This window comes from Semicossyphus pulcher, unplaced genomic scaffold (assembly GCF_022749685.1).
Source record: "Semicossyphus pulcher isolate SPU_LCO1_2020_fin unplaced genomic scaffold, fSemPul1.0.p SCAF_14, whole genome shotgun sequence".
In the NCBI taxonomy this organism is placed as follows: Eukaryota; Metazoa; Chordata; class Actinopteri; order Labriformes; family Labridae; genus Semicossyphus; species Semicossyphus pulcher.
In genome coordinates, this window is record NW_027211648.1 from 1,186,002 (window position 1) to 1,258,090 (window position 72,089).

At 41.3% G+C, this 72,089-nt stretch overlaps 4 protein-coding genes across 6 annotated transcripts in view; 3 read left to right on the forward strand and 1 right to left on the reverse strand.

Annotated features, from left to right (window-relative positions):
* Positions 1 to 30,207: 30,207 nt before the first annotated feature.
* Positions 30,208 to 33,582, forward strand: eapp (e2f-associated phosphoprotein). The gene is made up of 6 exons (XM_069662206.1): positions 30,208 to 30,346; positions 31,025 to 31,206; positions 31,422 to 31,538; positions 31,657 to 31,771; positions 31,881 to 31,997; positions 32,386 to 33,582. Exons 1-6 carry the CDS (start codon positions 30,267 to 30,269, stop codon positions 32,678 to 32,680), a joined length of 906 nt encoding a protein of 301 aa, XP_069518307.1. The 5' UTR covers positions 30,208 to 30,266; the 3' UTR covers positions 32,681 to 33,582.
* A 457-nt stretch (positions 33,583 to 34,039) lies between these two features.
* On the forward strand, positions 34,040 to 36,468 carry sptssa (serine palmitoyltransferase, small subunit A). The gene is made up of 2 exons (XM_069661099.1): positions 34,040 to 34,209; positions 35,690 to 36,468. Exons 1-2 carry the CDS (start codon positions 34,107 to 34,109, stop codon positions 35,791 to 35,793), a joined length of 207 nt encoding a protein of 68 aa, XP_069517200.1. The 5' UTR covers positions 34,040 to 34,106; the 3' UTR covers positions 35,794 to 36,468.
* Positions 36,469 to 44,032: 7,564 nt separating this feature from the next.
* egln3 (egl-9 family hypoxia-inducible factor 3) lies at positions 44,033 to 52,852 on the forward strand. 2 transcript variants are annotated; one of them, XM_069662165.1, is made up of 5 exons: positions 44,033 to 44,544; positions 49,797 to 49,916; positions 50,667 to 50,803; positions 51,661 to 51,734; positions 52,245 to 52,852. In XM_069662165.1, the coding sequence occupies exons 1-5, from the start codon at positions 44,185 to 44,187 to the stop codon at positions 52,277 to 52,279; spliced, it is 726 nt and encodes a 241-aa protein (XP_069518266.1). In that variant the 5' UTR covers positions 44,033 to 44,184; the 3' UTR covers positions 52,280 to 52,852. The 2 variants fall into 2 exon arrangements, with proteins under 2 accessions (XP_069518266.1, XP_069518265.1); XM_069662164.1 differs by lacking the exon at positions 52,245 to 52,852 and having other exon boundaries at positions 51,661 to 51,974.
* A 15,506-nt stretch (positions 52,853 to 68,358) lies between these two features.
* Positions 68,359 to 72,089, reverse strand: part of LOC138591839 (neuronal PAS domain-containing protein 3) — a 278,972-nt gene continuing 275,241 nt past the window's right edge. The window contains exons 12-13 of one of the 2 annotated variants that reach the window (XM_069662540.1): positions 70,047 to 70,271; positions 68,359 to 69,941 (exon numbers count right to left, since the gene is read on the reverse strand). In XM_069662540.1, the coding sequence (XP_069518641.1) occupies positions 68,635 to 69,941; positions 70,047 to 70,271 (1,532 nt within the window). In that variant the 3' untranslated portion in view covers positions 68,359 to 68,634. Of the gene's footprint in view, positions 70,272 to 72,089 lie in introns of both variants that reach the window. The other variant, XM_069662539.1, reaches the window with a different exon arrangement.

The window sequence follows — 72,089 nt, forward strand, 5'->3', positions numbered from 1 at the left end:
ATTACAGCACGATATAAATGAATACATACAAACAGTGTGTGAGTGTCTCCAGTAGATGTGTTCATCCTGCAGCAGTGAAACAGGCTGTAACGGCTGCAACATAATCCTTGATGGGTCAAAGGTCGTCCACTAAAAGTTCTTGTTGTTTCCACTGACAGGCTCAGATTGTTATTCTAAGTGTGTGACAACATGACAGAAAGGATCCCTACAGAGATAGACCTTTTTGTTACAGAGGAAACCACAAACTTCAGCAGCTCTTTTGTCATCTGTAATGTAAAGTAAGGTTGGACTCAGAGTACAGGAGTTACGTTTGTCGAGAGATCTTATTTACGCGACGTTTGATTTACACGTTCCGCTGCACCTGAACACGTCTGCCTTCACCGTTTCTGCCTCAGATCGACGTGGTGACATGATGTTTCATTTTGAACCTCTGTGTGTGATTGAAAGTCTCTCTGAGGCTCCCGTCTGGCCTGCAGATTGAATCCTGGTTCTCGCCCATGAGGGAATATTCTTTACCAGCCAATCACAGCTCCACAATATTAATCCTGTTATCGTCTATATGTCGGCGTCGGGGTGTGAAGTCACCTGGGAGATGATATGTGTTTGTTCCCCTGAAGCGGAACAACATTAGCAGCCCTGTCAGCCTCCCCCACGGGACAAAATAATCTACATTTTTTATCTTTAAATCTAATTTTTCGGAAAAATAAACACCTTTTGTCTTATTGAGGATTTAAAGGGGAATTTTAGAGGTTTAAATCTGTTAAATCTTTGTTTTCAAGCGTTTTTTTCTCCCTCCTTTTAAAGCTTTTGTTGCAGATGTGTGGTTTCCACCTGCCATCGAGTGTGTCATCCATATGATTACGTACCTCATTCTATACGTTCAAAGGTGTCGTGTCAGGTGGGAATTGAACTGGCGGCTCTCGAAGGGGGCGGAGGGCGAGTCTCTCCCTGTCATTTAATAAAAAAAGGGAACTTTGTCTCCGTTTCTCTCGCAGCTCTGATTAAAGGCGTCGTCAGCGTGTCATACCTGTGATTATGTGTGCTGTCAGTGTGTGTGACAGGTCAGTGAGTACCAGAGGGAACCTGTGCAGTAATGTGACTAATATATTGTGCATCACAGTGCACTGAAGCTTGACAACATTAATAATAGCTTCATCAGCCTGGAGACAAATTACCTGCCTCGGTGTCACAGCCCTCCAGAGGCTTGCGCGCTTCATGCAGAAACCTCGTATCTCCACCCGAGCCCAATGACATGGAAACATGTGAAACTTTAAAGATCAGTTTTTGAAAAAGCAACATCAAAATAATAAAAGAATGGTGAGGTTATAGGAATAAATGCTGTCAATCAAAGAATCAGTTCAGTACATTTAAAGGAGATATTTCTGTATTATTTAAACCTCTGCGCTATTGTTGGGAGGTGTAAATAACTAAAAGGTACAAAAAGATTTGGAATGTCTCCAGTAGATGTGTTCATCCTGCAGCAGTGAAACAGGCTGTAATGGCTGCAACATAACCCTTGATGGGTCAAAGGTCGTCCACTAAAAGTTCTTGTTGTTTCCACTGACAGGCTCAGATTGTTATTCTAAGTGTGTGACAACATGACAGAAAGGATCCCTACAGAGATAGACCTTTTTGTTACAGAGGAAGATGATTGTTTTAACCACACACAGACGTTATATCGCTCTCTGCACACACACCAGACTCCATTCATTAAAACAATGATTTTAACAGAACACAGGAGCTGCTGCTCTACTGCTGCCTTGATCGGTTGTTTGTTTGTTTTGTGACTATTTTTCTGTTTTAAATGGTTGGTTCAGATCCAACACCATATTTATGTAACCCAAATTACAAAACAAACAAACAAACAAAACAACAGATCCACAAAAACCGTCTTTGTTCTGTGAGGTAAAATCACTGTTTTTGTAAATGGAGTCTGGTGTGTTTGAATAGAGCGATGTAACATTTATAAGTGTCTTCTTACTTTTGGCCATAATGTGCTTCTCTCTCTCTGTCTTCCTCCACATGTCATCGTACAAACACGTTAACTGCATGTATGTGTTGGACACGTGTTTCCTCCTCGTCCTCATGTGGATCTGAACACGTTAGCTGTCACAGGGACTGACTCCGGGGCTGATGGGTAATAACGGGCTGTAGAGGCGACGGTAAGTATGACAGCTTCTTAATAAAGTGGTGAGAGAAGAAAGGTCAGAGGTCACAGAGGGAGAAGAAGATCTCCTTATAGTCCTGAAGAAAGCTTGTATGTTCAGATGGTAACCAAAGACCAGAATTCACAGCGTTAAGAAAATAAAAGAAACGTTTAAATTAGTTTGAGGTCACATTTCACATTTTATTTGTTAGCCTGGATGCTAGCGTCTTTGAAGCAACAAATCCTGTTGTTTTATTCCTTTGATAACTTTTCTGACGTCCATTAAAAATAGTCCAGAAAGACCTTCAAATTAAGTGGACAACCTAACCTCAATAAAGCAATGTCTGGTTAGAATTTCAAAATAAAAGCACATTCATGAACTTTGGAAGCGACATGAGAATGATAATTAGGGTTTAAATAAGTTCTAACATACGTTGTACAACTTCAATAGAAGTCAAGTTTTTAAAAGAAGCTAACTCTTAGTTCACATGGAAATCGAACCTCGGTGTCCTGGGTGAGCGTCCCGTCCATCGCTCAAACCTTCCAACCGAACTGAACTCACATGTCATACCATGTCTCACTTCAAACACACCAGAGGACAGTGGGGAGCTAGAGGGGCACCTAGATCTTCTCATGTGATAAGTTAAGAGCAACACAAGCTGTTTTGTGAAGATGCGTGACGTCCTCCTGGATCCAGCAGCACCTGCCTTCAGGTGTCCTTTTGTCTCTGTTTCAAGGAACCTTCAAGCCTCTGTCTTCAGGTACCCATTTGTTGCTAGTTTTCAGGTGCCCTTCAGCGCCTGTTTCAGAACCCTTTAGCATGTTTAAGGTGACATTTAATGTCAACTAACTGTTTAGCCTCTGTTAAGCTAAGGTATCCGTATGTCTGTTTCAAGGAACTGTTTACTGTCTGTTTAAAGGTCCCTTTCAGTGTGTGTTTCGAGGTACCCTTTGTCCCATTTGGGCCGTTTTCAGGTTCTTCCGGTGTCTGTTTCAGGCGCAATTTACTAATTGTTTTAAGGTCCCGTTGAGTGTCTTTTTTTAAGAAGCAGTTAATCCTCTGTTTCAAGTTAGCACCGCTTAGCACCAGTATGAAGGTACCCTTTAGTTCCTGCTGTTTAGCGGCTGTCTCAGGACCCTCTGACATGTTACAAACTACATATTAGTGTCTGTTTAAAGTCCTTCTGGGTCCTTCCTTCATATATTTACAATGTGTTGCTCTGATTCTTCCAGTTTTCCCTGCTCAGGTTGTTTGTGGGAGTTTTTCCTGATGAGACTCGCGGTCGTGAGCACAGAGGGTGTCTGTAAAACCTTTTGAGGCGTATCTGCAACACTGAGTTTGTATAAATACGTTTGACTCGACTACGTTTGCAACATTTGATCATTCTGAATACAAAAGTTTGTTCCGGCTTTTAAAATGTGCTGCGACAGCGATGCTCAATGGAAACCTTTATTTTCTGGTCTCTTTATCGAGGAATAATACAGCCGGGATATCTGACTGTGAAAAGCTCCTGCAAAGATTCTTTTTCATAACAGAAGATGAAAATGTCTCAGTAACAGTAAAAAGACACAAAAGAGAAGCTGCACAAATAAGAACCATGGATGGAAAGATAGAAGGATGAATAGATGGAGGGATGGATGGATGGATGCAGCTTGACTTGCACTGCGCCCTGCTCTGAACCCTCTTTGTACCAAATTAGGGAGAGCGTGAAAAGACAGAAAGAGAGAAAGTGGCTGCTCTCTCCTTCTGCTGCTTGTTGTGCGGTTTAATTTCCCCCAGCGCCGGTGCTTCAGTCGAAATCTAATTTGAGTGAAAAATGGCAATCCAGCTGTTCGGTTGACAGAGCCCAACCAAAACATGGTTTTCTTTCAGCGCAAAAACATGCGGCGGCCATCTTCATCTGCACATCAATGGCTGCTGAGCGGAGGCAGAGCACCGCCCGATCAGGGTAGTAATTACAACGTTTGTGCATGTGTGCACGTGCATGAGTGTGTGTGTGTTTGAACGTTCAGTGTGTGTTGCGGTCGGGTAATTTGCATCCCTGCTCCTCCTCTCTGCTCTCTGTGACGAGTGAACGAATACACAGAAAGAATGAAGGTATTGAGGCTGCAATGATTGCGATGAGAGGTTTCTCCCTCTCTCTCTCTCTCTCCCTCTCTTTACCTCTCTCTCTCTCTCGCCCCTCGTTTGCTTTGTGTCGTCAGGCAGGATGAGATGAACTACGAGTTAAATACCCCCCCTCCTCTTCCCAAATCTATTATGCAAACAGAAGTGGTTAATTGTCCACATATTTGCATGCAGCGGGTAAATGAATTATACAAGGACTCTGTCGCTTAGCAACTGTCCAGGGTGAGAGAGGCGGGAGGGGAGGGGGTTGTGATTGGAGGGTTGGGGATGACATCAAGGTGTCACGGAGCACGCTCAGAAGACAAAAGGTGTGATTTTTAGTAGAAGAAGAAGAAGAGGAAGGAGACGGATAGGTGCACAGTTTCCCCAAATGTCTGTTGGAGCAGAAATGACACCCGAGCTGTTCAGAGACAGGAAGTGAGGAAAACAGACAGGAAGTACACAGGACGCTCTCAGGTTGACATAAACAACATCGACAACAAAAGATTGTTTGTGTATTTGATGTTCTGGAAACTGCTGCAGCTGTTCTGAGCTTTCAACAGTTCACCCTCTCAGACGCTGTGTTGCTGTCCTCCAGTGCATCACCAGTGACCTCCAGCGTCTCTGTCAAGTTACCCATTAGCTTCCAGTGCACAGTATGCTTAAGCCTGTGTGTCGAGGTACCCTTTAGTGCGTGTTTAAAGTTACCCTTCAGCGTCTGTTAGAAGATCCATCCATTATCTATACCCAGCTGTTATTGGGTGAGAGGCGGGGTTAGACCTGGAGAGGTCACCTGTCAATCACAGTGCTGACACACAGAGACAGACAACCTTTCACGCTCACACTCACACCTACGGGTAACTTAGAGTCACCAGTGAAGCTAACGAGCATGTGTTTGGACTGTGGGAGGAAGCCGGAGCTCCTGGGAACCCACGCACGCACGGGGAGAACATGCAGACTCCACACAGAAAGGCCCACTATACGTCTGAACCGGGACTCGGACCAGGGACCTTCTAGCTGTGCGGCGAAAGCACTAACCACTGTTGAAAGATGCCCTTCAGTTTCTGCTTTTAGATGCCCATAAGTGTCCATGTCAGGGTCATTAGTTTCTAACTACATATTAGTGTCTGTTTGAAGATACTCCAAGGTATGTGTGTGTGTGTGTGTGTGTGTGTGTATAAATAAGTATTAGTGTGTATTTAAATATTTATTTTCTAATTATTTGACAGTTGAATCTTTTACGGCACACCTCGGTCTGAACTTATACTCAGATAAACAAAGAGGAGTAACTGTTTCCCTGTGAGATGTGACAGTGATGTAGAGACGCTCGCGAGCAGTAAAAGTACCTGTAACGTGTACTTCAGCGCAGTACTTGTGTAAATGTACAGCTGACAGATCCGGCGCTGTTCTTTCTCAGCTCATCTCTCCGCGTGTTTGCAGACGAGCGGCTCAAACTGTGTCTCTGCAGGTTTGCCAGCTTTATGAGCCTCATCACCGTTAATGCCGTCAGTCTTCTCCCGCCTCTAATTGGCTCTGCACCCCAATTAGCTCCGGCTGTTAGCACCTGCAGCTCCCCGAAAGATTAACGGCGCCGAGTTTAAGACCCGACAATTAATCATTATTAGGGAGGAGCGACGGCGGCTTTGTGGGACTTCAGTTTGAGGTGTAAAATTTGAGTCTTTGTCGGGAGCGTTTCAGGTGTCAAACAGTGTGGAAACGTGAGTCATTTAGCAGTGTGAAATATGAATTATAAAGACAGAGTTACTGTGTAATCATTTCAGCAGTGACAAAAAGGCACTTAGTGATAAACCTGACAGAATCAGCGGCTGTGTGATCGACGCTGCAGCGGTTTGAACGCGGCTGATCCCGAGTCTGTTCTTACACACAGGCTTTTATTTCGACACAGACTGACTGATTAAGTTTTAAATCATCAGGATCAGGTCGTTTGAGGTGTAAGAAATGGTTAAAAATTAGCAGTAATTCTCCCGATAGAGCAGACGTTTACAGGCTGCTTTCAATCTCTCCCTGCATGGGACGATTTCAGATTCATTCTTTAAAGGTGAAAACAAATATTTGAGTTTACTGTACAAAAATGAAAACACCCCTGACAGTTACAGAGATTGTAACAAATTATTGAAAAATCCTTTATTTAAAGAGATTTATAAATTTGCTAATATTATAAAGTCATGAATTTGCGAGAAACAAAAACTAGTTTATAGGAACCTGTTTGATGTCGGGGGTCACGGCCCCCTCCCTCTGATTCACCTGTGTCTCTGCCCTGCTGGTTCTGCCACTCACACAGGTAAGCATGGCACGGAGCTCGGAGCTGATTTATTTTCTCTGCACATGAGAAGCAGACTTCATCGACTGAGCGACCCTCTGCTGCAGAAACACACGTTTCTGTGCTCCCCGTTTGCCCCAGGGGTCACATCACACGTGACAGTTACCCTACGACCTCATGACGGAGACTGAGAGGACAAAACATACAAACTACTTTAAATCAGTGTTTCAGTCGTGTTGTTGTTTGGATGGAGGCTTAGACAACAAACAACCAGCCCGAGGTCGTGGCTGACGACTAGATTAAGAGCGTTACGCGCTCAGGTCGGCGGTCGGAGAGGATTCATGCTCATTTATGACTTTAATTTCTCACATTTATTTTTTTTCTGGCAAATTTACGACTTTAATCTCAGAGTTTTGGAGTTTTTCTCTGAATATTACTCTTTTTTTTTTTTTTTTACTATGGCCCTGATTCGCTGATCAATAATCTGGCTCCTCCCCCACTATCACTGCGCTCAAATAATGGGAGTACAACGAGGAAGAGCTACAGAGGTGACTGAGCTTTCTCTAAACCCAGTCATGTACCCGCCACACATACATGCAGCTGATGTGTTTTAATGTTGTAAAAGCTTTTTGTTACAGTGAACATGTTCTGTCTGGTAATGTGTTCTGTTTCCTGCCCAGGGTACAGCTGCAGACGAGCTAACAGCGAGCTCTGGTACAGCTGAGACGCTGTGCTTCATCTCTGTCACGTAAACACATAAATAAATGTTCCTGACTTTAAAAGTTATTTTGTTGTAAAAGTGAACGTTGGACTTAAAGTCATCATGCGCAGCTCTGCTGAGAGATGTTTGACGACAGCTCACAAAGTGATGATGTGTGAGGGTTCACGTGTCTCTGCTGCCCCCAAGTGGCCAAAAAAAAAAAATCAAGTATTGCAGCTCAAAGTGTCTCTGCTACGGAAGCCCTGAGCGGACATGCGTCCATACATATTATTGACTCTGTTTTCCTGTGATAACGAGTCATTTCCTTTTGCTCATCGATCGAAAGCTTCTGATTTTATTAGCAGCTGGTGGTGTCGTGTCCACAGTCGTCTTTAGCCTGCAGAGGATTTGTAGCTCGTGTCTGACTGAAGAAAAACATTTTTCTAGATGACTTTTGAGTCTTTGATTTTTTCCCTGTCTTATAGTTCATGTTGTGTCAGCTCGTCCGCACAGATGTTTGTTTTCTGCACCGCTGTGTGATTTAACTGAATGATTTATACTGCGGTGGGGACGAGCGAGCACCAGGAGACTGGAGGAGAGAGAGGTCAGGTTAGCATCGCCTCAATGGCCTCGAACATGCAGCACGCACAGGTACACACACACACACACACACACACACACACACACACACACACACACACACACGGTGCACAGACACATTAAGTTAAGGCCTGTTCAGACGGACGTACATGAAAAGGAAACCACAGACATGAATGTTTACACTGAAGCTGCACGATATCTTATGTGCACTAGTCACATGACAGGAAGTGCGATACATTCAGTGCATTCATATGTTTTCATTCTGGCCCTCGAGATGATTTCTTCTTCACATGAATGTTTTTAAACGTTCGTATATCTTTCGTTTTGTTTGCACATTTTTCAAACACACACTCGCTCTACATGTGTAAATCACTTCTCCTTCCTCTGCAGTGTTCTTTATTTCATATATAATAACGTGTGTGAAAGTAAAATCTATTTATTGTTAGCTTATCTGGAAATATCAACATGTATAATTATCAAGCTACGATGCTACAATGCTAACTCTTAGCCTGAGCCTTGCAGCTGGTCATGTTTGTGTTCTTCTGAATATTTGTTACGTCCTGGACACTTGGCAGTACGCACACATATAAACAGTACACACAGATACACACTGAGGCTGTCACACACACTGTAAACACACACGCTTACCTCGAACACTTCCTGTTTCAGTGTTGAACAACATGCTGCTGCAGACGGTCGACACAGGAGGGAGAGACTTTCTCTTCTCCGCCCTCGCTCACAGAGAATGTCAAACAATATCTCCATCACCGAGACGTGTGCGCGCGCGCGCGTGTCTGTGTGTGTGTGTGTGTGTGTGTGTGTGTGTGTGCGTGTGCGTGTGGGTGTGTGTTGTCTGCATGATTTCAGGCCTCAGTCGGAGCTGAAACCCCAGCAGGAAAATCTGACCCAGAAACACAGAAGTAATACAGGTTAGGGTTTAAACCTTTAAAGCATTAAAATAAAAACAGTAACAGAAAACGTAGTTCTTGTTTTTCATGTGTGGCCAGTTCATCTCCACGCCACACATCTTTGTACGCGTTGCTTCCTGCTCTGTGAAGTGAAAACGTCTGACCTACTCACACCGTAACTCCTCTATCGCTAACCACTGGCTGCAAAGGAAGCCTCAAAAAGTTGGCTGTCACTCCCAAAGGACGCGTCTGCTCCTCCTCTCGTTGTACAAAAGTGGAGCCTAAAACCCCCCCGGAGCGGCCGCTGCCATCTTGCTCATTTGTATCCAGAGTGTATACAGTAGAGACTGTCTGGTGCCGCCCCTTCCTCTACCTGACACACACCTTTACCTTGTGCCCTCAGGTGTCCTTGGCGTGTTGGAGCCCTCAGGTGTCCTTGGCGTGTTGGAGCCCTCAGGTGTCCTTGGCGTGTTGGAGCCCTCAGGTGTCCTTGGCGTGTTGGAGCCCTCAGGTGGGCTCAGTCTGCAGCAGAACAGCTTCTTGTGTCGGTCTGAAGCAGATATTCACGCTGATGGAAAGTTCAATGACTGTAGTGTTAGTGTTAGTTACGTCTCCTCTCGCCGTTCCTCCTCTACTCTGCTACTCGGGAACAGAACGCTGCAGGAGCCCCATTTGTCAACAGAGATGTCAATCATGAGGCCACGCCCTCTTTTTATAGCATCAAATAACTAATTAAAAGTAAACGTGTCAGAAAAATGAACGCTTGGACGTAAATCAGCATGATAAGAACAAACTATAATGACAGAAACCATGTTTGAGAAAAATGTATTTGACGTGTATTTAGATTTTATAGTTTGACTCATGTCCCATCTGTTAACATGGAGGAGGCGGGGCTTATGAGCTAAACTGCAGCCAGTCAAGAATGTGTGTACCCTCAGCGCCTTGTAAGAAACCTGATTCTGGATCACATGTTTCAAAATGGAGTCAGAAATGTTCAGTATGTCACGCCTGAAAAGCTCCAGAAACTTCCAGTAATTACACACACACTGGGTGGGCTAACACCATGAGACCATCTACACACACACACACACACACACACACACACACAGACAGTCATGTGACGTTGTGTTAATCTCATGTCTGTGTTGTTTTTCTCTCAGCAGTTGAACCTGCCGTGACCTCTGACCTCCAACCCGGTTACACTGTTCCAGCGGGGTCACACAGTGGTGAGAGACTGTACTCTGTCGTTCACTGTGTGTGTGTGTGTGTGTGTGTGTGTGTGTGTGTGTGTGTGTGTCACTGACTACACACTCTGTAATCCCTCAGGCTTTATTCCAATCTGTAAACTCGTCTGTATGTTTGTGTATCAGCAAAGCATCAGTCCTCCTCCTCCTCCTCCTCCTCCTCCTCCTCCTCCTCGTCTCCTTCTTTTCCTTTCCTTCTTTCCTCCTCCCTTACTTCTTTCTTCCCTTCCTTGTTCACCCTTTCCTTTCTTTTCTCCTCCATCATCTTTCATCCTTCCTCTTGTCCGTCATCCATTCTTCCCTTTTACTCCCTTTTCTCCCTCCTCAATCCACCCTCTCTACTCCTTCTCCTTCCTTCACTCTATCCTCTTCCCCCGCCTCCTTCTTTTCCTCATCTTTTCCTTTATTTCCACCTTTTCCTCCTTCTTCCTCTCCTTCCTTCCTTATTTACCCTCTTTCCTTCCTTCCTTTCTTTTATCCTCCATCATCTTTCATCCTCCTCCTCCAGCCTCCCCTTCTCCTCCTCTCTTCTTCATCCTTTCTCTGCCCCTATTCCTTCCTTTTTTAGCCTCCTTCCTTTCATCCTTCCTCTCCTCCTTAAACTTTCCTTCCCCCTGTCCTATTTTTCTCCTTTTACATCTTTTGATCCTTCCTCCTTCTCTTCTTCATTCTCCTCCTCCCTTCTCTTCTTCTTTTCTAACTCTTCTTCTTTCTCACTTCCTCCAGTCCTTTCCTCCTCCCTCACTTTTCTCCCTTCCCTTCCTTCTTTAGCCTCTTGTCCTCCTCCTTTCCTCCTCTTTCTTTCCCACTCTTTTTATTCCTTCCTTACACTCCTCCTTCCTTTATGTCTCCCTCTCATCTCTCCTATTTCCTTCCCCTGTGTTCCTTACATTCCTCCTTCCACTATTTCTCTCGCTCATCCTCAGCCTCTCTCATTCAGTCTTCCTCCTCCCTTCATCTATGCCCCTCTCTCCTTCCTTCTTCCTCCCCTTCTTTCCCTCACTCTTTTTTCCATTACTTCCGTCACGCCTCTTTCCCCTTTCCCCTCTTAACCTGATTCCTCCTCCTTTTCTTCCCTGTCTCCTTTTCTTTCCCTCCTATGCCTAAAATCCCCCCCTTTATCCTTCCTTCATTCCCTCTCCCTTTTTCTCTCCTTCCTCACTCCTCTTTTCTTTTAACCTCTCTTTCTATTCTTGCTTCTCTCCTACTTTTACTCTCCTTTCCTACCCCCTTTTTTCTGTCATTACTTCCTTCCACTCTTCCTCCTCCCTCCTCCTCTCTTCTCCCCATGCAGCCTCTCTTTTCTCTCTCCTTCTTCCTCCCTTATCCCTACTTACCCTCTTCTCTCCTTTCTCCCTCTTCTTTCTATTTCACTCTCCTCCTCCTGCTCTATTTCCTCCTTAATTCCTCTTTCCATCCTCCTCCCTTCACCCTTCCCTCTCTTCCCTCCTCTCTTCTCCCTCTCTTTTTCTCTCCTCCTCTGCCCCTCTCGCGGCTCCTCCCCTCATATCTCCCTTTCCCTCCTCCTCTCTACACCTTCTTCCTTTTACTTCTCCTTCTTCTCTTCCACCCTCTTCCTTTCTCCCCTTCTCTCTCTCTCTATCTCATGCATCTCTCCTCCGTCCTCCAAACATGCCTCCCACCTCCTCCTCCCCTCCCTTCTTCCTCCTTCTTCTTTTTGATTCCTCCTTCCCCTTGCCCTCTCATTTTCTCTCCTCCTCTGACTCTTTCGCTTCCTCTCTTGCCTTCCCCTCTGTCCCCCTCTGTCCTCCTCTCTCCTCCTCCTCCCTTCCCTCTCCTCTCCTTCTTCTCTACCTCTCTATTCTTTTCTCTCCTCCTCTTCTCCCCTCATAACCCCTCTCCGTCCTCTCTCCTCCACCCCTCATCTTCTCTTCCCTCTTCTCTTCCTCCCTCTTCTTTTCTCTCCTCCTCTGCCTCTCTTGTTGCTCCTCCCCTCATGCCTCACTCCTCCCCTTTCTCCTCCCCCTTGCTCCTCCCTCGCTCTCTCCCGCAGTGTTGCGTGCTAGCTGCTCTCCTCTCCGTCCGGCTGGCTGCTCTGACGTTAACGCGCTGTGACATGTTACACTGAAACTACTTTATGGAATCAATATTAAATTCACAGCCTGTGACACTGAGGGCTAAACACACTGACTCTGTGTGTGTGTGTGTGTGTGTGTGTGTGTGTGTGTGTGTGTGTGTGTGTGTGGTTGCAGGTGCATGTATGTGTGTGCAGGTCATGGGTCATTCACGTGTGTGTCTGTGGGAGTAAAGAGAGAGAGTGTTTGCGTGCAAAAATGTCTTCACGGTCCTGTGTGTGTGTGTGTGTGTGTGTGTCTGTGTGTGTGTTCTTATATATCTATACTTCTGAGGACCATATAAAAGACAGCACAAGCAGGGACGTCCTGCAAAACGAGGACAATTAAAGCAAAATGAAAGTACATCTTTACGGCAGGTTGTATTTGTGTTATTTTAACGCTTTGATGTTTTCTTATGATTTCAGTGAGGTTTTTTTTCCTGTTCTTTTTCAACATGTCTCTCGCTTTTAAATCTCTGAGTGAATGAAATAATGAACCAAGTTTTTAGGTGTTTAACAAGACTATTCAGAAAAACTATTTAACTGTCTGTCCTGTCTATTTCCCAAATAAAGATATCTGCATAAACAGACAGAATCTGTAGGCAAGGGAAATAATTCTTAGAGATCAGAAACACAAGTTTTACTGAATGCTTTTATCCACTTTCCCAATGTCTGCTGGCTACACCAGAAGCCCCACTGCACACGGCATCATCACTAGAGGCTAAATCATCTTTAGAAAACATCCTCTGTGTTCTCAGATTGTCTCCATAATAAATGATTTCTAACTGTAAATACCAGAAACGTTACATGTGAACAGTTTATATCTGCAACACAACACAACTTAAACTGTATGTGACTCCATGTAACACACACATGCTAGGAATTTATGTGACATGTATGTAACGCACAATATGTAAGGGGCTCTCAATCAAAACAAAAGATGTAGTTTGATGATGGTATTAAGTAGCGTGGCATCATGGGAGTTGTTGTCTTTATTTTTAACCTCATTGCTGATCAGAAACTCTGTTCACAGATGAGGTAATGTAATCAATTTTATTCACTTAATGTTCGTCAAGTTTGTTCACATTGTGACCTTTCGTTCCAAATCGCAGTTATGAGTCATGTTAGCTAAACAGTTAGCCGACTTCCTGCCTCACTATCTTGTCATTGACGTCTCTTCATTGACGACAGACGGCCAAATGAAATGTTTCTTGAAGAACATTTTCTGGTATGAACACTGAAAACAGTTGAATTCATTTAATAAGCAACTCGACATTTTAATATGAAAATATACGTTTTTCTTTAGCTTGAAATTTAATTTAAAAATGTCGACTTCTCAAGTACTTAAACTAAGTTTGAGATTACGTTACATTTAAGATTATTTCCTGCTGTAGGTTTATTAAAACTAACAACTGCATCTCACTCATGCGATAAAACTACATGTAAACAAAAGTTACTACAAGAAATCTGCCCTAGAGATCCTGTAAAACTCAAAGGTAGACATCTAAATGCCTTTAAAATAAAGGTTAGAATCAAAGTGTTCAGGATTACATTACAGAACAAATGTCCTCACAGGGATAGTAAAAACTGTGTGTGTGTGTGTGTTAGCAGACCTGACTGTTCAGTCATGTGTGTGTCTGTGAGTATGAAGTGAAAGTGTGTTTGTGTGCGTAAAGAAAGAATGTGAGAGTGTGTGTGTGTGTGGATATGGATGTTCATTCAAGTGTGTGAGAGAGCGAGAAGCTGTGTGTGTGTGTGTGTGTGTGTGTGTGTGTGTGTGTGTGTGTGTGTGTGTGTGCGTGTGTGTGTGTGTGCGTGTGTGTGTGTGGTATCCTGGGGGTGAATTAGAGCAGAGGCAGTCATGTTTGATAGCAAGGTCTCGACATCGATGAAAACACTCTAAAACGGCACGCAAACTCTGAGCGAAGAAAAAAAAAACAGCCAGGAGGGAGGAGAGAGGAGGGGTGAGGCAGGGAGGGGGTAAGATAAGAAGAGGAGGGGGTGAGGTAAAAGGGAGGGAAGGGGAAAAAAGAAACGATAAAGGAAATTTGACAGAGAAACGAAAATTTATGATAAAGCGGAAAAGAGAGAGAAAGGAGGAGAGAGTGAGGAGAGGAAGGTGGAGAGAATGAGGAAAAAGAGGGGGAGGAAACAGGGGAGGCAAAGGAAGAGAGGGGGGAGGGGTTAAAGTAGAGGTAAGGGAGAAGGTGTGAGGGAGAACGAGGAGAGGATAAAGTGAGAGGATAAAAGAGCAAAGGATGAAAAATGGGGAGGTGAGTAGAGAAGAAATGGAAAAAGGGGCTCTGCCTTACTTCCTGTTTGTGTCTCTCACCTCCAAGCTGATTGGTTCCTCCTGAAGACATGAATCTTTAAAAACACCTCACATATAGTTTCATGTTTAAAAAAGGTTCAGCAATTTACTTGCAGAAAAGGATAAAATAGTGCATTTTTCTGGGACTATTTTCAGCGGTGGATTAATCCTCACTTGCTCACACGCCGAACCTGTAATGATAATGAACATTTTGTTAATTTAATTTATTGCATTATATTTGCAGAGAAAACCCTTCTGCATTAATAACAGCATGAATAAAACATTCATCACGACACAGTTAATAAAATCACCATTTCAGCTTTTTAAATAATCATTCATTAATATTGATGCGTCATTACTCCTGCGCTGTTTTAATAACTGTGCTCTGTATGCATGCGTGTGTCCACATGTGCTGTGTATGTGCGCGTAGCCTATGCATATACCTTGTGTGCATGCAATGTATAATTCATGTCACACCTCCTGAATAAAGAGACCACTCTGACACGACCTTTTGACCCCCAGAGAAGACATGCAAATCTTTAGATTTAATGTGGAAATTTGAGCTAAACTGTTAAAGGAAAAGAAAGTTTTATCTTACATTAAAAAATTACCTTTACCACATCATAGTGATTTTCCTCTGTCAAAATGAATTCTACATTACAAGTCGAAGCCACGGAGCCACTCCTGATTTAAAATAAACGTAGTGAAAAAGTTTCCTCGGGACTAAAGAGCACGTCTGAATGTCACACTTTTCTCTACATTAAAACTCGGTCTATAAAAATCTTTGAAAAGCATAAAAGATTATTTTTGTTGTATTATTACACAACAGTGCACCTTTCATGTTTTTCCTCTTTCACTTTACACAACAATTAATCTATTATGAATTTGTATGACCATAAAAATGCAACTTAAAGACATGTCTCATCGATATCTCTAAATGTAACATGTAACTGATTTTCTGTTTGTTGTTTGTGTGCGATTTTCTTTAGAGTTTATTAAATAAGCCGTCAAACAGCTGCAGGAACGATGAGCGCATCAACAAATGAGGTTGGTGCAACAATAACTGGAACTATTTGTTTTCCACACAACACTCTGATTGATTTAAGTTAACGCAGGACTACAAACAGCCAATGACTGGATCTGTTTTTCCTTTTAACAACCGAGACTGGAACTCTTTTTGTTGATGAGTCTGTGCACTGACTGTGTTTAAACAGTCTTGGTGATTAGGGCCTGTGTCCACTGCCAGCGGGATTCTTTTCACGCTGGCAGTGGACACAGGCCATTTTTCAGTGGCTATTTTTCGGGGTCTTCAGCCCTCGGCTTCAGCTGTGATTTCTCGCTGCTCACTGCGCTCTCAGTTGAGAATAGTGAAACTTTTGGAAAACCGCCGCGCTTGTCAATGTCACTTCTCCTTCACCGACCAATCAAAATCAAGAAGGGGCGGGACCTCTGATATCAACTTTGTCAAGTGGAGGAGAAGCTAATCCTTTCTCGCGTTCTTTGCGCCTTTGTTTCCAGCGCCTGAAATCTTGTGAGGTTGCCAGGTTTGGCTCCATTGACACCAAAATAAAAGAGCTTAGTTTACTGACCGTATTTGGCAACCCACACAAAGTGTTTTTAAATCCTGGACGGAGCCACACTCACTGTTTCTCAGTGCTGCCGGTCTGTACCCAGGTCCAAACACACACAGGATAAACAGTGTTTCACTACATGCTGTTAAAGACTGCACTGCTTCTGTTTGTGTAGTTGTGGGATTGATTTATTCATGTGTGTGTTTGTTGTTTCTGCACGAACTTCAGCAACTCCCACCAGGACTGCTGAAGCCCCGAGTGTGAAGGAGCTGATTCAACCAGCCACACACACACACACACACACACACACACGCACACACACACACACACACACACACACACACACAGTAACACACGCTCAGCAGCAGAGGTGTGACCACCGCAGTGTGTTTGTGGGTTTGTGTGTGTTTTTCTGCTTCAGTGAGCAGTAGCTGAAGGCTGATGTTTGCACCGACAGCCTGACAACAACAGCAACACTGTGCTGCACTGAAAGAACACACACACACACACACACACACACACACACACACACCCTGCTTTGTATAACACAGTGTATTTTACATTACACTACAGCCATAGTGTGTATCCTTCTCTGATTGGCTGGCAGGTGTCTGTTAGGATCATTTACTGAACGTGAACTCCTCAGTTGTGATTCTGTCAAGGTCAACAGCTGTGATACCCAGAGGATGAATCTGGCTTAGTGCAACAGTATGTTCTCAAAATAAGCAGATTTTAATGTGATTTTATTACAATAGAGAAGTTGAAAAGATGCAGAAATAACTACATCATGATACTGGTTAATAAAAAGTCTGAATTCAGGCTCAATCATGTCTTTCTGCAAGAAAAGACAAGCAAACTCTAAAAATGCTGGTTTTTTGAATGGAGTTTGGTTATGGAAGGCTGTCGTGGCAGTTTTGTGTGATTCATTCTGCTTTTTGTCTCACCTGATGTCTGTACAATCTTTCTTTGAAGCCTGACTGCACCTGCTCCCTCCTCGCCAAATACTGTAAGACGTGCACTTTTGCAATGCATTATGGGACACCCTATGATGTCATTGATGTTGTTGTTGTTTTTTTAAGGAGGCAGAGCCAGAACACGGACTTCAGAGCTCTGTTCTGTTATTCTAAACATCGACTGCGGCTGGTAAAATAGTGGTTTTTGGGGATTGGACAGCTGCTCACAGAACAGACAGAAAAAATGACGCACACACATACACACACACACACACACACACACATACACACACAAATACACACACAGATAATGACACACACTCACAGAAGCAGAAAGCAGCCATAGAAACCTTGACATTGTGGCGCCAAAAGAGACTAAATGTTTTTTCTGTCCTGCTGAGACATTATTCCATTTATACCACTGACACACACACACACACACACACGCACACACACACACACACACAGTCATTAATGACACAGAGGTCTGCGCTGAGAGCTGAAGAGTGACAGACAGCTCGTTAAGATCGTCATCATGCTGAGGCCTGGACCTTGTTAGTGCAACACACACACACACACACACACACAAGTACAAAAACACACACTTACACACACATATACACACACTCAGCAACAAAACACACTCACACACTTACAAAACACACTCAGAGTGTTTTTTCTTTCAGACATGCTGGATTGAGGCCCCTGGGCTTTGTTACTCAGACTGAATAGAGGACCCTGTGTGTGTGTGTGTGTGTGTGTGTGTGTGTGTGTGTGTGTGTGTGTGTGTGTGTGTAAAATCCTGTAAACCTGTTTATTATTATACCACAGTCCAACAGTAATCGATATAAAAGGTAAATTTGATTCTAAATTAAACACAAATCAGTGTAAAGTGAGATTTAACTGTTTAAGTTTAATTGATCCTAAATGTTAAACATATTACAGAAAATATAAAGTTAATCAAAAATATGTCAATAATTAAACCATAATAATATAATATAAATAATTAAACCAGCTACAAAGAAATAAACCCGCTAAAGATTCTCAAACAGCAGCAGCGAGGGAGAAAACAGACGGAGCATCTTTGTGTTAGTATTTTTACATTTAATATGCGTATTATTACTATTACTAATTTTGTCAGTCAATACCTTTAATAAACAAACACTTAATTATTATTAATAATTAAATTATTAATTAATAATAATATTATTATTATTATTATAAAAATTCATGTCTTATAATGTAAATGTTTTTTTTATCATGTTCACTGTGGTGAGACGATAATGTGCCGTCTGTTCTATTAATAATTCATTTATATTTCATATAAATATTATTCTTAAAATATTAAATATTAAATACATTTGTATTAAATCTTCTTGTAATTATGTTATTTATTAATAATTAAGTATTTAATATTACATATTTACTAAGGACCGGTTAAAGGTTTTTTACAGCTAACTGTAAGTGGCATTGATTTGTATTTTCCAAATGTTTTTGTAAGAGGGCTGTTTTGCAAATAAAAAAGATGTATTAGTGCATATGTTTCTCCCACCATTATTAAAAATTAATGATCTCATAAATCTGCAGAAAAGGCTGTAAAATATATATAATATAATATAATATAATATAATAACTTTTCTGTGAAACGACCCTCAGAAAGACAAACTCTGCCCGTCTGCAGCTGGTGAAGTCGTGATTGAACGGAGGATTAGAGACGTGTCAAAGACTGCAGCTTTAAATGTGCTCTTTTCTTAATGTTGTGAAAATGACAAATAAAGTAGTTAAAGATCTCTCAGTACACTGACATGGAAGGGTTTTTTTTGCACAGTAATTTTGTTTAAATCAGTTCATAATAAATCAGAAGTTAAGAGATCGACTGTAGAAAAGTGTTTTTGTTCCTGGTCACAAAACTGAGAAAATAAATGAATTAAAGTTAATTATACGATGTGAAAAATGTTCAGAGCAGCAGAGAGATTTTAAATGAAATAAATAAGAAGATCAAATGAAAAATATTAAAGAAACAGAAAATGATCAAGAACATGAAATCAAACGTTCTTTTTAATAAATATTATCACTAAATGATGAGTTATCAGAACAAGTGGGACAAATACACACACACATATATGTTCTCACATTCTGATGACACACACACGTTACACAAAGGACCTCTCTCTCTCTCTTGCTCTCTCTCTCTCTCTCTCTCTCGCTCTTTCTCTCTCTCTCTCTCTCTCTCTCTCTCTCTCTCTCTCTCTCTCTCTCTCTCTCTCTCCCTCTCCCTCTCCCTCTCCCTCTCTCTCTCTCTCTTTAATTGGATTGAGACATCAGGAGGTGTCAATCAAACGTCTTTACAAACGGACAATCTCTTCAAAAAGCCATTATGTACACCAACGGGCCCCGGGGGCCGACACACACACACACACACACACACACACACACACACACACACACACACACACACACACACAGTGAGAAAGGAGAGGAAGGTAATAATTAGTTGTTGGTGGTTTGATGGGTGCTCCTGACACCTCGAGGCCACAAGAAAATGTTCTCACAGCTCACAGTGTGTGTGTGTGTGTGTGTGTGTGTGTGTGTGTGTGTGTGTGTGTGTGTGTGTGTGTGTGACACCAGTGTCCTGTCCCGTCTCATTACCCAGAAGCCTCCTCTGACCTCGAGTCAACACAAAGAATAACGGTTGGTTTTCTGCTCTGACGGGGATTTGAACCTGTCACCCTGAACGGCTGCTGCTCAATATCCTCGTGTGTGTGTGTGTGTGTGTGTGTGTGTGTGTGTGTGTGTGTGTGTGTGTGTGTGTGTGTGTCACACTGGGTTGGCAGATGCAGAGACCAATAAATGATCAGTGGCACATTTGTGTTCAGTTCTGTGCTTATCTTCCTGACATTCAATCAGAAATGGTCAAACCAAACTCCATTCAAAAAACGAGCATTTTTAAGAGAGTGTTCTTGTTGTCTTGCAGACAGACCTGACAGAGCATGAGCTCAGCCTCTTTACAACCCTGCCTCCTGATGTAGTTCTCTCAGCATCCTTCAGCCTGTTTATTGTCATTAAATCTCAGTAACATCTGTTTGTTGTGGCTTCATAGCGCTGCAGAACATTAAGTACGATTTGGTTCTTTGAACTTAACTAGCATTTATTTTTTATACACAGAAAACATGATGATTTAACTCTGACTCAATAATTCAGATTGAGTGTAAAACAGCCTTAACGTAACTGATCCGACATAACAAGGATTTCCTGTCCAACCATGCAGACACTCTGATCCTGATACAGTAACATTTGAACCAGATTCAGCCCAGTCCGCTTCTTCACAGCCTGAAGCAACACTTAGCATGTTGAAACTAAACATGCCGCCTTACATCACACGTCTCTTCAGCTGAAACACCAAACAGAAACTGCAGCCGCAGCAGACGTGTTTCCCAACAGGCTGTCAGACAGAATCTGCTCAGACGCTGCACTGGAGGTGGAGCAAGGCGCTGACACGGCCAGGGTTGAGGGTTTGTATGGTGACCTGCTTGACTAGATCATGAGCACAATTTTAATGTGCGACGACTCAGTAGTTTGCTAAAGGTTAATGTACGTCACTTTGAAATACAAGTCTGTTGATGTTCTACAGTTTTGTGATGTATCTGCCAAATGTGTTCAAACCAAGCGGAGTAAATCTTCGCACAGCGTGATTGCAAAGAAAGTCGAGGCAAAGATGCGAATTGAGGACGAAGATGCAGGAATAACTTTTTAACTAAAACAAGCGTTGAGATTCTCCTGAAATTCTAACGTAGCATAACCAGACTCCATTCAGAAAACAAGCATTTTAAAAGATGTTTTCTTGTCGTCTCGCAGACAGACCTGACAGAGCATGAACTCAGCCTTCTTACAAACCTGCCTCCTGATGTAGTTCTCTCAGCATCCTCTCAGCCTGTTTATTGTCATTAAATCTCAGTAACATCTGTTTGTTTTGGCTTCATAGCGCTGTAGTGAGACAGATCTCAGCCCACGTGTGACTTGCTAGATACAGATATAGATACTGCCACTCAGCGGAGACAGATGGACAGGCGCTCCACGGCTGAAACAGAACGCCGATCAGAGAAATCCTGGTCCTGATCCGAGCTCACAGCTCATCACACTGGGCTCTGGTCAGCCTGAAGGAGCTGGAAGCAGCAGGAGAGTTCATCCAGACAACAACACAAGTAAACATCCTGCAGACAAACATGCATGAGGCAGCGATGAGTTTGGTTTTGGTCTGAACACAGCTTCTAAAGTTTTGTTGCTGTACACACACTTTATTTCATCTCTGTCCTACACATGTTCCTGCTGCCCAAATATCCCACTAGAGTAGAAAATGTGGATTCATCCACTGCAGAAAGTAGTCCCCAACAAATGCACTATTTCCTCATTTTTAAGTAACGTCGGTAAAAGACAGGAAGTTAAATTGGTTCTGCAAAGTTCTGCAAATAGAAAAACATTTTTAAAAATGTTCTTTTTCTGTGTAAAATATGTGGATATTTGCATCTCTGCGTGTGTATGTGTTACTCTGTCTCCATGTGCACGTGTGTGATGCCTGTTTGACATGTGCATGCATCTACATGTGTGTTTCAGTGTGTTGGTGTGTGTGTGTGTTTTCTTGGGCCACCTGCTGTGTGTATGCCTGTTCAGCTGCTCTCCCACTGAGTCTGCAGCCAAATAATACTTCATTAAAATACCAATAAATACTCCAAAAATCACTCAAACACCCACGAAGAAAGAAACTTAATTAAAATACCAATAAGCAATTAGCTTAATTTCATCACCCAATAAATAACCAACTTCATCAAAATACCAGGCAGGCGCCAACTTCATTGAAAAACACCCAATCAGACGCAGTCAAAGGAGCGTGTGTTGGTGTGGTTTGTGTTTGTGCAACATCATTCTGAATGTGTGTGTGTGTGTGTGTGTGTGTGTGTGTGTCTGTGTGATTTGCATGGTAATAACCCGGGCCGCGCTCTGGAAGTTTCTCTCAGCGAAAAGATAAGATCCGTTTAATTCTTCCTCCGTTCATCCCACGTTCATCTCACAGCTGGACTTTTGTCTCCCTCCCTCGCCTCCTCTCTCCTCCCTTTCTCTCTTTTCTTTCGCTCGTTCTTTCCTTCTCTCTCTCTCACATGCTAATGCGGATGAGGCGATTGGCTGATTTTGAAGAAACCGAGAATGACATAAAAAACAAAAGGTTGAATGTATAGACGTGAGAGATAGAGGAGTTTACATGATGAAGGCCGAATATGTTTACGTGTTTATGCGAAGGCGGTTTGGCTTGATTTATGTTGAAACGCGGCTCATTTGTCTCAAATGTTCTCATTATGATTCGTAAATCACACGCTAAGAGCAACTCCTCCATCCAGCGTGTCGGGAGTCAGGAGACGCTGTAAAAACGCAGGTAGTCCCCTGAGGGTGGCGGCTGGGGGCGCAGAATGAGTCGAGCTAGGGCGGCACGATTACGACCAAAATGACAATCACGGTTATTTACTCATTTTAGGGAAATTTAAATAAACAGAGCTTTCGGTTACATTTTGTGCTGCATTCAGACTCGTGTACAAATTTAGCATCAAACTAAGACTTCAGGTTCTTTACCTGAATGTGATGCATCATGGGTAATGTCAGAGTGTCTCTGGGAGCTGGGTGATAGGGTGTCTTTGTGCAGCGTCTCTGTTCTGGATGTCTGACGTGACGCTGGAGGACGGGGAGCAGCTCGTTCTTCCTCTCGGCCTTCACACACTCATCATGCTGCACTTTGTAACTCTGTAGTCGTGTTGCTTTGCGGCGCAGACGCAGGTTTCATGACCTCTCTGCTGATTATTGTTTCTTCTTCAAGTCACTTAAACCTGAAACACCTCCAAACAAGCGCTGACGAGCCGCTTCAGGGGACCAGCTCTTTGTCTTCTGTTCAGATGTTTGACTTTAGTTTCTCTGACCGTCTCTGTTGTTTCCTCTTCCTCTCTGCGAGGTCGGCGTTCATCACATGACATGTCAGCTCCTCCAGAAGTGAAGCCCAACCCTCTCCATCGCCCCCTGGTGGAGCAGCTGTTAGTTTAGGGAGCGCTTGATTTGATCTGCAGCAGAGTTTTCTTCGGGCGGGGCATTTTAAACGTCAATAAAGGACTCCTTAAACAAATAACACTAAGGTTAAGCCCACCGTATAAAAGATACTAAAGGTACTTTAGAATCGAAATAAATCTTAAAGCGCAGAGAAAGAAACCTCGAAACATGCTGAGGAGAGAAACGTAGGAAGCAAGGAGAAGAATAAATATGAAGAATAAGAAGAACAGACAGGAAAGGCAATAAAGAAGAGAGGGAGAGAGGGATGAAATGAAAGAAGAAAGAGATGGAAACTGTTGGGAAATATCACACACACACACACACACACACACACACACACACACACACACACACACACATACAGCCTCTGGTTTATCCCCCAGTGTCAGAGGAACATTGAAAGTGTGAGGAAATAACAAGGGACCGAGTCATTTAATTTGACTTCATGTAGTGTGTGTGTGTGTGTGTGTGTGTGTGTGTGTGTGTGTGTGTGCGCGTGCGTGCAGGTGGGTTCCAGCGGATCACAGCTCGCCGAAACGGGCCGATAATCAAGTCCCCACACTTTTTACATGGACAGAGAGAGCGAGAGAGCGAGAGAGAGAGAGAGAGAGAGACAGGAGGTGGCAGAAGATAATGAAGCTCGGCCGTCTCTGGTGTTTGCAGCGCGGGCCGACAGGTGAGCCCACACTCTGAGAGCAGCAGAGTTACCTGGAGGCTCACGGTGGGAACCAAACAGCAGAAACCAAATCCAGAAATGAGCCGCGTAAACCAGAAGCTCCGGCTGTAATTACGTGTGTCTGTGCTGAACATTGGACAGTCTGCGGTTTGGTCCTCCGTTAATGATGGTGTAAACGGGACATCCAACCAGGAGACGAAAGTTTGACTGATTATTATAACCTACACAACGAAGTGCTTCCTTAACTTACCCAAACAGACCCTTTGACCTTAACCGTCTGTGAGACAGAAAGACAACAGACCTTAAAGGATTCCTTAAAGCGGACGCTAAAGGGTTAAAGCTGCCCCACCTTAAAACAGCTGCCAAAAGGTGGTGCTCTAGGGAGACCCTCACTTAAAAAGGGTAAGTTGAAACAGATTGCAAAGTATAACTTCAAAAGACTGTGAAGGGTACCTGGAAACAGGTGCTCAAAGGCCAACTCAAACGTGACAACAGAAGGATATCTGGATGAAGACGTTAAAGGTGAACGAGAAAAAGATCCCCAAAGGTGTCGTGAAAACGTACCCTAAACGGTACCTTACAACAGAAGGTGTTTCGTAACAGACGCCACGATTTAACTAAACGCCAAAGTATATCTTAAAAAGACACCAAGGGCACCTGGAGACAGGTGAAAAGGGTAACTTGAAACACACAAAGGGTATCTTAAAACAGATGCTAAACATGTGCGCGTTATGTGTTGGTATGAGGTGCAAAAGGGGTGCTATGACAAACGCTTAAGGGTACCTCAATGATGACATTAAAGGATACCTTAAAACAGACCTCAAAGGAAACCTTGAAACAGACGGTAAAAAGACACCTGAAGCGCCCGCTGACGGGTAAAATTACCTTCAAACAGATGCTCAAAGGTATCTTTAAAGAGACGCTGAAGGGTACCTTAAAGTTACAGTCTCAAAGATCTCAGTTTAGTTCTCTTTGGCGCCACCCATGGTGATAAACGGTACCTGCAGGAGCACACTGCCCAGATATCCAGACAGTGCTGCATGTGTGACGTCCACGGTCGGCTCCGGTTGTAACTCTTGATTTTCCTGGCTGACGGTCGCTTTCCTTTTCAGACTGTTTGCTTCATCTGAGCGTCGAGTTTGTTTCTTCTTCTTTGGATTTTCACTTCTTGTTGAAGTTGTATCTGTCGTCATCCATCTTTTCTTTGTTTGTTCAGCCATAGTAGATTACTGTTTACTCGCAACACTTGCAGAGAGCGGAAAAGCAGCCGTTTAGCTCCGCCTACTCTCTCTGGCAGACCAACCACTGCTGGCTGATGGAAAACGCGTCACTAACTGGGCGTCGCCACAGACACCCAGCCCATAATAATACTATATACTGCAGATGCAAAGGCTTTCATCAGTGGGCCATAGGCTCAGTCACCATTGTGTTGCACTCAGAGAGAGAGAGAGAGACTTACAGACATTTATTTACATGAACATCTTCCAGATTATTACTTTAAAACAGACGCTGAACATGTGCTACCTTGCACGACGGTATGAGATGCAAAAGGGGAGCACTGATCGAGCCTCGTACCTGATGGAATAAAACATCAGCTGAAGGTTACAATTCCCACTTTGGGATCGATAAAGAACGTCTGTCTATCCACCGAACCTTGAAGCAGATGCCAGGTGGTAACTCAAACCTGTGTGTAGTATATTGTAGTATATAGATGTAGTATGTTTGTGTCTAGTTAGGTAGAAATATACACCTTGTTCCCCTTTAATAATAATAATAACTTTATTTATATGGCACCTTTAAAAACAAGAGTTTACAAAGTGCTTTGACAACCAAAGTAAAGCAGAGAACACAGAAAACCCACTGAGCTGCTTTATTTGCTCCTTGCAGTCGTGCTTCTCTGCAGACCCTCTGTGGAGTCTCTGAACCTTTCTTTGTCAGAGTGTGGCAGGTCTCAGTGGGGCTCCAGAGCACGTCGCTGCGTGACAGATAGACTGACAGATCCATCTATGTGAGAATGTAGAAAAATACAACCTGTACGGACCGAGTCATCACACACGCTCCGTAGGAAACGGGGACGATGTGACGGCAGGAATGTAGATAAGGAGGTTATGTGCGAGGACCAATTTATTTCTCTTGGCAGGGTGGGAAGGCCTCTGAGACACGGTTCACATGTCCGCATGACAGCAGAAGTCTCAATAATGAAATCCTCTCAAACTGTGTTTAGATCCGGAGACGCTCCGGTCCGATGAGGTGACACGGAGGTCGATCTGTAGGCCGTCTGGATAATGATCAGCCCTCTCCGTCTTCCCGTGTGTTTCTCTTCCTGCGTGTGGAAAACAGCAACTTGTTTGTGGCATGCTTTCCACAGAGCCGACTGCAGACTGTAAGTAGGTGTTGTTGCATGAAACAAACATGGCGGCTGTCAGGTTTTCGGGCGAAATGCTCTACAGGCAAAAACAGATCTGCTGCTGTGACACAACAATGACCCCTTCACTGTGTGGATGAGACAAAGGCGCAGACTGCAGAGTGAAGGGAGCGCTTCAGGAGTCATTCAGGGATCTAAAGCAACAAAATAAATCTGGAATGTCTCCAGTAGACGTGTTCATCCTGCAGCAGTGAAACAGGCTGTAATGGCTGCAACATAATCCTTGATGGGTCAAAGGTCGTCCACTAAAAGTTCTCGTTGTTTCCACTGACAGGCTCAGATTGTTATTCTAAGTGTGTGACAACATGACAGAAAGGATCCCTACAGAGATAGACCTTTTTGTTACAGAGGAAGATGATTGTTTTAACCACACACAGACGTTACATCGCTCTCTGCACACACACCAGACTCCATTCAGAAAAACACTGATTTAAACTGAACACAGGAGCTGCTAGACGACTGTTGCTCAGTTAGTGTGTTTTTTGTGTGACATAAATATTGTGTTGAATATAAACTAATTATTTAAAACACAAAAACACAAATGAAAGACAGACTGAGGCAACAGCAGACCGAAGCGTCAGTTGAAGATGCGTTCTGTGTTTACACCTGCTTTAACTTTTATCCTGATAGTTACATGTTCTTTAGCGCACGTTTACTGACAGTCAATAGGTTTGTAAGAAAACACCGTGTGTGTATGTGTGTGTGTTCAGCTGTTCTGTTTGTGTGTTTGTTTTTGTTTGTCTCTGTGTGTGTGCTGTTTGTTTTGTGTCTTTTTCCCTCCAGTTTGTCCTTTAACGTGTCTGTCTGTTGTGTGACTGTGTGTCAGAGTGTGTGTTTGTGTGCGGAGCCGCTGGGTGACATTTTCCATTCCAGGTGTGACATCTCGATTCCCTGACAGCCTCTTCTCCTCCGACACACACTAAACAACTCCTCTCTGATTTTACCTGCCTCCCACACACACACACACACACACACACACACACACACACACACACACACCTCACCGACCACCTCTGTCTCAGCTCTGCCGCTCGACAAGCTAATTTAGCCAATTACACACAGGTGTGATGCTAATTTCCCCGAGCTGGCAGCCAGCTCCTGGAGGAGGTAAAAATAACGAAATTACACCCATCTGTCCCCCTGCCGGCAGGCGGGCTCTCCCACTGGGTGTCGGCTCCACCGCCACCACAAGACACACACCGGAGGAAAAAAACATTGGCTTTGATAATGGAGGACAAGACAATGGACAGTGTCTGTGTTTGTGTGTGTGTGAGTGTGTGTGTGTGTGTGTGTGTGTGTGTGTGTGCGCGCAGGAATCCAGGCTGCAGCCACAGTTGCTTTTTCTCCTCTTTGTTTGCAGCTTTCAATAGATTTCCAGAGATACACGGCAATTTCCTGCAAGAAAAGAAGCAGCAGACTTTCGGTGCGGAGGGATAATTATGTGAAGCTGTTTTCGAAGGCGGCGAGGTTGGATGTGTCGGTGTGTGAGGACAGAGGAGGAGGATTTCTCAGAGCTCAAACACACACATGAAAAACACATGGCCAGAGGAGACGGCGGCCTTCAGAGAGCGACGGACTCAAAGAGTCTCATGTGGTTCATCTCAGCAACACGCGGCGGAGATTCTCTCTGCAGAAATGTACAAATGAAACATCACACGTTCATTCTGACGCATGATGTTTGAGTGTCTGAGGCTGCAAAGGTGCAACTGATCACGGTAACCTCATCTCATGTGACTGCAGTGATACATGTCGGCCTTAAACCAACAACTCTGCAGACACCTTCACCGTGGCACAGAAGTTTCTGACATGCTCTGACACAATGTTTGTGTAATGTACAATCACACAGACAAACTAACAGTTCAAGGCAGCGGTGGAACACTAACTCCTGTGTCCTGTGAGGTAAAAACACTGTTTTTATGAATGGAGTCTGGTGTGTGTGCAGAGAGCGATGTGACGTCTGTCTGTGGTTAAAACAATCATCTTCCTCTGTAACAAAAAGGTCTATCTCTGTAGGATCCTTTCTGTCATGTTGTCACACACTTAGAATAACAATCTGAGCCTGTCAGTGGAAACAACAAGAACTTTTAGTGGACGACCTTTCAGTAAAGCGTTCACTGCATGCCGATAAAGTCTGGAGTCTCTGCTAGCACGGTAGACATGATCAGGCTGTCAGAAGGTGAGTTCAGGTAACTGGTTATTGAGAGTCACTGATCTGGCACCAAATCTACTCACTATAATTACGCACACAAAACAGCACATGGAAGCAGCCAATGAGCCGACCCGGCACATCTGCACCCCGCAAAGACGCCCCAAACTTATAAACATGATGCCTTCGGGGGAGCTCAGGTCAAGTGAGAATCACTATGAAACAACATGGTAAATTCAGGAACAAGACCGTGGTGACTTCTGTGTGAATGCTTTGACCACCACTCAGACTTTATCACTCTTTATACTACGTCTACTGCGGCTGTATAGACAACGTGTTTGTAGTGCAGACAGTCTGAATCAATCTGAGCAACCAAACGCGTGATGTAGCGTTAGGCTGCTAGGCTAGGTAGTTCCAACAACCAGTACAAATGCTGCAAGGTGATGCTCCGTAGAGGAAAAGCCCGACTGTGGAGCTGTGAGCAATGAAACATACACTCCCCCTAAACAGGTCCAGGCCCTCAGGTTGGGAAACATTAATCTACGTAAGATTAAGGCAGCTTTATTATTATAGCAACACTTATCTCAACACAATCCCTGACAGAGGACATGAGGCATAGGAAAAGATGTAGAATATGTTTCAACACATTTAAATCACTTGATAAAAACAGATTAAACAGGTGAATAAAACATTTCAGTTATAGTGTGAACAATAGAAGAATGAGAACTAGCCCTACATTTAAGATGCAAAAGGCAGAAAAGAAACAGAAACATAAAACATTTCTAATGTTCACCTGCTGACAGAAGAATAATTATTCTACAACGAGCTCTGAACACTTTGTTTTGTGTCCTTTGTAAACATCATTGTCACCTCCTTCATTCAGATATTTTCACTTTGGAAGACCCTTTAAATCCAGCCACACACAAGAAGACAAACTTTCATTCAGGAAACATAAATATAAAAAAACTATTTATTATTGTGGGTCGAAAAGTCTTTCTGCTTGTTTCAGCTTCAGCTTAAAATCAGATGTGTAGATTAACATCTTCTGTGTTGATTTCATGGATTATATTAAATCATTTGTCTTTTATTCCTTCTCTAATTTTATGTGCGAGGCCCTCAGATGAGCCTTCAGCTGCCCTGACCTCAGAGGAGGAGGAGGAGGAGGAGGAGCGGTTTGGCCTCTGAGATCTCTGATCTGTTGCTGCTACCTAGTGGTGCTTTATTGTAACAGCAGCATTTTGCAGGATCTCACTCCAGACATTAGTGCTGCAGGAAGCGTTGGAAGGTTAAATATATGTTAACAGTGTTAATATCAATCATCGATATGTGAACTTTGTGGTTATCAATCAGCCAGTTGTTAAGAATTATAATTATATTTAGTTTTTTTTTGTTGTTTTTTGTTTTTGTTGTTGCCTTTTTTCAACGTCTAAGCAGTATAGGACAGGGACAGTGCTGTCTGAGCATAAACTGAATGAACTGGCTGGTTGCATGACATCATGAAATCCATAAATGTACTATAGAACAGATCAAGAGATTTATTTTGAAATTTAAAACAAACATTTATTTCACTTCAATATTATTTTAGTTTGAAACATCTTTACAGAAAGAATCCGAAAATGTTTCTTTAAATACAATTATTCAAATCTCATTTTTTAAATTTAAAACATATTTTTTAGTTTTTATTTACACTTTGAAATAGATATATTATAACACTTTTTTTAACATGTGTATTATTTCATATATTTTATTCAGGTTTCTTGACTGTTGGAGTTCTGCTGTTTACTTGATTTCTTCTTTTAACTATATTTCTATTTGTATTTTTATCATAGACTGTATAAATACGATTTTTATTCATCAATAGAAAAATTCTATTGAGTATGTTGGCTTGCTGCATCCTCCAAACAGTAGATGGCGCTTGTGTACCCTTTCGATATATCCCTACTTCCGTTTCTTCAAACTGAAGACGAAGAAGAAGAAAAGCGGAAGTACTCGTTGCTAGCCTCTCATGCTGTTACACTTGTACTTTATCACACAGTTAAGATGAACAAACTGAACAAATCGCCGGAGTTTGACTCGTATGAGATCGAGGAGCCGAGCGACGAGGAGCGAGCTGAGAGCAGGTAGTGAAATATGAAACAGCTAGCTTTACTGGATGTGTAGCTTTAGCACCATGAGGCTAACGTGCAGCTAGCTGAATGCTAACATGTAAACAAAGTGGAACAGGCTGATTTAATATTCTTCTCTAAACGTTCATTTTATGAAATGGTGTTTAAGTTTTATAAATGAAAGCAGAAGTATAACCTGTGAGTGTCTATTTAAGCGCTAATGTTGTTTCTGCCCTGTATTAATCTGTAGTCATTTCTCACAGGACATTCAGATAATATGAATGGACAGGACAAAAACATCTCCCTCAAATTTTGTGTACATTAAAATAACTCGGCAGTATGTAGGCCTTAATTGACACTATGAAATGTACAGTATATTATATATGTAGAACTTTACACCCAAAAAGAAGCGCTACAAAGTTATATTTGTACTTTTTAGAGCCAAAAATCATTTTTTAAATTCTATTTAAAATGTAACCAGGAAGCACGAATGACTACATGTGGATGGCCAAAATAAACAGGATTCAGCTTAAGAACTTTTAAAAGCTAACTTGACACATTTCAAGTTATTTTATGAGTCGACAGAGATTGGAGGGAATCAGGTCTTGATATGTTTTTGAACTTAACTTGTTGTCTGAAGAATTTTAGGACAAAGTGAAGCAAAATGTTAACGAGTCTCTCGCTGTGTTTCAGCTCGGAGGATGAGCTGGACGTGCTGTTGAATGGGACTCCGGAGCAGAAGAAGAAGTTGATCAGAGAGTATCTGACGGGGGAGAGCGAGTCGTCCAGCGGGGATGAGTTTGAGAAGGAGATGGAGGCAGAGCTCAGCTCCACCATCAAGACCATGGAGGGAACCTGGGGACCATCAATAGCAGGTAACACACACCTGCAGTTACCACAAATACACCACAATTCCCCAGAGGAGGCGTTAGAAACATTTTTTGTCATGAGTTACGCCTGAACAAAACCTGTGGGACTGAAAAGCTGAGATAAATCACACAGTTAGATGGTTAACCAACTAATGGTGCTCTGTGAGACAGGCCCTTTGTGTGAAATCCTCCTGATTAATCCTGATTTTTTTCTCCCACAGAAAACACAGGAGGACAGGGAGGAGGTGAAGGAGGTGGTGGAGGTCCTGGACTTCCTAACACTTGCATGTACGATGAGGTGTACTTTGACTCAGAGGAGGAGGAAGAGGACACTCCAAGTAAGCATTACTGTTCTCTGCTGTTTGCAGCCAGTCCTGTCACCACTTAAATAATTAGGATCATCAGAGAAATTCAAAACTTGCTTAATTTCGTTCAATCTTTTGCTTTCCTCTGTAGGCAGCTCCACAGGCCGGAGGCGGAGACAGCGGACCGTGCTGACCAATGACGAGCTGCTGTACGACCCCGATGAGGACGACAGGGACCAGGCTTGGGTGGATGCCAGGAGGAGAAGGTGAGACACAAAGAAGAGTTACCCAGATTCTATAAAACATCCAGACAAAGCCCCGCAGTCAGAAGTAGATTTATTTTGTAGTCAATCAGCGTCTCGTCTTCCTGTGCAGGTATAGCAGGAAACGACCGTCAGCAGCGTCTCGATCGCAGCCTCAGGGTTTACCCAGCAGCGACGCAGTCCTCAACTGTCCTGCCTGCATGACGACGCTCTGCCTGGACTGTCAGAGGTGAGACTGCACAACAGGAAGAGTCTATTTTACACTCCGTGCTGTCCTCCTGAAAAATCTTGTGTTTTGGTTAATATGTATTCTATTTAATGATTTTTAGAGTCTGCCATTTTCCGACTTTAAAGATATCATTTTGCTAATTAATGAATCATTTACATCACTTTTATCTGTGAAATATTTTATTGATTTATCTCCAATCTGAGGATTTGTTTAACTGAATGTTTCAGTCATTTATTTTATTTTAGACTAAATGTTTGATCAAATAATGAGTCAGCACAAGAGCTTCTCTGATGACATTACCTGTGTATTTCACTGATGAAATATTTACATGTTTACAACTATTGTTGTTATTTTTAACCAAAATTACATATTGGTTTGGTCCACTCAGGCATGAGAAGTACAGGACGCAGTATCGAGCCATGTTTGTCATGAACTGCACGGTGAAGAGAGACGAGGCCTTACGCTACCAAACCCAGCCGGACAGGAAACCAAGGAACAGGAAGAGGAGGCGGGGACAGAAGACAGAAACACCAGCGGACCGGGGAGCCGACCCGACGCCGGCGGGGATGGATGCTGATGAGGTTTATCACCCTGTTCAGTGCTCCGAGTGCTCCACTGAGGTGGCCGTGTTCGATAAAGATGAAGTCTACCACTTCTTCAACATCCTGGCCAGCCACTGCTGAGACACAACGGCGGAGAGATGTTTGATTTCATGGGTTTGTCTCCGACTCTTCACTTCACAGCACAATCAGCGTCTTCCTGGCTGAGAGGGAAGAATCCGGCTGTGGTCACTCTGAGTGCATCGGTCCATCTGCCAGAATCAGCTCATAAACACTCCAAGTCAATCACCTGGCTGGTCATCTCACGTGTGATGAGGAGACGAACATTCTGGATGAAGTGGGAGGTCAGCAGCGTGCTGTCTATCTTTGACATCTTTTAAATATCTTACAAAAACTGGAATTTGACTGAAATCTGCTTGTAGCAGCTGCGATGGTCATCAGAGCTGCATTTGGACTGCATGCTGAAGAGGATTTTGAGGCTGATATTAACATTTAAGAATTCCAGAAGCAGGGCAGGGATAAGATGAGATCATTCTTTATTGATCCCCAGAGGGGAAATTCGGGATATACTGAGTGATACTTATTTTTGGCATTTATCATCATAAAAACACATTTATCGGATAAAAACAAAGAATAAAAATAGGGCAGCCATTTCTGTAATTGGTAAATTTGTCTGCTCTGAAATTATTGTAATTCTTTGTCTCAAAAGTCCCACGGGCTCTAGTTGTACACTGTACACACTGTAATGTAGTTTTAAGCAGATAAAAGTGTCTATTCATGTATTTTTCTACAACTGCAACTCTTTCTGTGGACGCCAATCAGTCCAGGCTGATGTATAAACATTCAAAAACAAGGTTGCCATATTATGAAATGTGTCTTTAAAGAAAAAGTTGTAATTGTTTACAAATACTGAACTTTAATAAACACTTGAACATGTCCTTAAACCTGCTTACAACTACATTACAGGGACTTACAAAGCAATCATTGAATGTTTACATAGATGTGTACAGAAAGGGATATTTCACAGTTTTAAATAAACACATCACTACAATTTGTTAAACACAAGATTATCATTTAATTGACATTTTTCTGTCTATCATATACATAGGATGCTTTAGAGAGTATTTTTTTAGCAGGATATCCCATGAGTCAAAACAAATGACAGCATATGTGTGCAAACAGGACAGGAAATTAAAATATGACAAAGGGAATAAGCCCTGAAAGTCTGAAAAGTAAACATTACCAAGACGTAAATGAAGACAGCGAATTATGTACAAAATAGGATGATTACCAATTATTTTATTTTATTTGCAGCCGTCAATGAAACACATAGAAGTGTTTTCAGGCTCAATGTGTACTTTATTTTGAAATCAGGATGTTGGAACTCCCTGGTGTACGTCACAGCCCGGGGCTCGAACACGGAGTTGTGATTGGCTAAAAATGAGCACCCTATGCCAAAACGTCATACGTCACCAGAAATCACGTAGGAAGAAAAAAACTGCTAGGATTCGGAAATAAAAAATAAGTTGCCGTTTGTGAAGTTAGAATCATGGCTCTGGGTGACTGTTGGAAGCAGTTATCCTGGTTTTACTACCAATATCTTCTGGTGACGGCGCTGTACATGCTGGAGCCCTGGGAGAGGACGGTGTTCAGTATCCTTTTCCGTGTGAAATAACTTCCGAACTAGCGAGCTAATGAGCTAACTTTAGCTAGAACGCCAAAAGAGCTAACCTAGCTTCTGCCCGGCTACATAACGCTTACATTCCTAATCGACTAGGCATGTAAGTTGTGTTGTGAATATCAGTGAATGTATTTTATAAATGTATATGGGTTTGCGCCAAATTCGGCTTGCTTAAAATGTAATACTCGGTATTACTTTTATTTAAATTCCAATGATTTGTTGTGTTCGCCAGTTGTCAACGCGTATGAAGTTGTAGGTGTTACAGGTAGTTTCAATCAAGCTGAAAAAAGTTTATACTGTAAAATGAGTGCCGAATAAGAGGGACACCTCTATTGTTTGAAATGGGTCAGTTTTTGTTCCACAATGTACCTGCGTTTACCGGTACGTGGTACCGTTTCGAGTTCAACATATGGTTGACTCCGGGCGGCGTCGAGGCAAAGCTAGCTTCAGGGAGCTTCACAACCGAAAGTCTGGCGACTCCCAATAGGTACATCACATGTTTTAGTATTCTTTCGTAATATATATCTGAAGCTCAACTTGGATCCAGCTCTGCTCACAGTAAAACTCAGTTCTGTAAGGTCTGATTCATGTGTAGGGAAGGATTGGTGGTTAATAATTAAAGTGTATCGTGTTGTATGGTGTTATGGCTGTACTTTGATCTGTGGCAGAGCATTAGGCAGTCAGTATCACATTATGTGCATGATGTATCGCCTTCCGACAGTTGGTGTCACCCTCAGCGTGTGTCGTTTCCCCCCAGGGTCAGGTGTGTTTGTGTGCAGAAGTCAGAGGCTGTGTCTTTGCTGCTCTGCTCGTTATCAGCCTGAGTGCTGGTCCCCATCAAATGTTAATTCCAACAGGGATCACCCAGTGTATTTGTTAATTGCAGCTTCATTAATTTAAAAGACAAACTTGATTTTCATTAAGACTTGAATACTGTTTTTTTCTGATAATCAGGCTACAAAATTTGAACAAAAACGTTAGGCTCTACTTAGCTGTGATGAGAGTCTGTCGGGTATTTGCAATATTTTTAAGACTGAAATAGATTTAGTTGTTATAAGAATAATTTTATTCTAATTCCCGTTAATTACAGAAAGGATCTCTGCAGGGAAAGCCCTTTTGTTAAAGAGTAATACGCTTTAATTTACCAGAAAGAGCCATTACATTGTTCTCTTCAAAGACACCAAACTACACTGACAGAAATATTAATTTTACCTCACAGAACAGAAGTTGCTGCCCTACTGGATTAGTTTGTTTGTGATAATCAATCCAGGGCCTTACCACTTGTATGCAAATCAAAGCATACTCACATCAATGTCAGGCACACGATCAGGACGTGTAACTGGTTCAAAGCTCAGTCCTAACAAATGTATGAATGTTGACAGTATTTTAAAGTCTCTCCAGCCCCTGCAGAAATATCTCTGTCAGAAGTTCGTCCTTAACGTCTCCTTCAGACTCCCTGCTGATCTCTGTGGCCGGCATGGCCGTCTATACCGGCTACGTCTTCATGCCGCAGCACATCATGGCCATCCTGCACTACTTTGAGGTCGTCCAATGACAACGTGACACTGCCTGTCTACAGGTCCTGTCTGTCTCTGGCTTTTGGTCCATCCATGCAGCTATCTGTCTCCCGGCCTGTCTGTGTGTCTGCCCCCTCTTGGGCTTGATGTGGGGATATTTTCCAACCGTGTAGAGGCAGAGCTCCTCTCCTTGTTTCTTCCAAAGCTGATTCTACACCAAAGGTCAAAGCTGTGAGCGTCGTGCTGGAGCTTCACGATGGACGATGTGTTTCCCTCGGACTGTTTCTCCGTCACTGAAATATTTGGGATTGTGAACCATGTTCGCCTCGGAGGCGGCGCCTTAGAAGAGGTTGTGCTTGATTAACTTCCATGTGCTTTGTTTTTATCTCCTTGAATCAAGCGCACCATACTGTTTTGGAAAAGTGTAAATTATATGGATGTCTGGTTGTGTGGACTGATTGGACTGTTTTATTTTTAATTCATGATGTTATCAAACCATTGTTGTCTTAGAGTTTTATTCAGGGTCAGGGACCACCGGGCTGATTGTACTCGTTTTTATGAGCCCAGTAAAATGTTAGAGCAGGTGAAGTTCTCCGAAAGAGGCCTGATATTCAGAGTGGGAATGTTCCGCCATTTTCACCTTTTTTTTTCATTATTTTTAAAACTTTTATTTTAACATAAAGGTAGTCTGTGATAAAATATGTCAACCACAACTTAAAGTGCAGTTTCTTTTGCAGTTTCACATCATAATCCCTGTTCTTAAACACTTGCTGCGACATCATCGTCACAAACTTACTGTACAGTATAAAAGTATTTAATAAACATTCCTAAACTAGTTGAATCATCGAGCGGAGATTCATTCACATATTTGTGGTTTATCCCGCTAAGCACAAGGTCCACTTACTTAGCTTTGAGGAGCACTTTCAACCATATAACAAGGCTTTCATCAGGGAATAGTACGTGCAGGTAAATGATGCTGAAAGCATAGGCTGAAGCAGTGTTATACTCTAGTCGTCATCATTCTCAGCTCAGATCTGTTGCATAGTTATTGTTATTGCTTAAAAAACACTCCAGTCATGCAGCACCTGCAGCAATGTGTGTTGTTGTCAGACGCCTGCAGCTGACGGAGTGTGCCAGGACTTCCTGTTTTAAATACAGGCCCTGCAAGTTTTTCTTATTTCTAAAGCTGAACCAACACAGGTCAGATATCAGATTCTCTCGAGGTGTTCAGACCAAAAGTGAAGCGAATTCTTTCAGCTGTTTTTCACACAAAGTCATGAATTCCTTCTAATTTGTTTTTAACTTGTGAGAGAAATTCTTCTGACGCTGTCGTAAAGCCTCTGAGCATTGAGATTCTCTTGACATGACTTGCTAATACAGTGAAACTGCCACTCAGTTGGACAGATGGACAGGCAGCTGAAAAAGGCTCTGGCTCTCTCGTGTATCTTGAAGTTCAGCTGTTTGCAGGTTGTGTTTAACAAACACAAATGAACAAGCTTCGGTTTTGGTCTGAACGGAGCCTTAAACTCTGATAACTCTAAAGAAGGTGACATTATGAGGAGCCTTCCTATTGACTGGTTTATGGTAAATTTACTCTTTAAATTCAGACTTCAAAGGAAGCAGAGAACTGAGCATAAAAGAAAGTTTTCCTTTAACAGACATGTTTAAACATCCAGCTGCAGCTTTAATGACTCTTGAAGTTGGACTTCAGCACGTCTCCTGTTACCTGTGTATGTGTGGCAGCTGCAAACGCTTTTGTTATAGTGACAAGACCACAGATTGAGTTACAGTTCATGAGAGAGTCTTAGCGTTGGACGCAGACTTCAGTGTGATGACGATTGATGGTAAACAGGTTAGAAATGACACAATAGCCCTTTTAAAACTCCTCTTTGTTTAAACTGTACAGCAGGAAACATTCACAGATTCCTCTTTGCACAGAAATGATAAATATCCAAGAGACTCCATTTAATGAATCGTATTTTATTATATGTGCACCACCTACTATCCCTTAGAAACTTGTGATTCTTATTCCTGCAAAAATCTGTATTTTTCTCATTTTTGTAGATAATCTTGTACACATATTTGTAAAGTTTTGTAGTCGGATATGATGGCGTACAGAATAAAATATTTGTGGTTTTTGTTAGCTTCTGATGCTAAATACCTCTCTATAAACTGCAATCATTAAAGGGATATTACACTAAGAGAGAATAGTTTGTTTTAACTTTCAGGTGTACTCTTTGTCTTTTTGATTTGTCATGTTCCAACCAATCACATCTCAGTAAATCTAAGCACATCTCTGAAATATTGTTTTTAATTTATGGTCTTTTTCTAAATATTAGTGTCTTGTAAGCCTATTTTAGTCTGGGCATATTATTAATTCATGGCACAAACATCACATCATTTCATTGCTTATATTTAAATCTGCTGTAGTTTCTTTGTCCATAAAAGACTTATAAGACATTAGTAAAGTTTCTGTTCTTGTAAATAATTAAATACATTATAAATAAATTCTTAATTTCAGATTAATTAAATTGTAATACAGCATGCAATGAATCCAGGATTTTTTTGTTTCCCTTGTAATTACTATCATTAAACACTAGATGGGGGTGTTTCCACGTTTTGTCGCTCTGATCCGCTCAGAAACAAACCAGAATCTGTGTCACTGCTTGTCTGAAGGTTTTATATAAGAAAAAAACCTTTAAAAAAAAGCTAGTTATGTTGATTTCGAATTTTGCTCCATGTTTTCTTGCAGGACAACCAAGAAGGAATAGAAACTGTCGGTCTCTGTATCAGAAAAAGGGTTATAAATGACAGCAAATCGGGTAGAATAAAACATATCATGAAGGGTATGAGTTATGATCAGTTTAAGGCACACTTTGCAGCTGGTTTGTACGAATTAAATGAAAATTAGTTTGAGAATTTTCAGATTACCACACAGCGTATCCCTGGGTTCTCCTGTTGCCTTTTGGGTTTTGCAGTTTGCTCTGCTTTGTTGTCAAAGCACTTTGTAAACCCTTGTTTTTAAAGGTGCTATATACATTTTATTTTGTTGCTAATTATCATTATTATTATTATTTTTATCCCGAGCTAGGTAGTATCGTAGCAGGAAAAAAACAAAACGTAAAAACTAAACATTAACACTGACCGAGGAATGTATGTAGTTATTTATTTGTGCTCTGTAGCAGGCTGAGGCTCTGACCGTAACAAGTAGCAAATAATTATCTCAAATCAAGTTATTAGTCCGAGCCGTAATGTCATGCCTGCTTTCTGTATTTTGTGCTGTTAGGGACCAATTTCTCTCAGTGCTACGAAGGACTGAGGCGCGACGCTCTGCCATGGCCAGCAGGGGGCAGCCCCGAGCCACAGACTGCTTGGCACAACTCCAGACGGACAGCGATGAAGAAAGAAATGTTGGCTGGTTTTCGTTCCTACAAACACGGAATATATCGACGTGAGTTCTGAGAAGTTCGTCCTGCCTTCACATGGGTTCGTAGTTTAATATATTCCCCTTTAAAGTCTTGCTGTTATAATGTGGGCTAGTCATTGCTAGAAGGGCAGATTGCTCAGATCGTTATTCACTTTCTTAAACACCCACTGCTTGTAAATCATCTTAACCATCAACATATTAATTTTATACCGTCAAACAGTTTATTTTATCCAGTAAATCGATCCTCGTCTATTGTCAAGTTCTGTCAAGTCTTTTTTAAAAAAAAATAAAACTTTATTAAACCGTTATTTTAATATATACGCCTAGACAAAGCCCCTTTAATACATGTCAACAAAGACTAAAGACAACAAAGGAAAAGTACATAGCAATTAAACGTGATTTAAAGCTTTTCATATTTTCACAATTTCCAATGTTTTATTATTTTCAAGTCCTTGTAGTCTTTCAATTTAGTGTTTATTTCAAACTTGCATTTAAACTTAGAATAAAGAGCTTCAAAGTAAACCTACTTTTGCAATTAATATCATTCTTACCATAAAAATATATTTAAAAATTCTCTATCTAACCAAAATAATGCTGTTAATAGGCATTCATAAAACAAACGATAGTTTCAGTTTGTTGCACACTTTCCATCAATATTGTCTCTAAATCTTAAAAGCAGCTGGTTTACAGGATAAATCAAATGTGGAATATTAAAGTAACATCCGTTTTTGTTCTTGACTCAATATTTCTCAGGAGGAGGAGGAGGTGTTCACAGCTGGCAAAGCCTCCTCAGACTACCATGACATTATTATTTCACACTTTTTGTCAATGATTTTTTTTACTATTCAGTATAAAGCCTGTTGTCTTTAGTTCCCGCTTCTCTTCTCGGCTAGTCAGCGATGAATCAGCTCTTCTATTGGTTAAACCCTCTCCAGGCCTTCTCCTGTTGGCTGAATCTGGCAGCGGCGTCGTATGACCTCAGCCAGGTTTGAAAAGCTTTTCTTAAACTTTGTCAATAAATGCAAAATAAGGGCAAAATCCTGAGCAGTCATTGGGTTATAAAATACCTCAGGGACAAGTTAATGAGAGAAATAAAACAATCATAAAAGAAAAACTTTTAAAGATATGTTGAATTTAAAAATAACTTTATTAAAATAGTTTTGTGCCGTCCTGTTTGAATATAATAACATAAAGGTTAAAGGTGACATATGTCAATAAATCCATGCCTGTAATATCAGAAAAAACTGAAGCAAAGTATATCAACAGGTGTACGTATTTTTGCACAACATTGTTAATCACTTTTAATGTGATATATGTGTCACTAAGTTAACCAAACAAAGCACCATTATAACCACACACTGCTGCCATGGCAGGATATTTTAGGAACCAATAAGAAAGCTGTGAGTCAGCGTCTTCTTCTCTAGAACTGTGTGTCATCACATTAAGGTCATTAATCAGCATCTGCAGCTCTTTTATTACTCTTACCTGTGAAGTAAACCTCAGGCGTGATTCCTCAGATTACAGCGCGCACGCCCTCTGCAGAGGAGTCCGTCTCCCCTTCTGTCTCTGGCAGCCGATCAGAGAGGAAACTCAGCTCTGGTTACTGGTTAACTCAGACGATGAAGCTCTTCTCACGTACGCACAACGAGCTGCTGTCTGGAGTTTGAACCGCCATCGCCTGAGGTCCAGAAACACACAGCAGACACACTGTACATACAGTGTTCCCACATTTCCCTGAATGTCCTCTGATTTCTACGCCAAGCCGTCAGACATTTGCTCCAATGAATGAATCACAAACGACTTCTCACGAGGCGAACTACTGTGTCGGACTAGCTTGGAGTTTGTAGTTTTCACAGCTCTTGAAATGTTGTGCTTTACTTGAGAGCTGCATTTTTAACCCTTTGTAACGTTCATATTAGTTGAGACTGTGAGAGAGGAGTGAATGCACCTCTGTGGTGATTTTAAAGAGTCGTGCTCCTTTTGTTTCCCTCTCTATAAATTAACTTGCAACTCGTCGTTTTCCAGGATGGATGGATGGATGCAGGATGTGATGAGGAGTGGACTTCTGAAGAGTTGAACCTGGACACTGATGGGTGGACTGGAGGTGCAGAGTAAATAATAATGATCAGCTGATCAGAGAGCGAGTGAGAGAGGTAGAGTCTTCCTGCTTGAAGTTACGCTGAGCTACAGGAGAAAGTAGTCGCGTTGTCCGGCTGTCTGACAGCGGGTACTCATGGAAACTTTTAACACACAGACTTTGTAGACGGAGAAAGGATTCAGTTGATACCAGGTCCTGATTTGAGACAGTACCATCGGCCATGCTGTTATTGCCATGAGGAGGTTCCTTTGGGAAACTAAAACTTTAATGAAACATTTTTCCAGCTGTGTGAACTGTATGTTAAAGGTCACAGGGTCATAGACGGCGCCCATCCTCGCGGACTCTCTGTGACCTTCTGCTCTGTGTCGTCTGTGTTTGTGCCCTGTTTGCACTGAAACCAGTGTAGATCTGATCCTGATTGATCGGGGCGTTGGTGGGTGTCACCGTGCTGATTAAGTCCCGGCGTTGTGGTGAAGCTGGCACGTCTTGTTCTCCTCCAGCGGCAGGAAGCTGGCAGCTGGGGAACGTCACGTATTCACACATTCCTCACAGATGAAGGTTGTGACGGGACGCGATGTGACACGTCCGCTCCGGCTTCATCCACATAATGACTCATGAACACTTTGCTTACTGAGAATTTTGTAATTAGATCCAGGGTGGTTTCTTTTCCAGATGTCCTTGAATGCAGCAGGGCATCAGTTAGTGTGCTGCAGAGAGTATCTGACAATAAAACTGATACGTGTTAAAACCTAAACACAGGCTGAGAAGATATACTAACTTATGTATCTCTTGTTAAAGTATCTGAAATGGTAAAAAATCAGAAGCTCTGAAGATGTTTTGATCTTTAAAAATATGTTTACTGAACTGGAAAAAAGGCAGCAAATTCATGTGTGTTACATCGTGTGTAAACCAAAGATCGTTTGGCGTTACAGCTGCGTAAAGGACTTTTTATGAAAGATGAATCCATAAGTAAAATTATCATCGATCACCTTAAACAGTACAAAGTGCTGCCTAAATAAGCTTCTATAAATGTACTAAAGAAGCGATAATGAAAAACACAAACTGACCTACAGCATTAGTACATTATGGAGTTTATGACTTATATATAAAATGTAAACACTTTAACTGTGTCCCTTATCACACTTTTTGGTAAACAGGCTGACCCTATGTCGCCCGCTTAATTTGTAACAATGAACACTGGAAAGAATCAGAAGGTGTCCAATATAAGGAATTAATGAACACCCTGCAGCCAATCAGAATCAAGTATTCATCCAGGCCGTGGTTTTATTCTTTTTTGATGTAATTTTGCAGCTTTGATAAGAATATTTCACTCAGTGTAAACAAAGTCTAAGTTTATCTCAAATATCAAATATGTTTAGTCGTGCAGGAAAATGTTCAACATCTCTCTGTGGGAGTGTAAGTATCGGAGTCGGAGTAGAAAGAAGCATGAAAGAAGAATACTCAAGTTGAGTAGGCCTACACATTCCAGCGCTGTGCAATATATGGTGATATAGTTCTGTTTATTATTATTATTATTATTGTTGTGAGCATGCTGGCTGCTCCTATCAGCTGCTCAGTCTGTTTCTGGCGCGTGGTCAGCTTCACATTCTCGGTTTACTTCCTCGCGTGCAGGAGGGAGGGAGCGCGAGGGCTACATGCGGCTCGTGGAGTCGTCAATGGCGGCGGGCACGCCCAGTGCGCGGGCACGTGTCAGCCCGGAGGGACGTCTGCTTGTTTGACTTTGTTTACAGTTTGACATTAAACTTTATGTTGAACTTGAACGAAAAACAGGTCGAATATTTTCCGCCTGAACAGTTTATGTTGCTGTGTTTAAAAGTGTAGTTTATGTACTGAAATATTTGATCACATTACTACATTTCCCCGGAAGTAGATCTAATATTCTTGACATATGTATTAACACTACGTGACATAATAATGTGAGTTAGAAAAGAACAGAAGAGGAAATCTTCCTCCTCCTCCTCCTCCTCCTCCTCCTCTCACAGTGGACATCACATCCAGCACGTCGCACTGCTCTCTCACGCACTCTTTCACTCAGTCTTCACTGTAAAGAAACCACAGTAGGACCGGAAGTCGAAAAGTAAACCTTCAAAATAAAAAGCTTGACTTTCCAATGTTGCTGATGTACTCTGAAGTTGGATTGTTTCTTATTTTTTCATCAAAGAAAATTAGCAAAATTATAGCAGTTATTTTCATAATCATTTTTTAAATTAAATTATTGTTTTATGTGTTTAGTTCATATATTGGCTGGAAACTGAGATATAACTTTAAGATGTAATCTATTAACAGTAATATATAAAGAGCAATACATCCACACATTATGTGTTATCAGCTAACTGCTTATTTATCAGTAGTACAATAAGGATGTTTTTAAAATTTAATATTTTTGGTCAAACATCCTGAAACCTGAAATCCTGTTGTTTTCTTTTCTTTTCATTTTTTGCAGTAGATGCTTAATTTATACTTTTATCAAAAACTTTCTATATTTTTTTCTGCCAACAAAGACAGAATTCTGAGTTTAAAGTTCTCATTAAACCAGCAAACTGCTGTTTGCTTATCTGTATTCTGTTCATTATGTGCGTCTGTAGACAGCGATGTCAGGCTATAAGGCTTTTAATTTGAAATAGACCACCGGAAGTAGTTTATATGCACACTTGGTGACTTGGCAGCGCTTCAGCCTAGATAAGAACTCGATGACACGCAGGATCAGTTTATTGAAACCCTCATCCTGAGAGTTCAGCTGTCAATCAAACCCCGACAGCGACTCGGACTCAGAGTTTCTTTAAAATCTTTAAAACTTAAAATAAAACCAACTTTATCTTTTAAAGCCACAGTTATCCTGCGGAGTAAGAAGTATCCTCCTGTGTCACTTTTCAGACTGATAAAATGCCTTTAATCGAGCTCGTGCCGGACTCGGAATTGGAGCGTCTGGCGCTGGAGCGGGTGGTCCCTGCCCTTCTGGACCACGGGTTCTGCCATGTGGACGGACTGCTCGGGGACCTGGCCGGGGGAGCGGTGCTGGATCAGGTGAAGGAGATGCACCGCTCCGGAGCGCTGCAGGACGGCCGGCTGGCAGGCTCCGTGCCGGGCATCCACCGGAGGAGCATCCGTGGGGATAAGATCGCCTGGGTGAGCGGCACGGAGCGCGGCTGCGAGGCGATCAATTTCCTGCTCAACGTCATCGATAAGCTGATCTCCGTGTGCGCGAGCCGGCTCGGAGGGAAGACGATCCGTGAGAGATCCAAGGTAAGAGAGTCAGGCTGGGAGAGGAATCTGGGTCAAGTTCAAGTCTGGAAATCCACACATAGAAGAGCAACGATAATGTGAAGTGTTAAAAGGACACAGAACAAACAGAATGCAGAAACATTCATTCACTCAACTTTAATTTATACAGAAGAAAAAGTGTCAAAATGAGTTAATCACAAAAACAATTAAAAAAAAGGACAGAGAAGAAGCAAGACCACAACAAACCAACACATGACTTTCAGTAAAGGGGACATGCTTCTGAAGATCAGAATAATTAAATGTAAAATAAGAAACATTTCTAAACTATTGATTATAAGCAGGTACTTTATTTTGTTAAATGATTCTGGTGCGCTGAGATTAAAAGTAGTATTCAGTTAAGGACTGGACATCTCTCTCGAGCAGCAGATTACAACCCCATAACAGAAAATATCATCTAATCTGAAACTAGAGATACAGTCCAGCATTTAAGAGTTGGGGTTAGAGCCTTAACTAAGACATGATTGAAAAAAATATAAACAACTATTTTGAAAATCAGTTTTGGTTATTTCTCAAGCAGAAAAAGGGAAACAATTGTTGGTTCTTAAATGTGAGTATCTGCTGCTTTTCTTTGTCATTCATGGCAGAAAGCGTCTTTTGGTTTTAGTTGGTCGTGGAAGTTAATTGAAGATGTCACTTTAGGCTCTCGGAGTTGGTTTTAGCTTTTTCAGAATATTTTAGATTTTTTTATGGAGTAAAAGATGAATTGTGAAAATACTCCAACTCTCAGCCCTCCCCAGAGTCCCCTCCATGTTTACTACACAATTTGCTGCTTCCTGTCTGGTTCTGCAGAGAGCGCTCCTATTGGTTGTGGACAACGTTCACGTCATTGAACTTGAAGACTAATACTCCTGATGATATTAAACCTGTGATTTTATCAGGCTGGCTGACACGTAACGCTTGAGAGGATTTAAGTCAGACGTTGTCAAATAATCGCGTGGTGTTAGAGCATCGTGAAGTGAAGCCTGATCAAAGGACTCTGTTGTTGTGCTCGATGTGTTTTCTGCCTTTAAAATCAAAGAGCTCAGCTGGAAAACAAAGTGTGATTCTGAATTCAGGTCAGTTTGTGGTCACAAAGACACAGCCGCTTTCCTTTTTGCTCGACCTGTTTCAAACAGAATCACGTTGAAACGAGGTGTCATTGCGGTGTCCCTACATATTTACCCTTTGAATTGTGTAGGTTTTTTGGCAGCAGTCCAGGGACCCACTCTGGGCCCTGAGCCAAGGCTTCAGAAACCAGAACACGCTCCAGGACAGGAAGGACAGGAAATGTACTGGGCCAGTTCAGGTCATCTGGGTGTCCTCTGCACGTTTTCTTCCCAGAAGATGTTTTGTTGCTGCTTATTGTTTAGTTTTCAGAGGAATTGTAGTTTAATTTAGTCCATGAGATAGTTCCCGTGCTGAAACAGAAGACCATAGCTAACACCGCTAACACAGTCATCAGCATTATGTGACTGAAATATAGACAGCAACAGGTCAACGACATCGATCATCTTCAGAAGAAGAGAAGCAAACTCTGCTTTAGCACCAGGAGCAGAACCCTTTACATGACCGCTTGGCTAATGGGGTCGGCCATTTCCAGTTTTGCTTGTCCAGTTCGATGCATGAGCTAAAATCAGTTAGCTCATGCATCGAACTACGCTCGCTTCACGCGTTAGCCTTTACACTCTCTCCGCCTCTCGCACTTATTTTAACTTTGTTTACTTTCTAAACTCTGCTCTAGCTTCTATTGCTACCATCTACACGTGCTACTCTTGCTACTCTGTGTACGTGCTACTCTGTGTACGTGCTACTCTGTGTACTTGCTAGTCTTTGCACTTGCTACTCTATACAGTTGCTACACTCATTACTTCTCATTTATCTCAACTTCCTCTACTTTTGCTAGTCTTTACACTTACTAATACAGTTGCTTCTCTGTATACTTGCAACTCTTTATGCTCTTTACACTTGCTACTCTCCTTACTTGCTATGCTCACTACTCCTTACACTTGCTACACTCACTGCCTCTCTCACTTATCGGAACACTCTGTACTCACACTTACTGTTGCTGCACTAGCTGCTTTACACTCTGTACTTTCTCTTGTTGATCTGGACATCCTGTTGGACAGACTGGGGCACTGGGTGGGGGTATCTGGTACAGCTTTAGGTTGGTTTAAATCTCACTTACCTTTCTGTATTTCTGTTTATGTCTCTGCTCTTACTTGTGGTACATGTGGTGTGCCCCAGGGGTCAGTTTGGGGTCCAATTGTATTTTCCTTATAGAAGCTGCCTCTAGGGCACAGTATCAACATGGTGTCCCATGCTCGTTAGATCCACGGATCATGGCATGATGCGTTCTCTAAACAACCTGTCTGATGTTAAGAGTTTCTAATTGGGTCACATCACATGACCAATCAGGTACTGCCATCTGCTGGTTCCCTATTGGATCATATCAAGCCTGTTGCAAATAATCTTAGGGTCTAGTTTGACAGAAATGTCAGTTTTTAGCAGCACACAACGATAATGTTTTTATCGTCTCAGAAATATTTCAAAACACGCTTTAATCTCACCACGCCTGGATTACTGTAACAGCCTTTTTCCTGCCTGAGCCAAAGATCTCTTTACACTTGTTATTCTTTACACCTGCTTTATTTACCTTTCGTTATATTTGACGCCATATAACTCTGATAACTCTGACACGGCGATGACATAAACAACAACGGAAAGGAAACCAATCATTAGTGAGGGAACAAACACTCCTTTTCATGTAGCAGTGGACTTTCTCACGTACACACACAGGCACTCAATTATTCACTCCCTCACTCACACACGTACACACACCCACTGATTTACGGTATCCTCACTCTCCTCCTCCCACTCACACACACACACACACACACACACACACACGCGCGCACACACACACACACACACACACACACACGCACACACACACACACACACACACACTTCCAGCATGTCCGCCCCGTCTGCACGTGCGAAGGTTACAGTGAACCCTCATCTCTTGCGTCTGTCTTTGTTATCAGATGGGACTTCTTAAGAAAACAGGCCAACCCAGCTACAGAAGGAGCACACACGCACTCACACGCACACACACGCACACACACGCACACACACACACACACACACACACACACACACACACGCACACACGTATAGGTGTCTGGAGACGCTTCAGGAAAATAAACAGAAGGAAGTGAAACTTTCGTCCTTGGTGTTTCTTAAAGTGCAGTTAAACGTCTGAAACTTTAACTATTTGTGCGGATTAAGTAACAAATTAGATTCTTTTTAATCAATACAAGAAAATACTTTAATGAATCCTTACTTTTGTTTATTGTAAAACATTTAAAGAAGTTTATTTTCCCTCAGGGCTCCTAAAAGTTCAGAGAGCTCTAAACACGAGCAGCGGCACAAGAACCGGAAAATGTTTCTCTGTAAACCAGGAAATACTTAATCCAATAATATTTATATATTCAGACAAAGTGACGAACCTGAATAGATACCAACAGTTCTTCAGAGTGGCTGATTTCCAGCCCCAGAAAGCTGCAAAATGTATATTTAACAGTAAAATGCCCGCTTCGAAGATGTCCCGGTGACTACTCACATGTTAAATGTATGTTGTAATAATTTCCCCGTAACCACACAACACTATGAAAGGTTTAACTGAATGGCCGTGCCGGACTCAGTATTCTGCAGGTTGACTCAGATTTGGACGTTCAGTTCTGCACCACAACAAACTCGTATAATTGCCTCCCTCAGTCAGATGATTTACCTGTAACAAAGAGTTTTTAAGCAGGACATTAAATCATTTAAATCAGATGACTGTTTGAAGTCACATGAACGTTGTTTTGAGCTGAAGCATCTAAACCAACATCAGAGAAATCAGAGAGAGCAGCAGCTGAGCCTCAGGAAACATGATTCTGCTTTTAACAACGAACGAGTCAGAGTCATTTTAAAGTTAAAATGTGCAGAGAATCAACTCACATATTGTTTTTCTCCACTGATAGTTCTATTTGTTGATTTTTCGGAGGCAGCTGAGATAATTTACGAGATCAGCGTCAGCGGAAAAGATGACCTCATGTTTTGACTGTTAGCCGAACAAAAACAAGACATTTTTTTCAACGTGGAAAATGTACGTTTTTATAGGCAAAGTGATGACCTCATCTTTTTATTTTCAGGACAGATAAACTTTAGCCGTGAACGAGCGGTGCATGTTCATGTCAACTGCAGAAAACGTTCAACTAAAAGATGCGAAAAAGTCTCATCATTTGGGTTTAAATAATAGTGAGTATTGTAAATTATATATCACAATCATGCTTTCATATCTGTCAAACTGTCACATATTATAATTGGCGTAAATATCCTGTGTCATTTTGCTTGTTCTGAAGCACATGAAACCAAACAGTCCTGTTTGCTGCAGGCAGCCTGCAGTCTCACGCTCCACACGTAGCTCTGCCATTAAACCGTCAGCAGGCTGGAAACCTGCCAAACCACAGCCCAGACATCACCCTCCCTCCCCCGTCTCTCCCCCGTCTCTCCCCTTTTCTCTTTACTAGAAAGATAAGATACAGTTCAATTCAAAACAGCTCTCGGAGGCGTTTTTGTTTTGATGCTTTTTTTCCCCACGCTGTATCGTTTCCTCTCCGTCCGGCCCTCCTGTGTTCCTCCACTTATTTTCACCATGTAGCAACTCTGATACAGGATGATGGGGGTGTGTGTGCGTGTGCGTGCGTGTGTGTGTGTACACGTCAGTACCAAGGTGTAAACAATCATGCATGAATTGCCTGCTCCTCCTCACCGCAGGTTTGACGTCATTCACGATTGTCCTACGTCATTTCGTTGTGAGTTTTAAACAAATACGTACGTTTACATAAGTTTGAGTTTATTTATGCATCATTTATGTTAGGGAGAGGTGTTAGAAGACCCGTCAATCATTTTGGGAGTGACAGCAGGTAGTGGGCGGGGCTACACTCAGAGATTACACAAGACTTTACACCCTGCACATTGTGTACGTGCAGCTGAAGCCGTGGACACACAACCACAGCACACACCCCTGATGTACTCAAGAAATATTAGCAAATAACACTGCCTCACACGCACACACACACACACACACACATACACACACACACACACACACACAGAGGAAGTGCATTCTGTAATCACGTCTGTTAACATAACTGATCTTCAGCATCTGACTGGTTTTGTGTCTTCAGGCGATGGTGGCGTGTTACCCAGGAAATGGGGCGGGTTACGTCAAACACGTGGACAACCCGAACTTCGACGGACGCTGCATCACCTGCATCTACTACCTCAACAAGAACTGGAACGCTAAGGTGCGTTCAGGGACCTCTGCTCATTACAGAATTCACTATCTGTCTTCTCCTTTTAACGTCTGACCTTTTATACTATTTAGGACTAGAATATTTTTCATTGACAGAGCGTCAGAGCCCGTCTTTGTCTGTGATTCATAACTGGCTTTAATGGCTAAAAACTCATCTTTCATAGCAAATTCGCCCGGTCAAAGTCTGTCCACTAAAAGGACAGGCTCAGATTCTTCTTAGTGTTATTCTAAGTGTGTGACAACATGACAGAAAGGATCCCTACAGAGATAGACCTTTCTGTTACAGAGGAAGATGATTGTTTTAACCACACACAGACGTTACATCGCTCTCTGCAGACACACCAGACTCCATTCATAAAAACAGTGATTTAACTTTACAGAACACAGGAGTTTCTGGTCTACTGCAGCATGGATCAATTATTGTGTTGGTGTTTTTCTGTAACTTTGGTGTTTTAAACAGTTAGTTCAGATTTAAAACATCTAAAATGCACATTAAAAAAAAACAAACCAACCAAACGAGGGAGCCGTGGACCAGCAACTCATGTGTTGAGTGAAATCAAATTGCTGTTTTTGTCAATGGAGTTTGGGATGTCCCAGCCATTACAGCCTGTTTAGGGGCTGGCTCTGAAGCAATCTGCTAGAGCAATTCCAAAACCTTTTGCAGCTATTAGAACTACCAGAATTATCCTTCAGTGATGCAGTGTTACCATCAGCTGATCTGTGTGTTCTTGTCATTCATCAGGAGCACGGCGGGATTCTCCGGATCTTCCCAAAGGGTAAATCCTACGTGGCCGACATCAAGCCGCTGTTCGACAGGCTGCTCTTCTTCTGGTCCGACCGCAGGAACCCGCATGAGGTGCAGCCCTCCTACGCCACCAGGTAAACTACCTGTCTGCCTGTTTCTGTTCCCACTTAACACTTTAAAAGACTCACCACATCTCGCTCTCTGCTTGCTGAATCATTTATCGAATCATTACTCAATCAAAGCAAACTCTGAGGACAGGCTCTCTTTATCCACAGATGACTGGCGCCATCTGCTGGTGAGAATGTGTTAAAACATTCATAAGAGCCTCTTTAGTCGATGCCAACGTGATCTTTATTGACACGTCTCTCTTGTCCCAACTTTTCTCATTTTAATTGTGTGCTTCAAAATCTATGGAGTCACAAGGTTGCCATAAAAAAAGGAAATTAAATGTGGAAATGTAAAGAGGGATGATTAACAGAAAAAGATAAAGGAAGAATAACACCATCTAGAGTGAATGAAATTAGTATATTTTTTTACATTTGTTTTTAATTTAATTTCATATGTTAACTTATATTTTTTAATTGTAATAATACATTTTTGTTTATTTTTATATACTCTTCTTAATGTGTATTCTTTTATTTTTCCTTACTCTTCTTCTTAGTGTTTTTGTTCTGTCCATACAGAAGAAATAGAAACACATAAAATAAATATATATAGAAATAAATTAAGTAATTAATGTTCAAATAATTAAATAGGATTAATGTTATGTATTTTGTAGTTTGTTATAAGTCTTTAAATTTCAACATTTTATATTTCTATTGTTTCTTTTTATTGTGCCACATTTTTTAAATATACTTATTTGTCTGTTTTTTATTCCTTTTTATATTTCCTAACTTGTTTTATTTGTTTATTGTTGTTGGTGATTAAGAAGAGAAAGCAAGACTATAGTGTTTGTCATCGGTGTTAAACATCAGTGACATGTCTGTTTCAGGTACGGCATCACAGTTTGGTATTTTGACTCTGAGGAGCGAGCCGAGGCGAAGAGGCGCTTCAGAGACCTGACAGGTAAAAACTCTCTCTCTCTCTCTCTCTCACACACACATGCACACACACGCACGCACACACACACGCACGCACACACACACACACACACACACACGCACACACACACACACTGGATTAAAAGGGCAGCTAATCACAATAAAACACTTTTCTTGGAAACAAGAAAATACAGGATCAACATAAAATGTTTTCTATAGAGAGTTAAGTTTTCCTTTCTATTTTATACATTTATTCATACATACATTAATAAAGTCAATCATGTTTTCATACATACTGACTTTTAAACATACATGCGTGCATTCATATTTTATTCTATACCTTTATATGTTCAAATACTTACATTTTTTGGAGAGAGCTTTTCTTTAGCACAGAGGGAATAGATATACAAGGCTTTGATACACACACAGTAGATACATGTGTGCGGTGTTGGTTTAGATCAGCTCATAAGATTTGTTTATTAAAAATGCTGAAGACTTTAATTTGACACTTTTGTTCTTGTGTTCTGTGTTTCAGCCTCAACTTTGCAGCAAGGCAGCAGCTCCAGCTGATTGTGAGGAAGCATCATCACCTGGTGTTTGATTCGCTGATCTGCAGGAGAGGACGGCACCACTCCTCCTGACTCTCAAAGCTGAAAGAAAAGGAAAAACTCATTCTTAAGGGCGTTTTCTGCGTTCTCTGATCGCTTTGGTCGCTGTCGGGGCTGGAAAGAAGCACCTCTCTGCACCGCTGTAACCTCATGAATGATGCGTTCAGGTGACCTGCAGCTGCTCTGGACTTTTCCCGCAACATGTTAGTTCATAACTCTCTGCTGATTGGTACCCAAGAGCCCTGCTGGGACGACGTAAAGAGCGGACTGCACCTTTAAGCTTCGCCTTCAGAGAAGGCGGGGGAAGGCAGACTGTCATTGAGGTTTACAGACAGAAAGAAACTGTGATGAATATATTTCATGCTGCAGCATGTTTCACGTCTTTATACATCTTTGGAATAAGATGTATGCACATGGGAGTGTTTGTGTTCAGTCATAGAGGAACAGTAAAGAAATGGTATAAATGTTAACTCTGGTTAATGAAGTCTAAATATTCACTGACCGATGTGTGCTGGCACTATATGTACATGATACAATGATAATGTAAAATAAAATTGATTGAAATGAAATTATTTGTTGAATCTTAATAATAAATCTTGATCTTTAACAACTTTAATATGATACATACAGACAAAAAATGATACCTTCTAATATACACTCAGATAATGACACATACTAACATACATACAAAATGACACATACTAACATACATATGAAAAATGACACTAATACACAAAAAATGACACATACTAACATACATACAAAAAATGACAAATACTACAAAAATGACACATACTAACATAAACTCAAAAAATGACACATACTAACACGTAAAAAATGACATACTAACATACATACAAAAAATGACACATACTAACACATACAAAAAATGACACATACTAACATACGTAGAAAAATGACACTAACAGACAAAAAATGACATACTAACTTACGTAGAAAAATGACACTAACAGACAAAAAATGACACATACTAACATAGATACAAAAAATGACAAATAATACAAAAAATGACACACACTTACATACATACAAAAAGTGACACGCACTAACATACATACAAAAAATGACACACTAACCTACACACAAGAAATTACATACTAACATACATACTAAAAATGACACATACTAACATACACTCAGAAAATGAAACATACTAACATACACTCAGAAAATGACACATAAGAACATACATACAATAAATGACAAATAATTCAAAAAATGAAACATACTAACATACATATAAAAAGTGACACTAACAAAAAATGACACATACTAACATACATACAGAAAATGACATATACTAACATACATACAAAAAATGATACATACCAACATACGTAGAAAAATGACACTGACACAAAAAATGACACATACTAACATATATACAAGAAAATGACAAATAATACAAAAAATGACACACACTAACATACATACAAAAAATGACACACACTAACATACATACAAAAAATGACACACACTAACCTACACACAAAAAATTACATACTAACATACATACAAAAAGTGACATATACTAACATGCATACAAAAAATGACTCATACTAACATACATACAAAAAGTGACATTTACTAACATACACACAAAAAGTGACATTTACTAACATACATACAAAAAATAACACATACTAACATACACTCAAAAATTGACACATACTAACACATAGAAAATGACATGATAAGATACATGCAAAAAATGACATACTAAGAAACACAAAAAATGACACACTAACATACACACAAAAAATGACATATACTAACATACATACAAAAAATGACACATACTAAAATCTAATCAGAAAATGACTCATACTAACATACATACAAAAAATGATACATACCAACATACGTAGAAAAATGACACTGACACACAAAAAATGACACATACTAACATACATACAAAAATAACACATACTAACGTACACTCAAAAATTGACACATACTAACACATAGAAAATGACATAAGATACATGCAAAAAATGACATACTAAGAAACACAAAAAATGACACTAACATACATACAAAAAATGACACATACTAACATGCATACAAAAAGTGACATTTACTAACATAAATACAAAAAGTGACACATACTAACATACACACAAAAAGTGACATATACTAACATGCATACAAAAAATGACTCATACTAACATACATACAAAAAGTGACATTTACTAACATAAATACAAAAAGTGACACATACTAACATACACACAAAAAGTGACATATACTAACATACACACAAAAAATGACACATACTAACATCCATACAAAAAATGACACATACTAACATACATACAAAAAGTGACATATACTAACATGCATACAAAAAATGACACACTAACATACATACAAAAAGTGACATTTACTAACATACATACAAAAAATGACATACTAACATAAATACAAAAAATGACACATACTAACATACACACAAAAAGTGACATATACTAACATGCATACAAATAATGACTCATACTAACATACATACAAAAAGTGACATTTACTAACATCCATACAAAAAATGACACATACTAACATACACACAAAAAATGACACATACTAACATCCATACAAAAAATGACACATACTAACATACACACAAAAAATGACACATACTAACATACATACTACAAAATTAAACATACATACAAAAAATGACATACTAAGAAACACGCAAAAAATGACACACACTAACATACACACAAAAAATGACACATACTCACATACATACAAAAAATGACAAATACTACAAAAATGACACATACTAACATACACACAAAAAATGACATACTAACATAGACAAAAAATGACATATACTAACATACATACAAAAATAACACATACTAACATACACTCAAAAATTGACACATACTAACACATAGAAAATGACATGATAAGATACATGCAAAAAATGACATACTAAGAAACACAAAAAATGACACACACTAACATACACACAAAAAATGACATATACTAACATACATACAAAAAATGACTCATACTAACATCTAATCACAAAATGACTCATACTAACATACATACAAAAAATGATACATACCAACATAAGTAGAAAAATGACACTGACACACAAAAAATGACACATACTAACGTACACTCAAAAATTGACACATACTAACACATAGAAAATGACATAAGATACATGCAAAAAATGACATACTAAGAAACGCAAAAAATGACACACACTAACATACATATAAAAAATGACTAACACACAAAAATGACACATACTAACATACATACAAAAAGTGACATATACTAACATACACCCAAAAAGTGACATATACTAACATGCATACAAAAAATGACTCATACTAACATACATACAAAAAGTGACATTTACTAACATCCATACAAAAAATGACACATACTAACATACACACAAAAAATGACATACTAACATCCATACAAAAAATGACACATACTAACATACACACAAAAAATGACACATACCAACATACATACTACAAAATTAAACATACATACAAAAAATGACATACTAAGAAACACGCAAAAAATGACACACACTAACATACACACAAAAAATGACACATACTCACATACATACAAAAAATGACAAATACTACAAAAATGACACATACTAACATACATACAAAAAGTGACATTTACTAACATACATACAAAAAGTGACATATACTAACATGCATACAAAAAATGACTCATACTAACATACATACAAAAAGTGACATTTACTAACATACACACAAAAAGGGACATTTACTAACATACATACAAAAAATGACACATACTAACATACACACAAAAAATGACACATACTAACATAAATACATACTACAAAAATGACACATACTAACATACATACAAAAAATGACACATATTAACATACATACAAAAAGTGACACATACTAACATACATACAAAAAATGACATACTAACATACATAAAAAATGACACATACTAACATACACTCAAAAAATGACACATACTAACATACACTCAGAAAATGACACATACTAACATACATAAAAAAAATGACACATACTAACATACACACAAAAAATGACACATACTAACATACACTCAGAAAATGACACATACTAACATACACACAAAAAATGACACATACTAACATAAATACATACTACAAAAATGACACTAACATACATACAAAAAATGACACATATTAACATACATACAAAAAGTGACACATACTAACATACATACAAAAAATGACATACTAACATACATAAAAAATGACACATACTAACATACACTCAAAAAATGACACATACTAACATACACTCAGAAAATGACACATACTAACATAATAAAAAAAATGACACATACTAACATACACACAAAAAATGACACATACTAACATACACACAAAAAATGACATACTAACATACATACATCCATGCAAACATACATGATATGATATCATACATCATTTTATGCATACTTGCTTACACACAACCATAAAATCATACAAACATAAAATGATACTAACATACACACTAACATACATACAAACCAATTTACAACAAATGGCTGCAGATAACCGTTCTTAAAGAAACAGGCCTACTTTTTTAGGACTTTAAAGAAGATCAATATTTCTCTCAGGTTTTCGGGGAATCAATCTGTAGAAAGTTAAAGTCTAAATGTTTGGTATTTTCACCCTCAGAGCTCACCTGAGTTTTTGGTTCCTGACTGTTAAAATGGCCGCCAGCGCTCTGTGAACGCTTCGTCCTCCACCAACCGATGAAGGACGATGAGGAGACAGATTCCTCTGATGCAGCAGATTTGTTTGGTGTCGTGTGAAACGGTTGTCACAAAGCAACTGTATGAGAGCAGATGAATAATTGATGCTGCATTCACACCGCTCTTTGGAGACGTTATTGAGTCCTGAAAGAACAACGCTCACTGTGACTCGCCACGCCTTTACATCTCTGACATGATATTTACAGACGTGTTGAATTAAAAACTTTGACATCAAGTCAGACTCTTTTATTTTGTTAAACTGAAGTCACCATCACAGGTTTTAGCGTTAGGGTTTAAATAACTTTTTCCTTTTGAAGAGCTTTAAAGAATACGTTCATAGCTTTGTAAAATATCTATCAGATGAAAAAAAAAATTGTAGATGTCAGCCAATTTTTCTCCTTCAATTTATACAAAAAAAAACTGTTTTTGGTTATTTCCCATGAGAGATTTCAGTATTTTTTTCCAGAAACAAAAAGTTATTCTGTTTTTCATCACAGAAAAGCAGAGAAATCAACACAGAAAAGAAAAGTGGAAACATGTGAATCTTTGACATTTTTTCTCGTAAATGACTGAAATTTCTTTAGCTCAGATTAAATTAACCATTTACAAATATTTATTTCATTATGTATTATTATTTTTCAAACCATTTCAGTTTTTACGTATAAGCCATAAATGATGCTTTTATTTTGAAATTCTTTGGGGTAAATTGATCCAAAGCAGTTGTAAATAACTTCAATCAGTAAATAAAACCCTGCTTCATGTTTTCTTTATGAGATGTTGTAGATGTAAAGAAGATGTAAAGAACAACAAATCAAAGGTTTTTAACTTCCCTGATGTTTAAAATGATTCATATATTTCCATAACTTCTGACCGTGATAAAATGATCTATGCTCACCTGTAGTTCCCGTGTTGGCCCTCTAGATGTCTCTGCAGCTCCACCAGACTGGACGTGTCTCTAAATGAGGAAGAACACAGAGTCAGGTTTAATAACGGGTTACTGTCGAGTCCTGTCTCATATATTAACATCATCGAATTGTCTGATTCTTTTACATCATCTTTAGAACTCACTGTAATCCCTCCATGCCGTGTTATCGGCTGCAGATGTTGTTGTTGGAAAACTTTAAGCTGCCGAGATTCTTGCAAAAAAGAAAATACTTATTTTGCAGAAATATTGAGAAAACAGAGTAAAAAACAAAGGTGAAAGAAGGATAAGAAATAAAGGGAGAATAAAGGATCCAGAGCAGCCTCACCTGACATCACATAAACACACTTCATGATCCAGCTCCCACACCAAAGTCCATTTGAAAATCTGGCACTGTAGCCTCTTAGTAATCAGCCAACTCCACAAACTAACACGACAATAGGCTGTTGCTCTCAGAGGCTATATCATCGAGCCCCCAGGTGTTACATTCCCCGGAGATGATTAGACGATGTGGGGAGCAACAATAAATAAACCCAGGAAAAAGAAGGGAGGAACAAAGTTTAAGCTAATTTAAAGGAATTTATTTACAAATTAAAGCAAAACAGGAACACAGAGCAAGCTTCGATCAAAACAAACACAAGAGAAGCTATAACTCAAAAGACTATTAAACCAAAAATTACAATTAACTCGAAGAAACACCCTCCTCCTAATGAAGGAGTACACACACAGCCCAGTGGCCCACTTTCCCTGTTGCCTCCTCTCTGCTGCTCGTTATACTTGCTCCTGATTGCTGAATGAAAAACAGGTGATCTTAATCACCTGCAGTGAAGGGAGAGCAGCACCTGAGGAGCACACAGGAGAGAGACACACAACACAAAACTACGGCACGAAACAGAGTCATCAGACGATAACCGGTGGGTCGACCTTTAACAAACCTCGGTCAGAAAAAGGATCAATGAGTCCCACAGACGACAACAGGCCAGCCTCTGCACTCCCTCTGCTACAGGTGCTACATGGGGATGCATTCTGGTCACTTTTGCTAACAAGGGGCGGCCCCTCATCCATTCGTTCCCCTTTAATCGTCTGCTGGCGGTGACATAAGACCTGGCAGTGAGCGCGCTCTCACAGCGGTCCATGTAAAGTGAGGGGGTCATGCCAGCTGCAGCCTGAAGGATTACTGGCAGTGAAAGAGTCAGAAAGACTCCTGGGGAGGGGGGGGGGGTTATTTCCAAATCTGCAGAAAACTCCAGCATGCAACATTTATGAATTAAAAAATGTGACCCCAGTGATTTATGGGACAATCAATCAATCTCTGAGCCCGTCGGATATCATGTGACGACAGTTCATCCTCTGGGAGCAGCGGACAGCTTTTCTGGGCTCCTGGTGTAGCCAGCGGTCAGTGATAAACGTCTTCCAGCCAAGACTTCCTTTCCACGCGCCGCATTGTTTACAGTCCGACTAGAAACTTGAGAAGTAAGCAACAACGTCTAAGAGTGGATTGTTTGCTTCATATCTGTTTACAGCGATTTATAAAAGCTTAATCATCATCTGCTGACAGCCAAAGGGAGCTGGGATGCTCGTGGACAATACTACTCGACTACAAACGGAAACCACAACGTTTCTGACACCTGGGGTCCGTTTCACAAAGCAGGTTTATTGAAAACTCTGAGTCTGTTAACCCTGAAATGAGGGAAACTCTGAGTTTTCCGTTTCACAAAGGGAGGTAACTTAAGCTCTCGGTCAGTTACCGTAGTAACAGACTCTATGAACCTAACCTGGTCGCGAGCAGGTTTTCTTCAGGAAACTCAGAGTTTCGCTCTGTCTCCTCCCTCTGTTATATTCTATCAATTCGACTTCCTCATTCATTCAGCCCGTCTCACGCGTGTGTTTAAGCGGTTACCGAATTAAAAGAAGAAACGTAGCGTCTCTGTGCTGCTCTGACCGCTTTGTCTTTTATAATTGTGATAAAAAAAATCAAAAAACAAATCTGTGTCAAAGTCATCATTTTTAGATTTTCCAACACCACTGCCGAGAGCGCTCAAATAAGACACCTTAAGTTATTGGATTTTTTTTATTTATTTAAACTAACACATTCAGTTAAATCAACATAAATTATAATGTATGCGAAGTCAGCATCATGTTAGGGATAAAGCTAATGCACATTAAAACAGCCACTGAATTATATTTAATTAGTTTAATATTTAAAATATGATTGAAGTGCTTCCATGTATGTTTTTTTTCTCCCGCTGCATTGCTCCTAAATTAATATAAATTTTAGCTTCCGGTCGTGTTTAAGTATTAAATAAATAGACCAGTTTAAACTAGCGCATTAACTCGAGCAGCAGTTTCTTCCCACGCCGCTTCTCTCTCTTTTGCAGCTGCAGCCGTGTTACTTTATGTTTCTAAAAACATGCTCGTATTCGCTGAACGTCCGCGTGAGGATTTAGAGCTCCACTGGTGTGACGTAGGAGGACCTCTTTTTGTGTACCGTTGCCATGGTGAATCGTGGTATCGGGGCTCCATGAATGCTGGCTTTTTACAGTCAGCGTGCACGCACTTAACTCCGGCTGAACCGACTCAGAGTTGATTGAACTAACTCTGATCAGCTGTTCTGGAACCGAAAACTCAGAGTTTCCTATCTCAGAGTAGATCGACTCAGAGTTCAGGGTTAGACTCAGAGTTTGTTGAACCTGCTTTGTGAAACGGACCCCAGGAGTCGTGTCTCTCGCTACAGAAGGTATTTAAATGCAATCTGTTAATAGAGATTAATGTGACATACACCCTGTATGATAAAAGGTGGAGAAACTGAACGTGATGTCCTTCTTTGTTTATGTTTCTCAGTGAGACACAGAAGCTCTGATCGCTCACAGACGGCAAAACGTTAAGTCCTTCAACCCATAACACAACAGAGAGGGGTTGTTGCTACCCTCAAACACGACCCACAGAAATGTTTCCTAAATTGGTCCCTCTGTCGATGGCAGACAACACGTCCTCATACGCTCACATTTATCCCAGAAAAAGAAGTTCAACCGTCTTTAGCGCTGTGAAATGGTTGAAATGTTTGTTGAATGACGTACTTTAACGTTACGAATGTGAGATGAGACATTAAACGTAACGTTTGGTCTCCTGCGTGAAAGTGTTCATTTGACTCGTGCATCGTCCCCTCGCTGCCACCAGAAGGGACGATTTATCTCTTTGTACTACGTCACCTGACCTCCACCTTTTCTCCTGTCCTAGTAACTACGTCCACTAGAGGTCTCTGACTAACAATAAACATAAAGATGGGTCATAAAAGGCTGTTGCTCAAAGTTACGAGCTGTGTCCCAGCTCAGGGGCTGCATCCTTTGAAGGACGTATCTGAAGACCGATTGCATCACAGCGGAGCATCGAAGGCTGTCCCATTTGGAAGGCTCCTCCAGATTCGGTCGATTAATGCTTCCTCCTTTTCCCGGGTCACAAAGGATCCATCAGGTGCATCATACACGGCCTAACGTGTCCGATTCATTGCCCACCAATTCAAATGAGATGGCCGACTCTTAAACAGCCGAAGAATAAACGTAAAAGTTTTTGGTTTCAACTCAGTCGAACAGCTGAGATACAAAAAAACAAAAACCAAAGGGGCTTTGAAACTTTTAAATATTCTTACGTAAAATGTAAAATAATAGGTTACGTTACATGACGTTAGTTATGCTAGCTAGTTAGCTAGCTACCTGTTGCTAGTTGATAGGAATATGGTGATGCAACCGTAAGGGCGGGAACAGCTGGTGATGCAAACAGGAAACCCTCTGTAGACCAGACCGTCTCATTTCAGTCGGGCCCACTCAGGCTTTAAATAACTCATCCTCTGTAGGCCACGTCTTTCGAAGGATGCAGCACCTGAATTATGACACACCTACGGTCATATTTTTGTTGCAGGAAGTCCCCAAATTCAGAAAGATCTCTGCGCTGCTTTCTCGACACAACATCACGCAAATATTTTGCAAATGTTTCAACCAGCTGTGCTGTTGCTCTGTACTCTGTCTCTTCACGTCTTTTTATGTACTGGTGCAGCCTAGAAAATACTTGGGGTTTGATCTGAACACACCTAAAGCACGACCTCTTATCACAAAAATAATCTAAAATCTGTCGGTCAGAGTTCAACAGGTTGTGCACGTCTGAAAGTAGCTTTCAAGAACAGTTTTTACTCTTTTAATACACATTTTCTCTCAAATCTGAAAAAGGAATTAGTGAAAAGAAAATCTTTTTCTATCATTCTGCACCTCGGCAGGTATTTCCTGAGATCACTGGTGGGCTAACAGTCATTTCTCTACAGATGTAGACGCCTCAAACAATCCCACAATGCAACATAAAACGAAACGAGCGCTGGTCGCGGAAAAATATAATAAATTCAACATAAATTCTCTTTCAAGCTGCACAGACTCCCAGAAAGACGATTAGACGACCGACTTTTCTTCAGGAACTTAAACGTCACATCATGTCTCCAGAAGAGACGGCGTGTCTCCAAAATAGTTTTACAGATTTTTGTGATGTTTTGGCTCCTGGTGCATGTTGGGAATTAGGGAGATCAGCCGCTGTGAAAGAGAGAATAAAAAAATAAAAAAAAGTGGAGTTTTCATCTCCAACGCTTTGTTTCATCATCCGTCCATCACAGCCGATGATGAAAGGCCGCTCGTTACGCCTGACGCCGTCCGATCTAAATTCCACATCAGACCTCCTCACTGAGACGGACAGCCAGAGGTTATTAGAAGGAGCTTCAGGTCCGAGCACCTCCTCTCTCTCTCTCTCTCTCTCACTCACACACACACACACACACACACACACGAGCCCTGCCTGTGATCTATGATTCATGTGCGCTCATTTAAAATAGTGTGAAATATTTAAAGTTGGCTGGTCGGCCTCAGAGGGTCGACTGACTGACCTCTCCACTCTTATTACTGCATGGAGAAGGAGGAGGAGGAGGAGGGGGAGAGATGATATAGGCAGGAAGGAGGAGAAGAGGAAGGTAATAAAGTGAGACGAGTGGATACAGACAGATTGGAGGGCGAAGAGATGGATGTAAAAGAGCAGTAAATATAATCAGAAGAAATGCTGTTCGGTTCAATTCATTTTTCAGTTGTTGCGTTTGTCTTGCTTTCCTCCCCTCTTCTGTAACGTGAGTATACCACAGTGGTATTGATTCCATCAGCAGTGACACCCAGGACCCCAGACGTCTCTAACCACAGCAGTGACCAGTCTACGTCAGGTGATGCATCCACCTCTGTGCTGCAGGTAAACGTACCTGATTGGAGGTGTGAAGGTCTCCAGGCAGGACAGGACCCTGGTTTAAAACACCTCCGGGGGGGTCTCCTTCTCTCTGCAGCGTCTCCTCTGATCCGCTGAGATGAAGGTCGAGGAGACGTAGTGAGAACAGAGAAAATACATTTTTAATCATTAACTCACTGTTTTGTTTTGTCCGCTCATTTTGAAAATCACAAATTCTTTAATTTATTTATGAATTAAATAAGGCTGTAATGGCCGCAACATAATCCTTGATGGGTCAAAGGTCGTCCACTAAAAGTTCTTGTTGTTTCCACTGACAGGCTCAGATTGTGATTCTAAGTGTGTGACAACATGACAGAAAGGATCCCTACAGAGATAGACCTTTTTGTTACAGAGGAAGATGATTGTTTTAACCACAAACAGACGTTACATCGCTCTCTGCAAACACACCAGACTCCATTCATAAAAACACTGATTTACTTGCAGAACACAGGATTAATGGGTGTAACAACCGACCGTTTGTATGAGTTATTGTGTTGCGTTATATAACTGGCTGTATAGCTAATCCTTCAAAAGACCAACCTCACAAAAAATGTTAACAATCTAAACTGTCAAGGAGCGATGTAACGTCTGTGTGTGGTTAAAACAATCATCTTCCTCTGTAACAAAAAGGTCTATCTCTGTAGGGATCCTTTCTGTCATGTTGTCACACACTTAGAATAACAATCTGAGCCTGTCAGTGGAAACAACAAGAACTTTTAGTGGACGACCTTTGATCGGGTACAATTGCCCCAAAGGATTACATTGCAGCCATTACAGCCTGTTTTATGGCTGCCGGCTGAACAAATCTACTGGAGTAATTCCAAAGTTTTTGTACCTTTTTAGTCATTTAGATCCAAAAACATGTACCAAAAAATGTAGGGCCCAGATCTGAATTACTGTTTTAAACGTGGAATACAGGCCGCAAACGGAAGATGCAGGAACAAGAAAACAAACAAAGGAGAGAATAAGAAGAAGAAGAAGAAGAAAGCAGCTTGCGGCGATGTGACAGCTTTTGTTTTATCTTGGTGGGGAGCAGGATGGCTGAATGTGTCAAACAGAAGAAATGATGCAATCTGGTAACAAATTCGAGAGAAATTTTTATTATGAATATGGCACCTGTAAGATGGTCAAAACCGGGTTACATAAAGACAACCATGTATGTGACATGTTCCTCTGAGCGGATGAGAACCTATTAAACTTATAAAAGAACAACTGCTATAAAAATGAAGTATGTACATATTCGGATTTGCAGCATTATTCATGGAAAATTAACTCAAAAAGATGTCTTTTGTAAAGAATAAAAAATAAGCCAGGCACTCAAAGTTAGCATCAGTTAGTCATGTGTTTGTCCCCGTCTTCTGCGAGGACAAAAATGAAAATAAAAAATAGAAATGTACCATAGTTTTCTCTTTTTTAATATTTTAATTTGTTTGTATTTAGAATTTTATAACACTGTTAACATTGATAATAAGAGATTCCCTCTCTCCCGTATTTCAGCTACTTGGCACCAAGTTCCTCATAAAAGAATCTGTATAATTGTACAAGAAATAGTTAAAAACACAGACACAGTTTCTTCACAGGTAAATGAAGTGATTTTTCAATATTTGTAATTCTTAAACACTATGTATTTTTGACAGCAGCTGTGATTAAGGTTTTTACGTTTTTAAAATCACCAGCAAAGTTTTCATTTTTCGACATAAAACACAGAAAAACATTGAAACAGCTTGGACCGGCTGTTTGGTTTTTGTTACATGTGGGTGTATTTCCTGGTTACGTCTGAGTTATGTGCCCCTCCTCCCTCCCATCCCCCATCCCCCTTTTCTTACCAAATGGGGCCCTGCCTTTCCTTTGTGCCCCTCCCCCCATTTTCACGCAAACCCTCCAAAAGTAGAAAACGCTAAAATCCAAAGGAGCGCTGAAACAAAATGCTCCTGAATTTAACATTCAACCGACAGAACGAGCGGCCCGAGTCACATTCCCCTCGTCGAACACAAAAATAAATAAGTCCACCGTTTGAATTTCTTCACCTGTTTTTTGTTTAACATGTTAGTTGCAGTAACAAGACATTGATCTTCACAGAAAGCACAGACGCTACAGATTGTTTTTCCTGATATGAGGGGGAGGGGGAATAGAGGCCCAGACTTTATTCTTTCAGCAGGCCTCCATCGCGTCCCCGCGTGGGCTCGACACGCGTAAAAAAACACAAAAAACTCTGGACCCAAAAAAAACAACTGAAGAACAAAAAACGAGGGATTGATCACGTGAAACGCATCAGACGAACTTACTAAACATGCAGTTCAGTTTCCAAAACACCTATAAAAATAGATTTATAGTGCGAAATATTTTTTTCTTCTTTTAATTTCTTAAGAAATCTTTAAAACTGTTTTTTATTACGTGTCCTGAAATAGATTTTTTTCTCCCCCCTTGAACCACTTGTGTAACTTTATTTGAGAGAAGTTTGCGCAGGAAGTCAACAAGTTTGGTGGGAACCAATGAAATACACCCAATGCACACAGGAAGCCCCAAGGGACTCTGGGAAATGTTTCACAACTGAGGCTTTTATGGTTTTTCCAGGACTACATCTAAAAAAAATGCTACTTTAGGCTTTTTCCTCATGATAATTTAATTCTATGTATTGTAAATAATTATTAGTTATCTTATATGCAAGAGCTGGAAACTGCGATTCCCAGAATTCCTTAGCGGCAAAAACATGGCTCCATAAACCTTTGAGCTAGTTAAAGAATCTTTTTCATCTCTGAGAGAAAGGACAGCAAGATAAAGAGGTTTGTATAAGACTACACAACAGCAAAAAGCAATAGCAGAGAGAGAAAGAGAAGGATTAGAAAACAAACCAAAAAGAGGTTTTACAAAGACGAAAAGGAAGCAGCGGAAAAAAAGGTGGACTCTACAAATTTTTTTTTTGTTTTTTGCAAAGGCCACCGAACACGAAATTCCACAAACCTCCACTGGTTTCACTAAGACTGCAGATAGAGGGAGAGAGAGAAAGAGGCGGGGCAAGAGAGAAAGATGGCTGCCATTTTTTGGTATCACAATAATCCAAAAGAGACTCCGCCTCTCTCTCTCGAGTAGCCCCGCCCATCACCCCTCCCCCACACTAGAGAGAGCACAGAGAAGACAAAGGACAAAAACAGCTACAGTAGCTCAGTATATACTGCATATAGTCAACACACACAGAGAGAGAAGTCGCCATGAAAGACTTTTGACAGCCAGTGACACTAAACACATCGGTAACACGTTTTTACGGCTTAATCACACTGGGTAATAAGGATGACGGGATGTAAAGACGGGGCTGTCAACTTTAAAAAGTTGCATGAATGTCGTGACATTTTTTTTTTTACGGTTTTCATTATTATTTGTTCTCATCTTTTGTTCTCTTTTTACCAAAAAAGTATAAGAAAAAAAAATACAAATGAACGAGAATCACAGTGCTTTTAAAACACCAAACGTGAGAAATCTTTTTTTTTTTGGCAACGGAGGCTGGGGAAGAAAAGACACAGAAGAACAACGACAAAGACAACATCGTTTAAAGGAATGTGATTTTTTTCTCTTCCTCAAAAAAATTCATATTCTTTTTTTTTGTAGTTATTGGATTGATTGTTTTGATAGATTGATTGAAAAATGCAATGTCTTTATTACAATCTCCTTGTTGATATGTGGTTTTTAATCACAGGGTCCGGCGATGAGATGGAAGAGAGTGGATTGTTTAGGAAAATCTTGTGGAGGTGATTCTGGTTTAGGAAGAAGACGAGGAGGAGGAAGAAAACAAACGAAGACAAGGAAAGTATTCAAAATAAAACAGTGTCAAAACAGGAGCCGGTCGAGGTTTTCAACATTCATTTTTCAAGTTAGCATCACTAGCATATTAGCCTCAGTTTTACTGAGAATTAAAAGTGATTAAGTTAGAAAAAACATAAAAATACAAAAACTCTATGCAGCCTAAAATTCAACCAATCAACTCCATGTTGCCAGGCAGAGCCGCCTCTCATTGGCCAATCAGATTAAGCCTTTTTAGACAGACAAAGGAGGGACACATGGAGGTGATGTCGCTGATTTAGAGGTTCTAAGGTTCTTGCTGTTTCTGACTTTCCTGAAGGTCAGATGAGAAAAAAAATAAACTTTGAAATTGTTCCCCCTCCAAAAAAACAACAAAACAAACATGATTAGTCTGTCAACGAGCTGTGGGTCGTTTACAGCACCCACATCAGCCAGCTGAATCGGGGTTACTGGACGGTCGGTAGCACCATGAATCTGTAGATTGACAAGTAGAAATGCAGACGGAAAGATTGAAGATCAGATTAAAGACGAGAGATTAAAGAAGTGAGAGTGTAAGAGAGAGAGAACGACAGATTGAGATGCAAAGAGATGTAAGAGGAGGTTATGTTTGGTGCGAGACCTGTAGGTAAACTCCTGGGATAAAAGAGGAAGAAGTAACATTCGATATTTCACAGGTCATTACCCGGCTGAAATTGCTTTTTTTTGTTTTTCTTCATAATGCTTGATTTGTAAGTTAAGTCTGAGCTAGAATATTTTATAAAAAAAGGAAGAAAATGAAAGAAAAACAGCATTAATTCTCTGAACTATTCCCTCAATCGAGAAACGTCCTCAAAAACCTTTTTTCAAAAGATTATTATCTCTGAGACCTTTTCCGGGCACAGGAGAGCTCCCTCCTCTCGGTTTAAAAACTTTTCATGTCTTGATCACATCAAGAAACCTACGGAGGAGCGCCACAAAGAGTTTCTGTCCATTACAAATCCCTGTACCGCCCTCCATTAAATACAAACAATCAGCATCTTCATAAAGATGCAACAGAAACAAGACAAATAATAAAAATTATCCCGTCAGGCTCCAGCGGAGTCCTTAGGTAATATGAATTCTCTGTAGGCAAAAAAGGAATTCTTTACATTAAAGAATAGTCTGGTTTTTTTCGTCATTTGTTCACAAGAAAAACCTTGCTGATCGCAAGAAACAGAAGAAAAGAGAGACTGAGAGAGGAGGACAAGAGGATGAGGAGGAGAGAGAAAAAAGATAGAAAAGGGGGACATGTTTGAGGGTCATTCATGTCTATTACACAAGCTCAGTTGCTCACATTCAAAGTGCTAGAGTACATTTGTCATCCTTTCCTGTCCTTTCTCCCCTCTCGGAAACACAGTGCTGTGTTGATAAAAGATAGCAAGTAAAAAGTCTTTCATTTCTTTACTAGTGAGTAGTCTTTTACTTTGACACAGTTGTTGATTTCAGAAACACAGTAATACGGTCTTGAACGTTTTGCGTTAATCCTCCTTCCTCTCCAGAGTTGTCTGTGTGGTGTGGATCCCATTGCTGTACACTGGGAACGGTAGTGTTGAGAAAAGTCCCTCTGCTGTGGTGAAAACGTTGGCTGCGGTCGGCATCTGGCCTCCCAGGGCACCATTTGCGCCCGTTGCAGCTGGAGATCCAACAAACGGGCCAGCAGCCGCAGCTGCCGACATATTTAGCCTGTGGACGTGATGGTAGAGCATCTCCATGGGCGTCTTAGGGTCCAGGCCAAACCCTGGGCTATCGACAAAATTCATGGCAGCGTTAGGGAGGAGGTTGCCTTGCGCCATAGCCAGTGTGACGTCCGCCGGTGCGTACCTGATGGTCCCAGTGGTGTAAACCCGTGGAGCCGTCGTGCTGGTGGAAGCCAGAGTCCCTGTGACCCGGTGGACCAACGGGAGTACCACGTTACCAGCCTGCAGACGCTGTAGCGCCTCGAGATCACCAGAGTACAGCAGCGAGGAAGAAGAGGTTGATGAGGAAGAGGAGGAGGACGATGAAGAGGAAGAAGAAGATGAAGTGGTTGGAGTGCCTTGATGTTTGTCCCGAGGAGAGGCAGAGAGAGGAGGGGACAAGGGGTCGGCAGAGGAGGCACTGGAGGGAGGTGCTAAACTTGCAGCACTGGACGCAGAAGACGGGGCTGAGCTTCCATTGTATGGAGGCTTCCTCACTCCTCCTGCGCCTCCCTCATTTCCAGGAGGAGTGAGGACAGAGTCGGGAATGGCTACCTGCAGTGAGCCTCCCTGGGGTGAGGGGAAGGAATCGTGGCTCCCCGGAGCAGCTGGCTTGGAGGTCATGCTGTATGGAGACTCGTTTCTGGATATCTCTCTGTTGGGTGGGTAGTTCCAGATGCTGCTATCATTGTCGAAGTTGATCGGCTCTGCCATTTCCGTCTTGATTTTCAAAACTGAAGATGCACCTGTGCTGTTTGGGGAGCCAGAGGAGGAGAGGAGGTGGGAGGCGTTAGTGGACGTGGCTTGGGAGGGATCTACCAGTGGTGTTCCGTCTCCCATGGGGACGGGGCTTGGCGTCGTTGAGGAGAGACGAAGCCTCCTGCTTCGGGATTCATCCCATTTCTGCACTTTCCTCCTCTTCCGTCTCTTCTGGAGCTTGTTTCCGGTATCGCAATTCTGCACAGCTCCGTCTACTGCCTCATCCTCATCCTCCTCCTCCTCTTCTTCCTCCTCCTCTGATGAAGACGTTTGTGTGTTGTGCAGCTGTACTTCCTCCCCCTCTCCATAGTGCTCTACTTTAATATGAAGTCCTCCCAGATTGCCTAGTCCTCCGATAGCGCCAAGTCCTCCTAACCCTCCCAGTCCTGTTAATCTCCCCAGCCTTCCTCCTCCTCCTCCTCCTCCTCCCCCTCCACCTCCTCCTCCTCCTCCACTTGCCTCCTCCACTTCCTCCGCCTCTCCATCAGAAGGTTCCAGACTGTCATCACTATCCTGGCTCTCAGGGTTACTCGAGCTATCTCCTTCTTCCTGGCGCTTCATTTCCTGTTCGGAGGAGCAATGTGGTTGGCCAGGCTGCTGACGCTTGCTGTCTGCTTCCGGGTCCTCGCTGCGTTCTGATTGGTGGCCTGTCTTCCCCTCGGACTTGGTGTTCTCATTGTCTGTTGAGGAGAAATATTTACATTGATTAAAATACTCTAGAACAAATTTCCGTTCAAATGGCCCCACCAATGGCACTGAGGGTTGGAAAATCAGTGCATCGTTTTGGACCAGAATGACATACCTACTCAGTTATTTGGTGGGTTGACATTACATTCTGTACAGACGATTATGGCCCCCGAGGATCAGACGGCTTTGACGATCCCCTGACTTTATCTTAAGTGCAACCCACAGGTAAGCATCTGCAGTTGGAATTGAAACCTCTTGACAACTACCGGATGGATTCACTCAAAATCTTTTCGACATTTATGTTCCCCTGAGGTCCGATTCTAATAACTGTGGTGATTCTGTATCTTTTCATCGACCTCCATTATCCATCCAAATTTGAATTTGCCAAGTACCTTGCCTTAAGCCTTTCCCACTACCCTCAGCAGTTCTTAGTGCTAATTTGCAACCACATCCTTTCCTCTCACATAACCCATACCAAGTAATTTGACCTAAACATAACTGTTTGACTGTTGATAGTTGTTGTTTGACTACTTGTCCTTCCAGATCAATTGGAATGCCACGTATGGGTTCACAACACCATTACAAGGCACACAGGTTTGGTCTGTATCACTGCCGTCTCCATGAAATGTGTCTGATGAACTCTCCTGCTGCTTCCAGCTCCTTCAGGCTGACCAGTGCCCAGTGTGATGAGCAGTTAGCTCAGATCAGTACCAGGATTTCTCTGATGGACACCAACTACCGGCGTTCTGTTTCAGCTGTGGAGCGCCTGTCCATCTGTCTCCGCTGAGTGGCAGTTTCTGATCTGAGATCTGTCTCACTACAGCGCTATGAACTGAGATGTAGTTGCAGCAAATGGTCGAAACAAGCTATCCCTTAAAACCTACTTCACATGCCTAAGCTCTCAAGCATTCAGTTTGAACTCTTGTGCAGCAGATATCAGGTGTTGACCCTTTCATTTTCCAGACAGGATTTCCTTGTGTTGGGTTGTGGATGCACTGATGTGTGTTCAGTCTCTGTAGCTGCTGCTGTTCAGGCATGTTGGCTCTGTCCAGCCCATTACACACACACACACACACACACACACACACACACACACACACACACACACACACAAACACACACTTCAAACACTGCCAGCTCACACTGAGGCCAGTGGCTGCCCAGCTGGCAACGCTCAGACTCCCCAATGGCACCTGAAATGTCGACTCAATTGTTTTGTCTGGGGAAAACCTTGTATGTCCATTAAGAGGGCTTTCCAACAAAAACAGATTTATTTTCAGGCTGGATTTAAAAACTATACTTGCAGTTTTAAATGACACCCAGGGAGGGTTTTGGTTTGGTTTATTGACACGCTTATAGAGAATCACATATCAGGATACGTCAGGTATATGTCGATAAAGTCCGGGACTTATTTCCCTTGTCGGCCCTTGTACTTCCACAGATTTATCAGGATGGAGTCAGACATTTCAATAACATCAAATTGAAATGATTTAGATAAGAGATAGCCTGCATTAAAAACAATGTATGTGGAGGCAGGCAGGGTCAAATACAAGACGTTATCATGTTGGAATTATGGGAAGTGTTTCTTGGACTCAACCTGAGCTAGAAGTTAAGATAGCTTTGCTTCTGTGGATTGGATTACAAGATTCGTGTCTTAACTTACAGCCACATATCCTACTCCAATGCAACTTAGAGGGGGCTCTATTATTTGTAAACCAGGGCCGTATTCCTACATGACTAAAAGGTACAAACAGTGTCTGAATGTCTCCAGTAGACGTTTTCATCCTGCAGCAGTGAAACAGGCTGTAATG

Excerpts from the sequence above, each read along its gene's own strand:
- eapp (XM_069662206.1), top strand. The coding sequence starts at position 30,267 with ATGAACAAACTGAACAAATCGCCGGAGTTTGACTCGTATGAGATCGAG. Across the intron at positions 31,207-31,421 it reads CTGGGGACCATCAATAGCAG|AAAACACAGGAGGACAGGGA; the intron begins GTAACACACACC and ends TTTCTCCCACAG. Across the intron at positions 31,998-32,385 it reads CTCTGCCTGGACTGTCAGAG|GCATGAGAAGTACAGGACGC; the intron begins GTGAGACTGCAC and ends TGGTCCACTCAG.
- sptssa (XM_069661099.1), top strand. The coding sequence starts at position 34,107 with ATGGCTCTGGGTGACTGTTGGAAGCAGTTATCCTGGTTTTACTACCAA. Across the intron at positions 34,210-35,689 it reads CTGGGAGAGGACGGTGTTCA|ACTCCCTGCTGATCTCTGTG; the intron begins GTATCCTTTTCC and ends CGTCTCCTTCAG.
- egln3 (XM_069662164.1), top strand. The coding sequence starts at position 44,185 with ATGCCTTTAATCGAGCTCGTGCCGGACTCGGAATTGGAGCGTCTGGCG. Across the intron at positions 49,917-50,666 it reads ACAAGAACTGGAACGCTAAG|GAGCACGGCGGGATTCTCCG; the intron begins GTGCGTTCAGGG and ends GTCATTCATCAG. Across the intron at positions 50,804-51,660 it reads CAGCCCTCCTACGCCACCAG|GTACGGCATCACAGTTTGGT; the intron begins GTAAACTACCTG and ends TGTCTGTTTCAG.